Source organism: Rutidosis leptorrhynchoides, chromosome 9 (genome assembly GCF_046630445.1).
Source record: "Rutidosis leptorrhynchoides isolate AG116_Rl617_1_P2 chromosome 9, CSIRO_AGI_Rlap_v1, whole genome shotgun sequence".
NCBI classification, from domain to species: domain Eukaryota; kingdom Viridiplantae; phylum Streptophyta; class Magnoliopsida; order Asterales; family Asteraceae; genus Rutidosis; species Rutidosis leptorrhynchoides.
The window spans coordinates 288,200,872-288,272,960 of NC_092341.1; the positions used below are offsets into that span (position 1 = coordinate 288,200,872).

General features: G+C 35.3%; 1 protein-coding gene across 1 annotated transcript; it reads left to right on the forward strand.

The window, feature by feature from the left end:
• Window positions 1-5,139: 5,139 nt before the first annotated feature.
• On the forward strand, window positions 5,140-29,720 carry LOC139868840 (uncharacterized). The gene is made up of 3 exons (XM_071857182.1): window positions 5,140-5,149; window positions 5,250-5,806; window positions 29,472-29,720. Exons 1-3 carry the CDS (start codon window positions 5,140-5,142, stop codon window positions 29,718-29,720), a joined length of 816 nt encoding a protein of 271 aa, XP_071713283.1.
• The last annotated feature ends 42,369 nt before the right edge of the window (window positions 29,721-72,089 follow it).

Below are 72,089 nucleotides of genomic sequence, written 5' to 3' on the forward strand. Positions count from 1 at the left end.
GGGTAATTTACACCCATTTTACCCAAACTAGGTCAACTAGTACATTCTTGACCCATTTTGACACCTCTTTCAATTCTAACAAGTGTTTAATGCTTACAATACCATTAACACTTTCAAACTCACAATTACAAGACCAAAACCCTAGATTATGGCCATTAGGGTTTCATTACCACAACCTAACCCAAATTCACCCATTTCACTCCCAAATGGGTCATACAAGCTTCTATTAACCAAAACCCTAGCCATAATCAATTAAAACTCGAAATTTAGAGTTAGAACTTACCGAGACTATCACCACGTAGCTAGAGTCACAAGGAACAACTTTAACACTTGCTCCAAAGATCAACCCTCAATCCTTCCTCTCCCAATCTCACTTTGAATCCAAATGGGTGTTAGAGTTTTGGGAGAGAAATTGAAAGAAAATGAAAAAGGAAAATGAAATAAATGAACTAGTGGACCAGATTTAATGCACCAATCTGATCTATACGTCCATTTACTATTTTGCCCCTCAAAATCCTTTAATTTAAATACAATCCGGAACCTGACCTGCAGGTCTGCCGCGGCGCGGCACTACTCGTCGCGGCGCGACGATGCACTAGGAAAATCATCCTGTTTAAGTCGATTTCTGATCTGGAGTTGCTTTGTGGGCCGCGGCGCGGACCCACTTGCCGCGGCGCGACATTGGGCTGCAACAGGCCCCTTCGACTAGTTAACACAATTCCGAGGTTTCCACAACTATACAATACAAACGCTCACTCTAATACACGCCTAAACTCCAACCTTAAGTCTCGCACGACCCTATGCCATCGTGACACGTAAGTAAAAACGGTCACGCATGCATTCAACATTTATAAATATACACATTCACACGTAACTAACATATTAGCTAACTTAGCCACATAACGAGCAAGTTATTGACGTACAATTGATTAGGTGCGTACCTTTAAGCGTGTACGGAAAAGCGGGGTGTTACAGAGCCTTGGGTCGCGGTGCGACACAGAAGGCCGCGGCGCGGCATTACACTAGAATCAGGATCAGAAAGCTTGTAAACAAAGCCACCAGTTCGAGGCAATCGTCGCGGAGCGACGAATACGGCCGCGGCGAGGCAATACGGGCAGACTGGCACCGATTTTGTGTAATTTTAAATGAGGATCAAGGGCATTTTAGTCTTTTCACGTTTGGGCCAGATTGGGGGTTTTAACCTCATCCACTCATTCTTTTTCTTATTTTCTTTTATCTTTTCTTTTCATTTTTCCTCTCAAACTCAAACACCCAATTGGATTCAAAAGGATTTTTGGAAAGGAAGGATCGGGAGTTGATCTTTGGCGTAGTTGACAAGTGTGTTCTCCTCGTTCTTAGCTACACGGTGATACTAGTGGTAAGCTCTAACTCCAAATTTTATTTTCGTGTTCATCATTCAAATTTGGGGCTTTTGATTGTATGATTCATAGGTGAAACCCATTTAGTTGTTAATTGGAGATTAACACCAATATTCGGGTTTATTGTTGTTAAAGGCGGGTTTTGGGTTGGTTAATGATTTAACCATGTTTAAGACTTGTAAATGGTGTACAATCACTAGCATTAGTGATTATTGGTGTTTTGGAGACTTTTAGGGTTTTCGTGGTTGACTAATTTTGACTAGAGTCAAAATTAGGGTTTGTTGAGGATTATGACCCGAATGTCGATTCGATGAGGTTTGTAAACTTAAAATGGATTACGTTGAAGTATAAAACCGAGTTAAACATGTTTTGGTGTCAAAACTTGTAAATGGTGAGATTTTGACCTTATGGGTCAAAATTAGGGTTTATGGGCGATTTTGAGAACAATAAGTGTCTAACACTTGTGTTCGGGTTTAATTGGCATATTAGGACCATTATCACTTGTGTTAGTGATTATTGGGTAGTTTGGGCGCGGTTTGTCCTTGGAAGTGCATTTGGGTCGAAATTGCACTAAGTGTCGAATTGGGTTGGTTTTTAGATCCAATCTAAGTGTGTTGTTGAATTTGTGATAATGGATTAGGTACTTTCCATTGACGAGTTGCGGATTACTTGGAAGCGTTTCTTCAAGGCGACAAGGTGAGTGTTAATATCCTATGTGCATATGTATGTGTAGGATGGGTGCGGGTCGGGTGAAGTGGTTCTCCGTTATAGAGCTCACTTCACATATAGGTGGATTGATGGACTTGTGTATAGATCCAATTGGCACGGTTGTGCGTTTTGGTTGACCACCTTTGGCGAGGTACACGCTTGTGTGTACGTTATCACACGTGGTTGTGATTTGGATGTTATAACCCCAATGGCGAAGGGTTGATATTGTTGTGAAGTGGATGACCCCGATGTGGTGGATTTTATAATCCCGTGACCGTGGGTTTTGATGTTGAGAAGTGAATCGCGTGTAGTTCGGATTCACGATGACGCGTGTAGTTCGGTCATCTTATTGGAAGTGAGTCTCGTGTAGTTCGGATTCATGATGACGCGTGTAGTTCGGTCATCTTATTGAGGTAGTGATCTCGTGTGTTTTCGGATTCACTAAGGCTCGTGTAGTTCGACCAACCTCGATGTTGTGAAGATAGTAATCTCGTGTGGTTTCGGATTACTAAGGCTCGTGTAGTTCGGCCAATCTTCATTGTGGCGTTTGGTATTCGATAATGGGTTAAGGGGTTAACCTTATTTCGTTTTATATTGTTATATATTAATGTAATGTTGTGTTGTAGCTAACCCTGCGGGTGTAGCTTAATGGCGTTGTTCACATCGTCGTTGGTGAACTTATACTTTGTTGATATCTTTAGCTTGATGCTTAGAGATCGTACGGTATGCTTAGTGTAGTTGCCTTATTCATGGATGTTTCGGTATGCGGTATTTGATATTTGTGTGGCGTGTCCATCTTATACATATATATGTATGTAGTATATTATCATTCACTAAGCGTTAGCTTACCCTCTCGTTGTTGATATTTTTATAGGTTCGCATGCTTGGCGGCTCGGGTAAGCTTGGGGATTAGAGATCTTGGCTAGGTTGCTAAGAAGATCTTGCTTTTGTATTCGATTAGGATTTGGGTAGCGTAGTCCCAAATCACCATGCTCGGTTTTGGTTGGAAACTAAACTAGTCGGGTCGTGTATGTCCGTTTGGACAATTAATCAATGTATTAAAGATGTTTATGGAAACACAATTGGGACCTAAAGTGTTATTTAAAGCGTATTAAAAGGAAATTTTTTTTATGGGCCGGTTTTTAATACGGGTTGGGTTGTTTCAATAACAGAACAGTCATGGTGTACCTCGATTTCGACAGGTTCCCGTAAAGACCTCATGTTTCTTAACAAATTAAAAAATTTAAAAGTTGAGCTAAAGGAATGGAGTATCCGGAAGTTTGGAAAAATTGATGAGGATATAAATAAGGCTAAAGAACTGCCATGATTCTAGAGTTAAAAGCTGAAGAAGGGACTTTATCCGAGGCTGAGTTAGAGTTATGGAAAGAAAACAGGAAGAAATGGTTTGAAAAGGAAAATACTAAAAAAAGTATGTTAAAGTAAAAAGCTCGAATACGTTGGGCCATTGACGGGGATGAAAACTCAAAGTTTTTTCACGGGTTTATACGCAACAAGTACAACAAAAATAACATCCGGGGTCTTAATATTAATGGGGTATGGAACGAGAATCCGGTTGAAATTAAAGATGAAGCGTTAAACCATTTTTGATCAATTTTTGAAGAAACTGATACCCTACGGCCTTCACTTGATGGCCTTAATTACCCCACGATCAGTAATACAGACACAACCGATCTTGAATGCCCATTCTCAGAAACCGAAATACGTGATGCTATTAATGATTGTGGCAATTCTAAAGCCCCCGGGCCGGATGGGTACAATTTACGTTTCTATAAAAAAATTTGGGATATTATAAAACGTGATCTTATTGATGCTATTAATTGGTTTTGGGAGAAGGGCGAGATCTCTAGAGGATGCAATGCTTCGTTTATTACCCTTGTCCCTAAAAAGGATAATCCGGAAGGACATGGTGAGTTCCGACCAATTAGCCTAATCGGTAGCTACTACAAAATCGTGTCTAAATTACTTGCAAATCGTCTTAAAAAGGTCATCCCGGCACTCGTTGGACCCGAACAAAGTGCATTCCTAAAGAGTCGCTATATTCTTGACGAAGTGCTAATCGCCAATGAAACGATAGATTACTTGAAGGTAAATCGAAAAAAGGGCGTTATTTTTAAAGTGGACTTTGAAAAGGCGCTTGATAGTATCAATTGGTGCTTCCTACTTGAGGTAATGAAATGTATGGGATTCGGTGAGAAATGGAGAAAGTGGATCTTATGTTGTTTGTCCTCGGCCTCAATTTCCGTGCTTATTAACGGCTCTCCTTCTCGTGAATTCTCATTCGAAAGGGGAGTTCGTCAAGGAGACTCATTATCTCCATTCTTATTCATCTTGGCGGCTGAAGGCATGAACATCCTTACGAAAGTTGCATTAGAAAAAGGCATGTTTAAAGGTATCGAAGTCGGGAAAGATAGAATTATCGTTTCGCACCTACAATATGCGGATGACACCATTTTCTTCGGAGAATGGAGTACGCTGAATATCAATAGTCTTGGTAATTTGTTGAAATGTTTCGAACTTGCTTCGGGTCTCAAGGTGAATTTTCATAAAAGTAAAGTTTTTGGTATTGGAGTTGAATCTCATGAAGTGAATGTGGTTGCGAATTTTCTTGGTTGCCAAGTGGGTTCTTTCCCATGTACTTACCTTGGACTACCGATTGGGTCAAAAATGAACAAAGCTAGTCATTGGAAAGTGGTGATTGATAAGTTTCATAGTCGACTCTCCGGTTGGAAAATGTGATCGTTGTCTTTTGGTGGAAGGGTAGTTCTTATCAAATCCGTTCTAAATAGTCTCCCGTTGTACTACTTTTCGCTCTTTCGCGCTCCGCTATGTGTGATAAATACTCTTGAGAGGGTGAGGAAATCTTTTTTTTTTTGGGCGGGACGGGGAACACTAAAAAAATTTCATGGGTTAAATGGGAAAATGTGATTAATTCTTATGGGAACGGGGGGTTAAATATTGGCTCGTTACGTGCGAAAAACCTTGCCCTATTAGGGAAATGGTGGTGGAGGTTTAAAACCGAAACCAACTCCCTATGGGTCAAGGTAATTCGAAGTTTGTATGGCAATTGTGGTGGCTTAATGTTGGGTGATGAGTTTACCCATCAATCAACATTAGGTATTTGGAAGAATATTGTTATGACAGGTACAACTCTAGAAGATTTTCAAGTTCCATTTAAAAGCTCTTTCGTAAAGACTATTGGCAATGGCGATTCAACATCATTTTGGAATGAACAATGGTGCAATAGAGGCAAGTTATGTGATGTCTTCCCGAGGCTGTGCAGATTGGACAGAAACAAGGAAGCATCTTTTTGTGATCGTGTGGCAAAGGAGAATGGTGAACTGATCCTGAAGTGGGACTGGGTTCGAGATATTTCGGGGCGGGTTTTGGGCAATCTGGATCAGATTGCTACGCTGGTTTCTGCTGTAAATTTCGATGTATCAAAAACAGATTCGTGGAGCTGGTCGTTCAGCAATAAAGGTTTTGAAGTCAAGCTACTCACTGCCATCATCGAGGAGAAAATACTTGGTAATACTACTAACATCATTCCCACTATCCGTAATAATCTTATTCCGAAAAAGATTGAAATATTTATGTGGAGGGCTCTTAAAAAGCGTTTACCTGTTCGTGTTGAGCTAGACAAAAGGGGCATTGACCTCAATAGCACTAGATGTCCCCTTTGCGACGGAGATCTCGAAACGGTAGACCATACCCTCATATTTTGTAATCATGCTCTTGACGTATGGATGAGAATATTGATGGTTAAAGCTAAGGGGTATAAAATACTATTAAATTTTACAAGGAAATACTATTAAATACGATACAATTTTACACAAGATATTTATTTATTTATAGAATGGATATACTTAAACCTTGCTACAACACTTATAGGCAGTGTACCTAATCGTACAGTAGTGTAGTTTTTAGTAAGTCTGGTTCGTTCCACAGGGGGAAAAATCTTTAAACAAAGCTTAACGCTATATTAGTTTTATTTTATAAAAATACAAATATATATATAAGTAATATTATTATTATAAAGGGGGGTTTTTACCGTTTAATGACCGGTTTGTCAATTTTAAAAACTTTAGTCGCAGTTAAAACCTAATGTAAAATATTAAATAAATAAAAGACTTAATTTAAAGCGTAAAATAAATAACGATAATGAAATTACAATAAATAAAAGTGCGATAAAATAAAATTGCGATAATTAAAAAGTACGATAATTAAAAGTGCAATTAAATACAATAATAATAAATAAAAGTACGATAATTAGAAGTGCAATTAAATATAAAATAAAGAAAATTAAATATGAAATAAAAGAATTATGCTTATTTAAACTTCCGTAATCATGATGTTTGACGTGTTGATTTTAGTTTTATGCCCATGGGTTAATTATCCTTTGTCCTGGATTATTTAATATGTCCGTCTGGTTTTTGTCCATAACAGTACATCAGTCATAAATATAAAGTGCGAGTATCCTCGTCAAATTATCCTTATACCCTAAGTCAAATATTTCAACTAATTGGGGATTCGAATTGTAACAAGGTTTTAATACTTTGTTTAATAATTACACCAGGCTATCGACTGCGTGTAATCCAAGGTTTTAATACTTTGTTAACAATTACGCCAAGTGTCCTTGTACATAATTTTACCCCTGTTTTAATAATTCCATAGACTATTAATCCATTCCCGTGTCCGGTTAAATGAACGATTATTCGTACATATAAATACCCCGCCCATCGTGTCCGATCGAGTGTATATGGTTATTTATAGGGACGTCCAATTGTAAATCTTTATATTAAAATTAACAAACTATCATTTAGTTAAACAAATATAAATCCCATTAATAGCCCATAGTTTAATTTCCACAAGTGTCGTTCTTTTGTCCAAACTCCAATTATGGTACAAAGCCCAATTATCTAATTTTAATATTTTTAGCCCAACATCATGATTACTTCGGATTAAATAAGCATAATAATAACTTAGCTACGAGACATTAAATTAAAAAGGTTGAACATAACTTACAATGATTAAAAATAGCGTAGCGTTACACGGACATAATTTCGACTTACACCCTTACAACATTTGCTAACATACCCTTATTATTAGAATTAAAATTAAAATTAAAATTAAAATTATAATATATATATATATATATATATATATATATATATATATATATATATATATATATATATATATATATATGTGTGTATATATATGTTTACGAGATAGAGAGAAAGATATATTGATATATGGTACACCAGAGCTCGTGTTTTATAGGCCTTGTGAACTGAAAAAGTTGGCCATGCGATGGCATGGCTTTTGTGCCTCCAGGCCATGCGATCGCATGGTGGTAGGTGACAGCTCAAAATTCTTGTTTTCTTGTTTGTCGACGTTTTAATTAAATAAATATAATATATAAATAATTATAAGAATTATTTAAATATTATATTATATTTATATGCATAGTTGACTTGTAATTTTTAGTCCGTTGTGTCGAGCGTTGAGAGTTGACTCTGGTCCCGGTTCCGGATTTTTGAACGTCCTTGCGTACAATTTAATATCTTGTACTTTGCGTTTTGAATCTTGTACTCTTGTAATTTCGAGACGTTTCTTATCAATAATTGGAACCTCTTTGATTGTATTTTGTACTTTTGAGCTTTTTGGTCGTTTACGTCTTCAATTTGTCGAATCTGTCTTTTGTCTTCACCTTTTATTATTTAAACGAATATCACTTGTAAATAGGACAATTCCAACTAAAAGCTTGTCTTTCTTGAGGAATAATGCTATGAAATATATGTTCGTTTTTAGCATTATCAAATATTCCCACACTTGAGCGTTGCTTGTCCTCAAGCAATATAGTCTTGAAATACTAGAATCACTTTTTTATTCTTCACACTTTGTACATCAGTGATTTCTTTACGGCGGTATAAACAATGGTAGTAACGATGTGATTTACAGTCCCACATGACTATAAAATTTAGATCCATTAAGGAAATTGGATCTTTATGAAAACATTTGATCTTTTTGAAAATTAAATCTAGCTTTTACCCTAGATAAGTTTTCCGGAATAACCCTTCACCGGTGTTTGCAAAATATTTTTGTGGGTTTGGTGGGTTTCAGATTTGAAAATTTTAGCTCAAAACTTGCGGTTTTGTGTCACCCACTTGCTAACCTTGTATTGGGAAAGCAACACGTCCAGTTTACTTGTTCCGAATATTACCTTTCGGTAAACTACCGTCCGGTTGTAAAGGAAAGCGTTGAACAAGCAACTGTTAAGGCAATGTCCCCTGACATGCTTTTAATTATGGTCTATAACGTGTCGGACGCAATTACTATCCTTTGTAGGAGCAATAGTAAAGCTTACCCTTATAATTTTTCGGTCTGGCACAAAGTCCTGTCTTTGACCATGCTATGCAACCACCGTTCTTACGGTTGACACCCGATTTGGTTCAGATGACCTAATAAATTCCAGGTGAATTCCTAGGATTTTACGTTCAATGGTAATGAATGCATTGAAAATGGGTTTTCAGAAAACAAATCGGTTTATAATTTGATCAAAATATTTTCTCGTTCAAGCTCGAGTTTAGATATCATTGAATTCCATGAGTTTGTAATTCTCAATCTTTAAGGTCAATCTCTAGGATTGAGTAATATCAGTCGTAAAAGCTGATTTTTGATCTTTAAAGGAGATTATCCTTTTTGGGGATCTGATTTATTAGTCTTATCAAGCTAACTTGCACGGTGCCCCCCATTGTACGAGATAAATCCTTCTCATGGTTAGGATAAATCTGACCACTTGGCGACCCTGTTTTATGCTGAGGTCCGTGGATTTCCTGCTGATTTTAGAGATGACTTTTCTAGATTTTTAATCAACCTACAGCTGGTCTGGACGACAACTTCATGACCTAAATCAAGAAGCGCGTTTCTTTTTCGGAAGACTTTACTTCCTTTTAATGATGGAATTGATTCATCGTGTAGATCCATCTTTCTTACAGTAAATCGGGTAAAACTGTTTAGTTTAGTCCAAAGCAAAAGTATCTTTAATTATTTGTTACAGAAATATGTGACATATGTGTAAAATAACTTGGTAAATTTTCCCACACTTGGCTTTTATTTTCCTTTTTATTGTCCTCTATTCCATTTTAAATGAATTTTAACATTTTGATTTGTTTCTCAATTTATGTCCTTTCCAAGGTAACAATAATTTCGGTGTTAACACCTAGTTTTATCGTTCATAAATATGTATAAACATGATTTTGAATTCATTTAGTTGAAAATTTTGAAAAATTTTACTAGAATTAGGTAGTCAGTATATAAGACTAGGGCTGTTCTTTATTATCAGAGAGCACTAGATTCTAATACAACTACTGCGTTACTAGTATTTTTTTAATGGTAACCAAGTGTTTAAATCAAAAAAAATTTTAAAATCCGAAAGAATTTAACCCCTTCCCACACTTAAGATGTTGCAATGCCCTCATTTGCAAGAAATCAGTAACAATTTAAATTATTGAGGGTGATTAGCGTAGAAAAATGATTAAATTTTACCAAAGTTTCCAAACATATTGTTCTTTGTTTGCTGAATGATAAATGGTGCATATCATTTGTTCATTTCGTCTTGTTGTTTCATCACATTTGTTTTTCGTTTTGTCGTCAAAAGTACTAGCTTTTGCTGAACTTAATGCCAGTCTTTGAAAATGCGCTGTTTTACCCTGTTTTGTACAATCGACAATATACATACAATACAAATATAACATGCATGGCAATTTGAAATGGGACTTAATATCCCACTTTCAAATCCTAAATGTGAAATATTAGTACACAATAATAATAGAAATGATAAAAATTACACAAATATATCCAATAACATAAGTTTAAACATGAAAAAGTAAAAAGATAAAAATATAAAAATCATAAAAATAACCAAATGGAACTAAATCAGTCTGGATATGGGTTCCAGTTCATCTCATCAGGTGGGTTCCATTGTTGTTTATAGGTGTTCTGATAGGCTTGGTTATAGTCATACCGGTTAAAGGGTGGTCGGATATCGGGGCTGTGTGGCGGAAAATAAGCAGGTCGAGTAGGTACATAGTTATTTGGTACCTGATATGATAGCTGGCTCATGATTTGGTGCTGATGAAATAACCAACTATCATGTTGGCGTCACCTATAATCGTCGTATACTCGCTCGGAGTTCCACTGCTCGTACATACTATGTCTGGCCGCGTTCGTCATTGATTCCTCCTCTATACGAATGTGGACGTCAAGAATAGCATCTCGAAAGACATCCCTAATGTCTTCCGCTTTCTCCATTTCCTCGTCTGAGCCCCTTTCTACCTGTGGATGAGGTCCCTCATAGGGTACTACCTGGTTACGTCTACTTTTCAATACCTTTGCACCCACATAAACTTTCAATCCTAAGGGCTCAACCTGTTCTCTACAAAGCTGTAATGGACCCCCTTGGTTCCTATCAACACCTAAATACTCTCCAATGAGAGTAACAAAAATGCCTCCTCCTATTATACTCCCGTCCTGCATTCCCTCTACCATTTTAGATAAATAAAAAGCAACACAGTAAGGGATATTGACAAAGCTTCTAGGATCCCGAATACACTTTAGGTAGAATAAATCATGTAAGGTAATTTTTTCTTTATTGTGACCTCTCTGTGTAATCGAGTTAGCCAAAAATCTATGAATAATACGAAGATCGGCTCTGTCAATATGTGGATAGGAGTGTCCTCCTGCTCGTGTAAAAACATCAAAATGTGACATACGCCTCCAAATGGCGTCAGCGTCAAAGTTTCTATCTACCCTTTCACCATAATGAATCAAATTTGTACAATCGGGTAGTAGCAACTCACCAGGAGTATATATCTGTAAAGCCCTGGCTATGTCCAGCATGGACATTCTGTACATCCTACCGCCAAGGATAAACCTAAGAAATCTTCTATCATCTATTCTAACTATATTTGTATCAAGTGATACAGTACTCATCAACTCAACACACCATTCCTTATATACAGGTCTACGAATGGTGAAAAGATGTTCCCAATCTGTAAAAGAAGAACTGCCATACCTTTGAACTAAAAGCTGTCTAACACGGTCAGCTAGATGGACCGTTTCCAAAGGAACCCAATCGATTACCCTTGGCACCTCTACATTTTTTGTTACCAATTTGAATTTGTTCCTTTGATATGTCTCGTAATCTCTCCATCTCCTATCAAATCTCAGATTAGGATGCAGAGTGTGCTCAGGAATCGTTGGGAATTCTACTGGCGGCCTCATTGGGAATATATGAATTCATCAACAAACTGTACCGGATCATAATAAGGTATGTGCTGATCAGGCTGTTGTTGTGGTTCTTGTTGTGGTTCTTGTTCGTGTTGCATTTCTGGTTCTGGTTCTGGTGCTGGTGCTGGTCATCTAGATGATGATGCTCCTGAACCTCCCGTATCATCTTTCTGCAAAACACATTAAACACAAAATTTGTGCATCCAAATAAGCATTAGTGTTAGCAAAATAACAACTTAAAACAATCACTGTAACATGTTAAATCAAAATTAAACTTATACACATTTTCACAATTTTTCACAATTCTACACTTTTTCAAATGAGCACATATGAAAATGTATACAAAGTTCATAAGCATTTAACTCAAATAACATGTCAAAATAGTCATTACTAATAATTAAACAAGTCTCAAATGGCAATTACATCAAATTAATCAAGTTCATGAATTTTGGATTTAAAAAGTCCACTTTAATCTCTAAAAATCATGTTTAGGATCAATGTTTGGATCATTTAACTACCTAAACATGTTACACTACTCAATTTAGCAATAATTCATGACAAAAATTGGCCATAACCTATTTATATCAAAAAGTCCCAAATTGCTCAAGAATACAAACCCTAGATTTCTAAAATTTTTGAAGTTTTTGGCTTCAAATCATGTTAAATAGCATCAATCTAGGTTATACATGCATAAAATACTAACAATTTAACACTAATTACACTAGAAATTAACAAAATTGCATTAGGTAAAAAATTGGTAATTATCACAAAAACTAGGAATTTATAGGGTTTAGGGGTGTAATTTTTACCATTTTACTGAAAAATGAGAATCTAGGCATGATTAGAGCAAGAAAAATGACGAATTACGATGAAAAATGGCGATTTTTAGAGGTGATTTGGGAGTATTTTCGTATGTTTGTGTGTTGTGGTGTGAAGAACTCAGCTCTCTGAGCTATTTGTTTCTGGCCTGCATTTGGTCCCCATGCGATCGCATGGGTTCCAAGTGCAAACCCCATGCGATCGCATGGGGTGCCGGCTACAGTACTTTCAGCTATTTTTTTTTTATGTAAAACCTTATACTTTATAAAACATATAATTAACAAAATTCTAAAAATTTGGTTTTCCTTTAGGAGCGAGGGCGTTTCGGATCGTTGTCCTAGTCTGTCCCTCGACAAAATTTTAAAATTTGTCAAATCAAAGCGCGGTTTTAAAAGTAAAGATTTTTGGATTTTTTTAATGTTTTTGGCATACTTTAGTTCAATAAGATTAAAAATAATGATAATAAAAATTCTCGTCCCTCCCTCGGGTAAAGCAATTTCGGTTCAACGACCTAGTCTTCAACTCACGATGAATTTTAAAAATCATATTTTTAACTTAGCAAAATAAAGTAAATTTTTGTTTTTAAATTCACACCAAACTTAAATTTAAAATGCAAAAAAAATTCACACCAAACTTAAATTATATTTTTGTTTTTATACATACAAACTTATATTAAAAATATTAATTTTTCAAATATTTACAATTTTAAATAAGTTTACAATATTAAATTAATAATTATATATTAATTGTAAAAACATGGTAAAAATAAAATTAAAAATCTTTTTGGCTTTTATCCCACTTTAATCAATCAAATATTATCAAAAATATACTCCCCTCTTTTCGGTAAAGTAATTTCGGCTCCATGACCTAATTTAACTCATGACGAATATTTGAAATATTTTGGGTTGATTGATTAAAGATATTTATACCTTAAGAATAAACGTTAAATTTCGCAGTGATGTAATAAATTTTTGAATGATATCAATAATTTCGGTCGCCAAACCTAATTTCATCGAATACCAATTTAATACTTTATAGCGAACAAATTATCGTTTATTATCAAAAGGTTAAAAATAAAAATAAAAAATAAAAACTGTACAGACTTACCTGTGAGATAGTATTCTTAGTGATACGATCTATCCCACTCATAAGATAGTCGGTTTAATTGGTTTTCCATAGCTACATCGGCGTAACCTCGAGCATTCAGTGTTTTTTCTTCTAAACATATGAACGGTCCGTCTCTGCATAAAGTAACAAATTCGGTGTTTGAATAGGTTTGATTATTTGAACATTTACCTCCATGTGACCATTTTCCGCATTTGTGACATCTTTCTAAGTGTCGTGCTCTTTTTTTCGCTGTGGATTTTGATTTTCCTTTACCAAATTGTAACTTATTATCTTCGCATCTGGATTCTTTTCTTACTCCGTCCAATCTTTTTCTGATTACTGATACTAGTTCACTTGGAAGTGTGTCATTATTACGTTTAGTGATCAAAGCGTGTAGCATTAGACCATGGTTTAGTTCACAGGAAGTCTTCATTTCGTAAAAACCTAAAAAATAAAAATTCAGAATGGGGGGAGAAGACTAGTTCTTTAGGGTCTGCTAGGGAAAGACCATTCGGGTTCCATTTTCGAGAACTACACGAAAACAGAAAATCTAACTCTAACAGAAATACATATTATCCTTTAAAGACTTGATTCTCCCCACACTTAGTTAGCTGTGGTATCGAAATTGTGATTAACTTCGTTGTCGACTTCCATCGGACTATCTATGTAATGTTTAACTCTGTGACCATTAACTTTAAATTCAATTCCATTTGAATTTATTAATTCTATCGTTCCGTATGGAAAAACTCTTTTGACTATGAATGGTCCAGACCATCTTGATTTCAATTTTCCAGGAAATAGCTTGAATCGTGAATTGAAAAGAAGAACTCTGTCTCCTTCTTTAAATTCTTTTGAACTTCTGATTCTTTTATCATGTCATTTCTTTGTTCTTTCCTTATAGATTAACGAATTTTCGTATGCTTCATGTCTTAATTCTTCTAATTCGTTTAGTTGATTTAACCGTAGACGTCCAGCTTCATGTAAATCAAGATAACATGTCTTCAAAGCCCAAAATGCTTTGTGTTCAATTTCTACTGGAAGATGACATGCTTTTCCGTAAACGAATTTAAAAGGTGTGGTTCCAATTGGAGTTTTGTAGGCTGTTCTAAAAGCCCAGAGTGCATCCTCCAATTTAATGGACCATTCCTTCGGATTTGATCCTACGGTTTTTTGTAGAATACATTTTAAAGCTCGGTTGGTATTTTCAACTTGTCCACTTGTTTGTGGATGATATGCGGTGGAGATTTTACGAGTTACTCCATATCTTTTAAGAACTTTCTCAAGTTTATTGTTACAGAAATGAGTTCCCCGATCACTTATTAAAGCTTTCGGTGTTCCAAACCTTGCAAAAAGACGTTTTAAAAAGTTGACTACAACTCGTGCATCGTTAGTTGGGAGAGCTTGTGCTTCCGCCCATTTAGATACATAATCAATGGCTACGAGAATATAGAGATTATTATGAGATTTTGGAAATGGACCCATAAAGTCAATACCCCAAATGTCAAATACTTCACATACTTGAATGACATTTTGTGGTATTTCATCACGTTGACTTATTTTTCTGGCCCTTTGACAAGCATCACAGGATTTGCAAAGAAGGTGTGCGTCTTTGTAAATTGTAGGCTAATAGAATCCAGCATCATAAACTTTTCTTGCTGTTAGTTGAGGCCCATAATGCCCTCCTGTTGGTCCTGTATGACAATGGTTTAAGATTTTACTAGCTTCATCTCCGAATACACATCGGCGTATTATTCCATCGGGACAACTTTTAAATAAATGTGGATCTTCCCAGAAATAGTGTTTTATATCACTGAAGAATTTCTTTCGTTTTTGGTACGATAATCCTTTTTCAAGGAATCCACATACTAAGTAGTTTGCATAGTCTGCAAACCATGGAATTTCATTATAATCTATCTTCAATAGATATTCATCAGGAAAGTTGTCTTGTATGGCCGATTCATTTAGAACTTTTAATTCGGGATTTTCAAGACGAGAAAGATGATCAGCGGCGAGATTTTCTGCTCCTCTTTTATCTCGGATTTCAATATCGAACTCTTGTAAGAGTAAGATCCAACGGATTAATCTTGGTTTGGCATCTTGTTTCGAAAATAGGTATCTAAGAGCAGAATGGTCGGTATAGACCACCGTTTTTGCTAGAACGAGATATGAACGAAATTTGTCAAAAGCAAAGACAATAGCAAGGAGTTCTTTTTCAATAGTTGTGTAATTTGTTTGTGCTCCTTGTAACGTCTTACTAGCATAATATATATGTTGAAATCGTTTTTCAATCCTTTGTCCTAAAACGGCTCCCATTGCAAAATCACTTGCATCGCACATAAGTTCAAACGGTAGATTCCAATTTGGTGTTATCATGATCGGAGCATTAGTGAGTTTCTCTTTAAGAATATTAAAAGATTTGATGCATTCATCTGAAAAGATGAATGGAGCATCCTTTTCTAGGAGTTTATTCATAGGAGTGGAAATTTTAGAAAAATCTTTTATGAAACGTCGGTAAAAACCGGCATGCCCTAGAAAACTCCTAACTCTTCTAACATTGGTGGGATGTGAAAGTTTAGCAATTACATCTACTTTAGCTCTATCCACTTCAATTCCTTCCTTTGAAATTTTATGACTAAGAACGATGCCTTCTTTAACCATGAAATGGCATTTCTCCCAATTAAGTACTAGATTTGATTGTTCGCATCTAATAAGCATTTGTTCCAGATTAACTAGACATGATTCAAAAGTATCACCGAAGACTGAAAAGTCATCCATGAAAACTTCCATGCATTCTTCTATCATGTCGTGAAAAATCGCCATCATGCATCTTTGAAAGGTTGCAGGGGCGTTGCAAAGTCCAAATAGCATGCGTTTGTAAGCAAAAGTACCATAAGGGCACGTGAATGTGGTTTTTTCTTGGTCTTCGGGTGCTATTGGAATTTGAAAATATCCGAAAAATCCATCAAGAAAACAATAGTAACTATTTCCGGCTAATCTTTCCAACATTTGATCAATAAAAGGTAAGGGAAAGTGATCTTTTCTGGTGGCGTCATTTAATTTTCTATAATCAATACATACACGCCATCCTGTTACAGTCCTAGTAGGAATAAGCTCATTTTTCTCATTTGTAATGACAGTCATGCCACCCTTCTTAGGCACGCATTAAACTGGGCTTACCCATGGACTATCAGAAATTGGATAAATTAAACCTGCATCTAGCAGTTTAATTATTTCTTTTTTAACAACATCTTGCATATTAGGATTTAGTCTTCGTTGGCGTTGCACATACATTTTATGACCTTCTTCCATAAGGATTTTATGTGTGCAATACGAAAGACTTACTCCTTTAATATCATGAATCTTCCATGCAATAGCTGGTTTATGAGCTTTCAACACAGAAATGAGTTGTGATTTCTCATTTTCAGTAAGAGAAGACGATATTATTACAGGTAATTCAGATTCACCATGTAAATAAGCGTATTCCAAATGGTTTGGAAGTGGCTTTAACTCTAATGTCGGAGGTTCTTCTATCGATGATTTGTATCGATATCTGTCTTCTTCTTTTAGCATTTGAATTTCTTCTGTTGTTGGTTCATATCCATTAGCTATTAGTGTAGCTAACATTTCAGTTTCATCAATTGGTTCAGTTCCTTCTCCTAAAGAACATTCTCCTGTTCCTTGTAATTCTGGAAATTCTTCTAATAATTATGCATGTGAATCTATAGTTTGAATATAATAGCATGTATCATCTGCAGATTGCGGTTGTTGCATTGCTCTATCAACTGAAAAGGTAACACTCTCGTCCTCTATACTTAGGGTCAATTTCTTACCAAACACGTCTATCATTGCTTTAGCCGTATTTAAGAATGGTCTTCCTAATATGAGAGGAACTTGAGAATCTTCTTCCATGTCCAGAACAACAAAATCTACTGGAAATACTAAAGTACCAAATTTAACTAGCATGTTCTCCATTATCCCTCTAATATTTTATTGATCTATCGACTAGTTGTATACTTATTCTTGTTGGTTTTAATTCTCCAAGTTCTAGTTTAGTGTATAGTGAATACGGCATTAAATTTATACTAGCACCTAAGTCTGCTAATGCTTCTATTGAACTAAGACTACCCAAAAAACATGGAATTGTGAAACTTCCTGGATCAGATAGTTTTTCTGGTATCTTATTCAACAGCACTACTGAACAATTAGCATTCATAGTAACAGCCGAGAGTTCTTCCATTTTCTTTCTATTTGAGATTAGATCTTTCAGAAATTTAGCATATCTAGGCATTCCTGAAATCACATCAATGAAAGGAAGATTTACATTTATCTGTTTAAACATATCCAAGATTTTGGATTGCTCGGCTTCAAGTTTCTCTTTTTTCATTTTACTCTGGTAAGGAAGTGGTGGTTGGTATGGTTTAACATAAGGTTTAGCCTTAACTGTGTTATCTTCATTAACCTTTTCAACTACCGATTCTTTTTCCTTATCTTGATCAGGTTGTAGTTCTTGTGGAGTAGGAATAGTTTCATCAGAAGTTACAGGTATTTCAGGTGGTTTAAGTGTTGTACCACTTCTTGTGATAATGGCTTTAGCTGTTTCATTCCGGGGGTTTGCATTTGTATCACTAGGTAAACTTCCCGGTTTTTTTTCACCTATTAACCTTGCTAGGTTACTTACTTCTTGTTCCAAATTTTGAATAGAAGCTTGTTGATTTCTAAATGCTTGAGCATTTTGTTCATTAGTTTGTTTCTGAGATGTGAAAAACTGCGTTTGAGTTTCAACTAGCTTCGTCATCATATCTTCTAAATTCGGCTTTTTATCATCGGTTTGTGGTGGTTTGTTTTGAAAATTAGGTCTTTGCTGGTTGTAAGTATTATTGGATACTTGTTGATTGCTAGGACCTTGTTGGTTGTTGTATGGAATATTTCGGTTATAATTCTGGTTTTGATTGTAAATCGGTCTTGGCGGTTGATAATTATTCTGATAATTATTTCCAGGCCTTTGGTTTATGTATGAAATATTCTCTCTTTGTTCCATTGTTAATTCAATACTGAGACAATCTTTTGTCAAATGTGGTCCTCCACACTGCTCACAACTAATTCGTATTGAGTGGATATCTTTAGTCATCTTTTCCATTCGTCTCTCGACAGCATCTATCTTTGCAGAAATGGAATCTAAGTCATGGCTAGAATCGGCTCTAGCTGCTTTAGATGATCTAACGATATCTTTTTCTTGTTGCCACTCATGTGAGTGGGAAGCAGTGTTATCAATAATTTTATAAGCATCAGTTTCGGTTTTCTTCATAATAGAACCACCAGCTGCTATATCTATATCTTTTCTTGTAGTGATGTCGCATCCTTGGTAGAATATTTGTACTATTTGACAAGTGTCTAAACCATGTTGCGGACATCCTCTTAATAATTTTCCAAATCTGGTCCACGCCTCATATAGAGTTTCATTCGGTTTCTGTGTGAACGTAACAATTTCTCCTTGAAGTCTTACGGCTTTAGATGCCGGAAAGAATTGTTTAAGAAAATTTTCAACTAAAACGTCCCATGTATCAATCGCCCCTTCAGGTAACGATTCCAACCAATCTTTGGCTTCTCCCTTTAAAGTCCAGGGAAATAACATGAGATATATCTGTTCATCTTCAACTTCTCTTATTTTAAATAGTGTGCAGATCCTATTAAAGGTACGAAGATGTTCGTTTGGATCTTCCTTCGGCGCACCACTAAATTGGCATTGATTAGTCACCATGTGTAGAATTTGTCCTTTGATTTCATAATCTGGCGCATTAATGTTAGGATGAGTAATTGCGTGACCTTGGCCAGTGCGTTTAGCTCTCATTCGGTCTTCCATACTTAAAGGTTCTAGATTTTCCAAGATTGAATTTGTTGAATCTGAATCACTAGAGGATTCTGATTTAATGGTTCGTTCCTCAACAATCTCTGTTTGAATGATTGGTGGTTCCGGAGGAAAAATTAATGGTTCAGGATCTATGAATCGTCCCAGAATATTCTCCGGATTCTCAATTGTGAGGTCGGGTTCAAAAAATGGATTATCGGAAATTTGAATTGGAGTACTTGGTTGACTGGATGACGATTCTAAAGAAAAATCAACGGCGACAATATTTGCTAGATGTCTTGATCTGGTTACAGGTGGTGAACGTACAAAAGGTGATGAACGTCTTGCTCGGTGCATTCACTGAATATCCTATTAGTTTTTAAAAGGAAAGAAAAATTATATAAGTTATCTAATTAATAGACTTTTCTGATTTTGCCCACGTTTCGAATAGCCAAAAGATGCAGCAGAGGGGCAGGATTCGTTTGGTCTCAATATAATTGAGTACTGTTTGGCTCCAATAACCCGGTCCACGTACAAATCCAACTATTACTACGAACCAGAAAATTTTGATGTCTATCAATTTAACCACTTAAAATAAATTTTTCGTAATTTTAAGAAATTTAGATAAGAAGTAGAATAAAATCTATGTCCTAAAACTAGAATAGCGAGAAATAAGAAAGAAAAAGAGCGCGTCAAAAAAGGTCGAAAAAGAAAAGGGAAAAGAGCGACTTATAAAATTTTAAAAACACTCGACTAACCCAACCTTATTACTATCACTAACTTAAAATTAAAATTGCAAATTGAGATTACTAATTGGAGTGATAATTGATACATAGGTAAAAGGCGTCAAAAAATAAAAATAAGAAAGTAGCGCGTTGAAACTTAAAAAGGAACTAAAAACTAAAAACTAAAAGTTGCGTCTAAAAATATTAAAGCTTACAAGTAAAACTATATCCCAAATGGCAATAACTTAAAAAGTAACTAAAACTTAAAAAGGCGTCGCAAAATTCTAAAGCACCTAAATCTTAGTCTAAAGAAAAAGCACTTAAGGGATTTTACGGCAAAGCCTAAAATTCTAGATATAAAAATAACTATGGGAAAAATTATATCTTAAAACTAAATACGAGTGAAAAATACAAAAATTACGTTAAAACAATTAAAAAGATACAAAATATAAAAATATATTAAAAGTTATAAAAAATTACAATTTTTATAAAAATATTATTTTTATATTATTTATTTTATAAAACTATTAATTTTAAAAACTAATTAAACTAATTAAACTAAATAATACAAATTAAATATAAAAACTAAAACTAAATAATAAAAAAATACAACCCTAATTAGGGTTTTAAGTTAAATAATAATAATTATTATCCGTAATAAATGCTGATTTCAGTCAATTCTGGCGTGTCTGCAGAGCTCATGCGATCGCATGAGTTCTAAGTTACCCGGCCATGCGATCGCATGGGCTAGGGTTTCGGGCCAGACACTGGGCTGCTACAGTACTTGGACTCGAGTGTTTTTATTATTATTATTTTTTTCCTGTTTTGCTGTTTTAATAAAAAATTATGTAATATATTTATATAAATTAAATAAAACTTATTTTTTTATAAAATAAAGATAAAGAAAATTTTTATATAACTTACAAACTCTTAAAAATATTTATATTTTTGTTTTTCTTTTTATATTTTTGAATATTTAAAACGTATTTTTACAAAAGCGTATTTTTTTTTATAAAAGTAAACTTAAATAATAGCTTTTTTTTTATATTAGCGTTGCGCTTCCGGCGTTTAAGCAAGAAATTGATCCCCGGCAGCGGCGCCAAAAATACTTGATGGTTAAAGATAAGGGGTATAAAATACTATTAAATTTTACAAGGAAATACTATTAAATACGATACAATTTTACACAAGATATTTATTTATTTATAGAATGGATATACTTAAACTTTGCTACAACACTTATAGGCAGTGTACCTAATCGTACAGTAGTGTAGTTTTTAGTAAGTCCGGTTCGTTCCACAGGGAAAAAAATCTTTAAACAAAGCTTAACGCTATATTAGTTTTATTTTATAAAAATACAAATATATATATATATATAAGTAATATTATTATTATAAAGGGGGGTTTTTACCGTTTAATGACCGGTTTGTCGATTTTAAAAACTTTAGTCGCAGTTAAAACCTAATGTAAAATATTAAATAAATAAAAGACTTAATTTAAAGCGTAAAATAAATAACGATAATGAAATTGCAATAAATAAAAGTGCGATAAAATAAAATTGCGATAATTAAAAAGTACGATAATTAAAAGTGCAATTAAATACAATAACAATAAATAAAAGTACGATAATTAGAAGTGCAATTAAATATAAAATAAAGGAAATTAAATATGAAATAAAAGAATTATGCTTATTTAAACTTCCGTAATCATGATGTTTGACGTGTTGATTTTAGTTTTATGCCCATGGGTTAATTGTCCTTTGTCCTGGATTATTTATTATGTCCGTCTGGTTTTTGTCCATAACAGTCCATCAGTCATAAATATAAAGTGCGAGTATCCTCGTCAAATTATCCTTATACCCGAAGTCAAATATTCCAACTAATTGGGGATTCGAATTGTAACAAGGTTTTAATACTTTGTTTAATAATTACACCAGGATATCGACTGCGTGTAATCCAAGGTTTTAATACTTTGTTAACAATTACGCCAAGTGTCCTTGTACATAATTTTACCCCTGTTTTAATAATTCCATAGACTATTAATCCATTCCCGTGTCCGGTTAAATGAACGATTATTCGTACATATAAATACCCCACCCATCGTGTCCGATCGAGTGTATATGGTTATTTATAGGGACGTCCAATTGTAAATCTTTATATTAAAATTAACAAACTATCATTTAGTTAAACAAATATAAATCCCATTAATAGCCCATAGTTTAATTTCCACAAGTGTCGTTCTTTTGTCCAAACCCCAATTATGGTACAAAGCCCAATTACCCAATTTTAATATTTCTAGCCCAACATCATGATTACTTCGGATTAAATAAGCATAATAATAACTTAGCTACGAGACATTAAATTAAAAAGGTTGAACATAACTTACAATGATTAAAAATAGCGTAGCGTTACACGGACATAATTTCGACTTACACCCTTACAACATTCGCTAACATACCCTTATTATTAGAATTAAAATTAAAATTAAAATTATAATATATATATATATATATATATGTTTACGAGATAGAGAGAAAGATATATTGATATATGGTACACCAGAGCTCGTGTTTTATAGGCCTTGTGAACTGAAAAAGTTAGCCATGCGATCGCATGGCTTTTGTGCCTCCAGGCCATGCGATCGCATGGTGGTAGGTGACAGCTCAAAATTCTTGTTTTCTTGTTTGTCGACATTTTAATTAAATAAATGTTATATTTCAATATGCTTATAACTACCTTTAGTGGCCTGGTTCAATATATTCAAATTGAAAGAACTAATAAAAGAGAGATGTGTTGTAGAAGATATAGAAGAGAAAGAGGTTGAAGATGTGTGATGTATTTAATGTATATGTATGTTTTTGTAACTTACATTATGCACATATATATAGTACAAATTTTACTATCCATATTTGACTAATTACCATCCATATTTAACTACTAAATTTACAACACTCCCCCTTGGATGGTAATTTTTTTAAAGAGCAATTAATACTGCCTCGTTAAAAACCTTGCTAAAGAAAACCCAGTGGGATAAAACTTTAGCTAAGGGAAAAAGAGTGCAGCATAGAGTTGACTCCCCCTCAAGTAGGCAACGCTGAGTCGTCACATATTTTGAACTTGCCTCATGCCAATATTGTGAACGTATGTTTTGAAAACAGCGATTGACAGTGCTTTGGTATAAAGATCAGCAGAGTTGTTCATTGAACGTATCTCATTTTAATCTGGTTGTCTTTTACGAGATCTTGAGTATATGAGAAGAATCTGAGGTTTTCATCTGAAACTGTATCATCTAAATCTTTTATGTACAAGTTTGACCCATGTCATTTGTCTACAGTCTCCTTCATGGTTTGCTTAAACAGTTGTTTCAATTCCTATTCCCTTTCAGTCTTTTTCTGAGCCTTACCAATATACCATTCTTTTCCATCAAACTTATGACCGTTAAGACCGTTTATAGCTTTAGCGCCTCGTCAGCATTTATGTTTTGTTCTGTCATTTTTGATACTCTTCTTTCATTTGTACTATGTAAGCTGTATTATCTTCATAGATAGTTGTTGGGCTTTTATAGCGTTCTAGTCCACAAGAATCAATAATGATTTGTATCATTGATTTTAACTAAAATCATTCCTGAGTAGCTTCATGTAATGCAATCACTTCGGCATGATTTGATGATGTTGCAACAAGTGTTTGCTTTGAGAACGTCATGATATTGCGGTGCCTCCATTTAGGAATACATATTCAGTTTGAGATTTAGCTTTATGTGGATCAGATAAATAATCTGCATCTGTATAACCAAACAAATCTTGTTTCGAGTTGTTAGAATAAAATAATTATAAATCAGTAGTTCCCTGAAGGTATCAAACTATTTGTTTGATCCCATTCCAATGTCTTTTGGTAGGGGCTGAGCTGAACCTTGTCAACAAATTAACTGCAAAAGAAATGTCAGATCTTGTATAATTTGTAAGATACATAAGAGCCCCAATTGCACTAAAATATGAAACTTCTGAACTAAGAAGATCTTCATGATCTTCTAGAGGATGAAATGGATTAGTATCAATATTAAGATCTAACAACCATATGAGTACTTAATGGTTTTTGTCTTGTCCATATTAAAATATTTTAAAATCTTTTCGGTATAAGTTGTTTGATGTATAAGTAAGTTATTAGTTATATGCTCAATATGTAAATCAACGTAATACTTGATTTTTTTTTTATTTTAAAATCTTTCTTTAGAAGTTGAATGGCTTCATAGATTTCTTTATTTAAGATAATTGATATAAACAGCTATGATCACATATCCGAACATTGTTTTTATAAAACACACGTGCAAATAAGTTTATATGTATACCCTTTTCTTATCAAGTAGTAATTTAATCGATTATACCACATATGTCCCGATTGTATAAACCCATTTAGAAATCTTTGTGATTTAATGGAATATATTCCCTTGGGTTTTGCATTAGATGCTTATGATACCTTAACCCTTCAGGTATATTCATATATATATATATATATATATATATATATATATATATATATATATATATATATATATATATATATATATATATATATATATATCACTATTAAGTGATCCATACAGATAAGTAGTAACAACATCCATGAGATGCATTTAAATAACTACCAGGTTGATTAAGTATCTAATAAGTAATTGTATTCATTATAGGAGGATAAGTTTTTCTCCTAATTCATTTCTGGTCTTTGTGGGAAATCTTGAGTTACAAGTCTAGTTTTGCCTTGTAACTTCATTTGCACATTTCTTTTCGGATAAAAATTCATTTGTATCCCATTGTTTCACATCTTTAAAAGTGATAACGATTGATCCAAAAACTTTTCTTTTATTGAGCGATTCTAATTCAGCTCGTATTGCTCCTTTCCGTTGAGTTTAATCACGTCTATTTTGATATTCAATGACAGATTTTGGTTCCAGATCATCATCTTTATTCATGATGTCATTGTAACATTATATGAAAATATCTCATCAAGATTTTTCATTTCATTTTAGTTTCATAATATTGCATAATTTATTGCAATTTATGTATTTACATTTATCAATATCCTCCGCAGAAGGAGTATTGATTTGTGGTTCTTCTTGAACACTTTTTTTTACCTCATTATCAGCTGATTTTCTTTTTCGAGGATTTTTATCTTTGGAACCAATTGGTCTCCCATGTTTCTGCCGTAGCAAAGACTCATGAGTGACATTATTGCCAGCTTTTGTAATTTCAATTCTAGCTGAAGCATTTACTGCTGGTATATATGATTTAGTCACTTATTTTTTGTATCTTTAAATGCATAAAGTAATTAATTTGCAAGTTCTTGCATATGCATTATATTTGAACTTTCTTTTCGCATTCTTTTGTGCGATGATCAATATTCCTTAATTGATGTTCACACCATGAAACATCATTTTATTTATATTTCATTTCTCCCCCTAATATAGGGAACAATGTTTCATTAAAGTGACAATCGAAAAAACTTGCTGTAAAAACATCACCCGTCATGGGTTCAATATATATCTTATGATTGAAGATGTTTCATATCTAACATATATTTCAATCATTTTTTGAGGAACCATTTGTTGTGATTGTTCAATTAAAAATACACTGCACAACCAAATGTTCTAAGATGGAAAATATTCGGTCTCCACCAAAATTAAGTTGGTAATGGAGAATATTTATAACTTGCACTTGATTTAATGCGAATTAATGTCACATCATGTAAATTTACATGTCCCCATATAAATATTGAGAGTTTTGTACTCATTTCTAATTGTCTAGTTATTAGCTGTAAGCGTTTATCTATTGATTCAGCTAAACCAATTTTGTGTATGCACATGAGCAACTGGATGTTCAAAAACAATCCTTGTAGACATATAATAATCATTAAAAGCTTGAGATGTTAACTCACCAGCATTATCAAGTCTCATCCTTTTAATGGTGTAATCAGAATAATGTGTTCTTAATTTAATAATTTGTGCAAGAAACTTTGCAAATGCCATATTACGGCTTGATAACACACAAACATGAGACCATGCGTTAGATGCGTCTATTAGAAAAATGGTCCACATGATTGATGAATTGGTCCATATATATACCCTTGAATTCTTTCAAGAAACATTGGTGATTATTTCTCAATGTGCTTTTTATTAATCGCCATATGTGTTTTTCATTAATCACCATATGTGATTTTCATTAATCACCATATGTGCTTTTCATCATATATCATTTTCACCATATGCGCTTTTAATCATATGTGTTGCGCTTTTTGTCATATGCACTTTTCATTATATGCGCTTTTAATTATATGCGCTGCGCTTTTCATCATATGCGCTTTTTATCATATGCGCTTTTCATCATATGCGCCTTTTATCATATGCGCTTTTAATCCTATGCGCTGCGCTTTTCATCATATGCGCTTTTTATCATATGCGCTTTTTATCATATGCGCTTTTCGGTGCTACATAGATATTTCTCATTTTCGATTATCATTGACTGATAATCATATCCATTATGATATATATCAGAGAAACTTAACAAATTTCTCTTTGATTTGGGAGAAAACAAGACATTGTTTACCAAAAAATTCGTACCATTTGGTAATATGAAATTTTGCCTTTTTTGTTCCTTATATCAAGTTTGCAAGAGCTGATATAGTATTTATAATTCTTTCATTTGATTTAAATCAATGAAATATTTCTTAGATTTGATCATAGTGTGTATGTTACTACTATCTGCAATACATAGGTCTTTACCATTTAATTGATGTTGTATTTCAGCAGGATTCATACTAAAACTTCAAATAAGATAAGCAAATAATGAGTTATATTTCAGCAAGATAATCAAATTATATTACCTGCAAACAAGTTATAATCTGAAGTACATAAAAGATAACACTTAATAAAACATATGCGTTATGGTCTAAAACCATTTATTTATGAGTGATACATAAAAAAAAACTAGGCATCTTAGAAAATTCAAATCATTCAAGTCTCAAGGTAGCTCAGGGTTAATTTAATCAAGATTTTTTAACAGATTCACTCTTGTTTTCTTTTCTTTTTGGGACTTATTTGTAGAGCTAAACAAGATGTTCATGTATTCAAGAAATACTAGACTGCTGATCCACGTTACCAGATCATTAATAAGAATCTCTGGAATTCTTATAAGAGCGTCTACTAATATCTTTAATTGTATTCTTTCATGGATCACTGTTATTATTATTATTTTTTTTTTTTTTTGATAATTAATATCGTATCTATCTTTGAGTATTTTCCATAATACACTTGGATTTTCGATCATATAATATGTAGATTCTAAGGACTCGTCAATATGTTTGCTAAGAAAAATACTTACTATTGCTTTCTCTTGTTCGGAATAATTGTTATTTTCATTCAGGGTTTCTAAAATACCGTTTGATTCGAGATGTTTTTCTACATTCATAACCCATGTTAAGTAGTTGTTCCCACTTGTTCTAAATGAGCAAATTTAAGCCTTTTCAAATTCGACATTTTCTATTATCAAAAAGATGAATAACATAAATCATAATCATAATCAACTTCTATTCATAGACAAATAATAAAATGAAATTAGAATCATTTTAAATTCATAAGTAGCAAATAACAGAATAATGGCATGATTACAAATAATAAAACCACAAGGGCAGGATAGAATATAGGTTCACCCGGTGGTATATTAGCAACAATGATGATAGTTAATATGACCAATACAATAGGAAAAATCATCCTTGTGTGAATCATTTTTACAAAAACTTTTTGAGAGTAGTAATCTGAAAAATGATGATTGATTTGTGAAAATGTGAAAACGGAGATGTTTATTTTATATTTGAAAAATATAGTTGTTGTAACGTCGTCAGTTGACGTTAACAACCGTTATGTATATATGACCGTTGTAACGTCGTTAGTTGACATTAACGAATAAAGTCACTATATCAAAACGCGTATGAGTAATATAAAGGACAAGATTTTTTTTCTTATTTTAACTTTTAAGATTTACTTTTAATAAAAATACAAACTACTTTTTCTTATTTTAACTTTTAAGATTTACTTTTAATAAAAATACAAACTACTTTTCTTATTTTAACTTTTAAGATTTACTTTTAATAAAAATACAAACTACTTTTCTTATTTTAACTTTTAAGATTTACTTTTAATAAAAATACAAACTACTTTTTCTTATTTTAACTTTTAAGATTTACATTTAATAAAAATACAAACTACTTTTTCTTATTTTAACTTTTAAGATTTACTTTTAATAAAAATACAAACTATTTTTTCTTATTTTAACTTTTAAGATTTACTTTTAAGAATAAACATTAGTATGCATGAAATAAATAATGATTAATTGCATAAGTAATCATAAATGTTAGATAACATATAAAGACCCCATCGTATTCGTATTGATCGGAATTAATCTCGACCCATGGTACCGTGTTGTTAAATGACGTGTTGCGTACATAAAGTACCGTGTTGTCAAATGACGTGTTGCGTACAATCATGAGGTCTTATTAACATAAATATAAATGTTAGTGAAGTTAATAAGAGTTAGATTACAGAAAATATAATTCAGGCGGTATAACCGACCATATATAACTTAAATAATATAAATATAAATGTTAGTGAAGTTAATAAAAGTTAGATTACAGAAATATAATTCAGGCGGTATAACCGACCATATATAACTTAAATAACATAAATATAAATGTTAGTGAAGTTAATAAAAGTTAGATTACAGAAATATAATTCAGGCGGTATAACCGACCATATATAACTTAAATAACATAAATATAAATGTTAGTGAAGTTAATAAAAGTTAGATAATTTCTTACCTTGATTAGTGACGTGTGCTTGCTTAGATAAACCTTGATTATACGGAGCACTTCGTGCTGATAACGTGTTATATTTCAGTATGCTTATAACTACCTTTAGTGGCCTGGTTCAATATATTCAAATTGAAAGAACCAATAAAAGAGAGATGTGTTGTAGAAGATATATGAGAGAAAGAGGTTGAAGAGGTGTGATGTATTTAATGTATATGTATGTTTTTGTAACTTACATTATGCACATATATATAGTACAAATTTTACTATCCATATTTGACTAATTACCATCCATATTTAACTACTAAATTTACAACAATAAATATAATATATAAATAATTATAAGAATTATTTAAATATTATATTATATTTATGTGCATAGTTGACTTGTAATTTTTAGTCCGTTGCGTCGAGCGTTGAGAGTTGACTCTGGTCCCGGTTCCGGATTTTCGAACGTCCTTGCGTACAATTTAATATCTTGTACTTTGCGTTTTGAATCTTGTACTCTTGTAATTTCGAGACGTTTCTTATTAATAATTGGAACCTCTTTGATTGTATTTTGTACTTTTGAGCTTTTTGGTCGTTTGCGTCTTCAATTCGTCGAATCTGTCTTTTGTCTTCACCTTTTATTATTTAAACGAATATCACTTGTAAATAGGACAATTGCAACTAAAAGCTTGTCTTTCTTGAGGAATAATGCTATGAAATATATGTTCGTTTTTAGCATTATCAAATATACCGATGGTGGGGTATGGGCAATTTCAATAATTTTTCTATCTCCGAAATTGCAAACGAAGACATCAATGTGGCATCTTCAAGTCGTGGTAGCAAAGTTTCGCAAGCCGTCAAATGGGCTTGTGCATACTATATTTGGAAGAATCGTAATAACAAAATCTTTAAAGGAAAAAATTGGAGCGGTCCGGTTGCTTTAAGCGAGATTCAAATATCTTCTTTCGTGTGGATTTCTAATTGACTCAAGGGGAAAAAGCTTGAGTGGTTAGTATGGCTCTCTAATCCGAATAAGCATCTTAGTATTTTGTAATTGTATATATGTAGTTGTTGCATGCTTTGCAACTAGTTACCTCGTGATGTTGGTTGTATTTTCGTGTGCTCTAGTTCTAGACATAATGTCTTAGAACTCCTCGTGTTTTGGTGGATTAATAATATTTCTTTGCTTGCTTTTCAAAAAAAAAAATTTGTTTTACCGTTACATATACATATTTTTTGAAATAATATAATGAATTAACTATATAATATATTATAATAAAACATATATAATTAACAAAAAAAACATACAATTAAACATTTAGTTAATCATAATATGTGTTTGATAGTATATTCAACAAAGTTTTATTGTATTTTCTACAAAAGTTACACGTGTTTTGGATAGATCACAATTAAGTCATGATATATTTATTTTCGTTATATTATGTTTTTATTTTTATCGCATATTCGAAACTATTATAATATTTTTTGAATATAACGGATATTCGTTAACCTGTTTAAGGGATATGGATGGAAGAAGTGAAATTAAATGGATATGGATGAAAAAAATAAATGAATATGAATGTGGATACGACATCATTCTCTCCATATCCGATCCATTCACATCTTTACTCTTCCTACAATTGGGGAAATTATGAAATTGTGTTGACGTGGACAATGCTATGAAAAATACTCAGTCCGTTACGAAAAAAGTGTCCTCCAACAAAAACTAGTTTTTCTTGTTTTCGATTTAAGATATTTATTTAAAAGGTATATTTTGTCCTTCATTTAATATTCTATCCGAAGTAAATAGTTTCCTTAACAAAGTGAAATAAGAAATTTTGAGTAAATGTTTTTCTGACTTCCGTATACAAAAATGATACTACTAGAATTTCATTGACTTTTTAGTGTTTTTTGAATAAGAGACATTTATTTTATAACAAAAATAAATAATAATGTGCACTCTTTATTGAGACGAAAGTAGTAATACTTTTATTTTTCTTGGAAAAGACAGACCACTAGTATATCACTAGAACCTAAAAAAAAAAAAAAAAAATAGATCAACAACATCATTGAACAAAAACTAAAGAGTATCTAAAAGCATAAAAACTTAATAGTAACGTTCTTTGTATAAATGAATAATACATTTACAAAAGTTGTCTAAACAAATTATTGAGGTTTGCTCACTCATTTTTAAGTATTCATCAAACATATCGGCGGCGGTTCCATACGCCAACTGCCGTAGAGCCGAAGTCATTTTTTACAATATTGTAAAAGTCGGCCTACCGATAGCATCAAACGTTCCCTAAAATAGGTAAAATATTCGGGAATATTATGACTATCGAAATCAGAAAGACCTCGAGATATTCGTAGAAATTACTGAATACGTATACGAAAACGCCTTTTAAATTTATGTTGCAGAAACACGGGCTCCTCACTAAAATAATCCTTCCATAAGTTTTCTGCGGCTTCTCTCGATCTCTAGGAATATAAATTCGGGATCTTGGAACACGCTCGGATGATTCGACTTCTGCATCTTCATCTTCTAATTCTTAAATTAGTGCAACAATACGCTCGTCTTCCGAATCAAATTCCGAATTAAGTAAATACGATGTCATCTAGTTATATAAAAAATTTGAATAAAAGTGTTAAAATTGGAGAAAATAGAGAGTTTGATGTGTTAAAAAAGATGGGTTTGATGGATTTATATTGGAAAAAAGTTTAGTAATTAAAATTAAAAAACCAAATATTTGAAATATACCCGTTAAATAACGGATATATTTTTGGACCAATCAAAAACAGCCACCAACCCCTGACGCTTTTTTTTTCGTTAAAAAACCAATTGACGCCCCTTGGGCGTGACTTCTGACGCTGCGATATGGGCGCCAGAGAGCGTCAGCAGACCTGACGGGATCCCTGTGACGCCACGTTAAAAATGGTCTAAATGCGAGTCTATGTCAAAACAAAATCAAACGAGAATAACCAAATTAATACTACCACGCATCATTCACCATCACACATCCTTTTGGCGTTTACCCCTCAAGAAAGTTCCAGAATAGTAAAACACTTGCAGATAGAAACATACGATTAAACAAGCATTATGTAAAATGTGCCAAAATAACTTGTGACTATATGGACTAATTAATTGACACGTGTAAATAGCCTATACGGTAATTGTTTTATCTGTTGAATTTTATCACTGCAATACCATCGGTGTTGTCGTGTTGACGTTGACCTTCAAGATATGACAGAACGTATGTTAAAAAAATAATAATTGTAACATGTATACTGTAACATGATCGTTGTTATAAGAATCAGATTCGAATTCTAGCTTTTATATAGTTTATTGAGCCGAAAAAAAAAGTAAATTTATAACTATTAGATATCATAAAGGAGCTAGTCTGATTCGTACATAATTTGCAAAAACTCAAAGACAACGTACATATATTTGGACCCACTATATTTAACTACATATCTGAACCTATATTGTGACAAGCTAATCAATCGTTGTAATATTTATTTATTTTTCATTCGTTCCAATCTATTTATGTAGTAAAATACTCGTAATACTTGAACTAAATGAACGTGTCAATCACCATCGATGTTAGTGATTATAACTACTTAACTAATAGAAGAATACGAGAGCTAATTGTTTGTAAGCATCTTGGTCATGTCATGAATATTTTTATGTTTTGATCGACTTTAGAAAGTTATGTTGTTTACATATGTAAGAGCTCGTTTTTGTATGTCTCCGGTCACAATTATGTCAATTACCATCGGTTACATCTTCGTAATATGCCTAAGTTATTGAATTGTCGTTGTCACATCATTATCACCTCAATTAAAAGTTTGAATACTTTTTTTTTCACCACATAATCTCATCTTCAACCACATTTTCTACTACTTTTCCATCAACACAATTTTTTCTTGTAATTAGCTTTCACTACTTTAATCGGCACACGTTATGTCACGAGTGTAAGTGAGAGTTTGTAATAATCTGTCATTTCGACTAAGAAATGAAGTTCAAGTCATTTATAAACTTAAAAGTAATTATCAATTATTGTAAGTAATCGATTCTGAATGAATTGCATTACATCAAATGTGCCAAATATATACAGCTAGGGTTGTGATCTTTTGCTAACAAACTATCCTGTAAACTATAAACTAGACTATCATATCTTTGCTATGTATAACAAGGTTGACTTAAGATAGTTTCTATACATGTGTTAATCTAAATATAGAGAATATATTTAACAATTTGTATATCGGCTAATACAGCCCCTCAGTTTGAGCGGGAGGGCGAGCGGACGTTCAAACTGGTCCTGAATTCTTCAAACAGTACACGAGGTAAACCCTTAGTAAAGACATCAGCACTCTGAAACAGTGTCGGAATATGAAGAACACGAATTTGTCCACGTGCCACTTTTTCACGAAGAAAGTGAATATCCATTTCAATGTGTTTCGTGCGCTGGTGCTGTACGGGATTGCCGGAAAGGAAAATGGCACTGACATTATCACAAAACACAATGGTGGCCTTAGTTATAGGACAACAAAGCTCTAACAGTATATTGCAAAGCCAACAGGATTCAGACACTACATTTGCGACTCCCCGATATTCAGCTTCTGCACTCGAACGGGAAACAGTAGGTTGACGTTTAGCAGACCATGAGACAAGGTTACCACCTAAAAATACACAGTACCTGGACGTGGAGCGTCGTGTATCGGGACAACCACCCCAATCGGCATCAGTATAGGGAACCAAGGATGTGAGCGAGGTCTTTGTCAACTGTAAACCATGAGATATAGTACAACTGATATACCAAATAACCCGACGCAATGCTTGCATATGACACTCTTTCGGATCATGCATGTGTAGAAAAATCTGTTGAACATCATAAGAAATGTCGGTTCGCGTGAAGGTTAAGTATTGAAGCGCGCCTGCTAAGCTTCGAAATTCTGTCGGGTCTGAATAAGAGGGACCGTTCGTAGAACTCATTTTACCATTTGTGTCAACTGGAGTTTTCACTGATCTGCAATTGGACATACCATCCCTACTAATGATATCTTCGACGTATTTCTCCTGACTTAGAAAGAGTCCCTGTGCATTACGTGCGACGGAAATGCCCAAAAAATAACTGAGAGAACCCAAGTCCTTCATGGCAAACTCATAGGCAAATAGAGATAACAAATTGGCACGTAGAGAGCTCAAAGAGGTGACTAATATAATGTCGTCGACGTAAAGTAACAGGTAAGCTGTATCACGTCCATGAGTATAGACAAAAAGAGAATGATCCGATCGACTATGAATGTGATGCCCCGTACAAAACCATCGTGTACGAACTATCAACAACAGGATCATTACAAGGTTAAGTACTATATGCGTTTTCAAAAGAGTTTGCATTCATTAATAAAGTGATGTCTAAACCAACATCGAATGTTTTACAATCCAAAGGCATGCTTCACTAAGTAGAAGCAAATAATAAGTGTACGTGACCACAATGGTAGTTACAAGTCATAGTTCAAAAGTACGAATGTTTGAATGCAAAATAAAGTAGTTCATACGATAGCAACTCTAAGCAGCGGGTGTCTACGACACGACTAGTACACAGCGGAAGCTAACCTCAAGCACCTGAGAAAAACATGCTTTAAAACGTCAACACAAAGGTTGGTGAGCTATATTTTAAGTATAACAGTATGTAAGGTAGGCCACGAGATTTCAGTGCTACAAAGAGCGTTTCAAAACAGTATGATAAAGTATATGTTAACCGTGGGCACTTGGTAACTAACTTAACGTTTATACCCCCTGAAAGTACACTTGGCAAGTGCGTATGTTTACGAAGTATTAAACACTCATTAAATGCTAGCGCTACTAGCCTGAGTGGGGATGTCAAACCCTATGGATCCATATCTAAGATTCGCGTTCACGGTTCAAAAACCAATGACTAAACGTTACCGAGCTAAAGGGAATGTTTCTGCCGTTATATAACCCACACATATATAAGTTTAAGTACTCGTGCCTAGTATGTAAAACATAAAATCCGCATGTATTCTCAGTTCCCAAAATAAGTTAAAGTAAAAAGGGAATGCTATAACTCACAATGATAAAGTAGTCGTAAAGTCGGTTCGGAAAAGGTGTGCAAGTAATCGGTCCGAAGGTCCTCAACCTAAGGCAAATAGTACTAAGTCAGTAAATCGTCTTAATAGGTTTAAAAGTATGTAAATTAGGTCTTAAGGGTCATCATCATCATCAAACAAAAGGCGTAAAGTAAGTTTCGTTTATGAAAGTAGTTTTAAAACAAAGGCTGATTTCAGTCAGTCACCACGGCCTCTACCCTTACTGAATTAAGGTGAGACCAGTGGTCATGGCTCTGTATATGAGTCCTTTAAGTGTGGTAAAATTTACAGAAGCAAAATCGTCTTCGTTTGACCGTGGCGACGGTCTAAGTGCGAGTAGGTCAGAAATTTCTGCACAACGTTAAAAGGACATAGTGACAATCGGAGGGCCATAAATCCTAAACCGTAACTCGGATGAAGATGAGTCTTAAATGAAAAGTTATCTACTCGAAAGGATCTATTTGAAAATCATAACCACAACAGCCCAGGTCTACTGGTCTGTTACAGAATCACGAAAACAGTAGGTAGAAGACAGTAAACAGAAAATAATGGGTTCCGGTGCTCGATGCTTATCACGGTTCTCATCCTTGATGCATATAGCTTCAAGTGTACAACTCGTTGATGTGTTTGCATCATCTTGGCCAAGATTTGACCATCATAACCCAAGTGCAAGTCTAAGACAAGAAGCACAACTCACTTAAGTGTTGCAAGTGTTTTGATGAACCAAAGTTACATCAAAGTCTTAGATCTAACACATACATGAACTTTAAAGCTAATAACAAGTTACAAACTTGAAAGTAAACTAACTAATCAAGATCTTAAGATGTAGAACATAGTTCTTAGTTAGATTTTGAAGATCCAAGACTCAAAAGTCTAGATCAAGCATAAGTATACAAAGTTATATTTAAAGAAAATTTATTTACATGTTCTTGAACTTTCAAAGTTAACTTTAAGTTCAAGATTAATGAGATCAAAGTTAACTAGTAACATTTGACCAAATACAACCAACAACATGAAATTAAAGTGCAAGTAAATGAAGTAACAAACTATTTTAAACAAGTAATTAGTTCATTGTTGTTCATACTTTAAAGATTCAAACCAAAGTTTGATCTTTAAGAAAGTAAACTTTAAAGTTTACTAACATGACTTACAAGCATGAGTTTATCAACACATGAACATTAATCTTTTTTAAAAAATAACAAATGTAGAACATAACTAGAAAGTATATGTTCTTGTTGTTCTTGTTTTAACAAGATAAAAGAAGAATCAAACTAGAAAGTTTATTCTTGTAACATGTAAGTAAGTAACAATAACTAGTAATTACAAGAAATCAAACATTAAACATGAACAAGTAACAAAAGATGATGATGATTCAAGGTTGCTAGGTTCGGTTTTGTAAAGAAAATAAGAAGAGAAAAGTAGTTCAAGTTGCTTACAAGATTAGAGAGAATATGAGAGAAAGTTTGAGACAAAAGTGAGTGTGTGTGTAAATGAAAGAGTAATATGAATACTAGTGAGTATGTAGTGTAAAAAAAAAAAAAATTCAAAACACCACTAAATGGCCACCAAGGCCGACGGCTTTTGGAGTGGGGGAGGGGGAAAGAGTTTGTTTGTTGGTTACTCGGATGAAAAGTCTTAAAAGTTGGATACTTGGTGTTAGTTCATGGGGATTAGATGATAACTAGATTCTCATGTGACAAAACTAACTAGTTACATTTACAAGTACTACTTACATGACTAAGTGGGCTAGTCAAGTCCATTTAAAAGGTAGGGTGGGCTTGGAAGCCCAATAACATAAGTCCATTTACTTTAAACAAGCCCAAGTTCAATAATTCACAAGTTAAACCAATTAAAGCCCAAGTAACTAACTAGTCACCATAGTTAATTAAAATGATTAATAAAATTAATCATGAATGTAAATAATACTCTAAAAATATTATTCGTGTAAGTCTCGGGTGTCACAAAGACGTTTCGGGCAATTAAAGTCAAGTTCGGGCAATCATGGCAACATGTAAATGTAATGACATACATTCGTTTTATCACACGTATTAATAATAATAATTATTAATAAATAAACGTTGGAAATTCTAGGATCGTTACATTACCCACCTGTTAAAGAAAATTTTGTCCCGAAATTTAAGCTGAGGTAGATGGAGGAGTCGGGAAAAGGTGAGGATACTTTCGCATCATTTGATCCTCTCGCTCCCAAGTAAACTCAGGTCCTCGTTTGGCATTCCATCGTACTCGGACGATCGGAATCTTGTTGCGTTTCAAAGTTTTGATCTCACGATCCATAATTTCAACAGGTTCTTCCACAAAGTAGAGTTTGTCGTCAATTGTAAGTTCTTCCAATGGTATGATAAGTTCGGGTGCAGCAAGACACTTTTTCAGGTTTGACACGTGGAAGGTAGGATGAACTGAGCTCAATTGTGCTGGTAGATCCAAACGGTATGCAACGGGTCCAACACGTTCCAAGATTTCAAAAGGACCAATATATTGTGGGTTTAACTTTCCACGTTTTCCAAAGCGAATCACACCCTTCCAAGGTGCAACCTTCAACATTACACGATCACCAACGTTGAATTCGAAGTCTTTACATTTAAGATCGGCATAACTCTTTTGGCGATCACGGGCAGTCTTAAGCCTAGCTTGAATCTGAGCAATCTTCTCTGTTGTTTCATGGACTACCTCGGGTCCGGTAATTTGCTTTTCGCCTACTTCGGCCCAACAAATAGGAGATCGGCACTTACAGCCATACAATGCTTAAAAAGGTGCAGTATTAATCCTCGAGTGAAGACTGTTGTTGTACGAGAATTCGGCTAGTGGCAAATGCCTTTCCCAGGCCTTTTCGAAGTCAATAACACAAGCACGCAACATGTCCTCCAAGGTCTGAATTGTTCGTTCACTTTGCCCGTCGGTCTGAGGGTGATAAGCAGTACTCATGTCGAGACGGGTTCCCATGGCTTCTTGTAAAGAACGCCAAAATCTAGAAGCAAAACGGGGATCGCGATCGGAGATGATCGATAAAGGTACACCGTGACGAGATACAACCTCCTTGATGTATAATTGAGCAAGTCTTTCCATTGTATCAGTTTCCTTCATCGCTAAGAAATGTGCAGATTTGGTAAGGCGGTCAACAATAACCCAAATGGTATCGCACCCGCCCACTGTCTTTGGCAGCTTGGTGATAAAATCCATTGTGATCCTTTCCCACTTCCATTGTGAGATCTCCGGCTGTTGAAGTAAACCAGAAGGTCTCTGATGCTCGGCTTTAACCTTCGAGCAGGTCAAACACTTTCCAACATAAGTCGCAACGTCCTTCTTGAGATTCGGCCACCAATACTATTCCTTAAGGTCGTGGTACATCTTGCCCGCTCTAGGATGAATCGAATATCTCGATTTGTGGGCTTCATCAAGTATCAGGTTTCGTAGATCTCCATAATAAGGTACCCAAATTCTTCCGGCATAACATCGGAGTCCAGACTCCCTAACCTCGAATCGAGAGACAAGTATGTTCAAATGTTCATGAGTTATGTTCTCCTCCTTGAGAGCCTCATCTTGGGCTACTCCGATCTGGTTGTTGAGGTTCGAATGGATGGTGATGTTCAGAGCCCTAACACGAAGAGGTGCCGTCCTCTCCTTTCGGCTTAAAGCATCAGCTACAACATTGGCCTTGCCAGGATGATAACGAAGTTCACAATCATAGTCGTTTAGCATCTCGATCCATCGACACTGCCTCATATTCAGTTGCTTCTGATCGAATATGTGTTGGAGACTCTTGTGATCGGTGAAGATAGTGCTCTTAGTTCCATACAAATAATGTCTTCACAATTTGAGTGCAAAGACAACGGCTCCAAGTTCAAGATCATGCGTAGTGTAGTTCCGCTCGTGAATCTTCAGTTAACGGGAAACATAGGCAATATCCTTTGATCGTTGCATCAGTACATAACCAAAACCACTCTTCGATGCATCACAATAAACAACGAAATCGTCACTGCCTTCGGGAAGTGATAGGATAGGTGTGGTGGTCAACTTCTTCTTCAAAGTTTGAATGCTGATTCGTGTGCGGGTTCCCAAATGAACTTCTTGCTCTTGTGAGTCAGTGCGGTCAAAGGACGCGCAATCAGAGAAAATCCTTCGATGAATCTTCGGTAGTAACCGGCGAGACCTAGGAATTGGCGAATATGCATCAGAGTAGTGGGGGTCTCCCACTTACTGATTGCTTCAATCTTGGAGGGATCAACTTTGATACCCTGGTCGCTCACAACATGACCCAGAAACTGAACTTCCTTCAACCAAAATTCACACTTGGAGAATTTGGCGTATAGTTGCTCTTGTCTCAAGAGTTCAAGCACTAGTTAGAGGTGTTGCTCATGCTCTTCTTCGCTCTTTGAGTAGATGAGGATATCATCTATGAAGACGATAACAAACTTATCCAAGTACGGCTTGCAGACACGATTCATGAGGTCCATGAACACGGCAGGTGCATTTGTCAAACCGAATGGCATCACGAGAAACTCATAATGACCATAACGGGTCCTAAATGAAGTTTTCATCACGTCACTTTCCTTCACCCTCAACTGGTGATAGTCGGATCGCAAATTGATCTTTGAGTAGACACTCGATCCTTGTAGTTGATCAAAAAGATCGTCAATTCGTGGAAGAGGATACCGATTCTTGATAGTCAATTTGTTGAGCTCACGGTAGTCGATACACATACGGAAGGATCCATCCTTCTTCTTCACAAATAGAACAGGTGCGGCCCAAGGCGAGAAGCTTGGTTGGATAAATCCTCGGTCAAGTAGTTCTTGTAGTTGACTTTGTAATTCTTGCATCTCGGAAGGTGCGAGTCTATAAGGTGCGTGAGCTACAGGTGCTGCTCCTGGCACTAAATCAATCTGAAACTCTACTGCTCTCTGCGGCTGCAATCCAGGCAATTCCTCTGGGAAGACCTCGGAAAATTCGTTCACAATTCGAACGTCGTTCACGCTTTTCACCTCAGTTTCTACCGCTTTCACATGTGCTAGGACAGCAAAACGTCCCTTCTTCATAATCTTTTGTGCTTTCACGCAACTAATGAGGTTCAACTTCGAGGTACATCTCTCTCCATAGATAACCAGTGGTTCACCATCTCCTTGTAGTATACGAAGTGCTTTATCTCCACAGATAATATCGGCCTTTATCTTACTCAACCAATCCATACCAACGATCACGTCAAAACTTCCCAGTTTGATTGGTATCAAATCAATTTCGAAATCTGCTCCAGCTATGTTGATAATAGCTCCACGACTAATATGGTCAACCTTTTCAAGTTTTCCATTGGCGACCTCGACAAGCATACTTTCTTTTAATGGGACTAATGACCAATTAATCTTATCGCAAAAATGTCTACATACATAACTTCTATCTGCACCAGTATCAAACAAGACAGAAGCTAAAAGATTGTTTATTTTGAATATACCTGTCACCAAGTGGGGGTTATCGCGTACATCCCTTGCATTAACATTAAAAGCTCTACCACGGGGTGGCCCGCCATCTTTTCGATTGTTGGGGCATGCATTTCTGAAATGGCCCGTCTGTCCACATTCGTAGCATTTCTTCGGCCCATTAGTGTTTGACTTCCCATTCAAAGTGGTGACCTTGCAGTCTTTCCCGATATGCCCAGCCCGTTGGCAATTCTCGCAGACAACATTGCAATACCCAGTGTGGTGTTTGTAACACCTCTTGCATTGTGGTAAGGTTCCCTTGTAGTTAGGGTTGGAGTTGGTGTTGTTGTTGGGATTAGGGTTTCCACCGTTTTTGTGCCTCTTGGCGGGGGTTTGATCGTAGTTTCTCCCCCTGTTGTTGTTGTTGTTGTTGTTGTTGTTGTTGTAGTTGTTGTGGTTGTTGTCCCATTTCCTCTTTTCGCTACTACCAGCCTCAAACTTAGCCTTCTCCGGCTCATCAATAAGAATCTGATTCATGAGGGTATGTGCCATGCGCATTGCTTCGGGAACATTCGGTGGTTTGGACGATGTGACATTTCCTTTGATGGACTTAGGGAGCCCCCAGAAGTATCTCTCCATACGCTTGAATTTCGGGGTGACCATTGTCGGACACATAAGAGCTAGTTCCAAAAATCTCCTGTTGTAACCATCAAGGTCGTTCCCAACGGCCTTTAACTGCATAAATTCAATTTCCATCTTCTGGATTTCGGTTCTCGGACAATACTCATCAATCATAGCCGCTTTGAATTCCTCCCATGGCGTAGCATACGCCTCATCGATACCTTTCGCTTGAGCTAACGTGTTCCACCACGTTAGTGCGCCGTCAGATAGCGTGCAAGATGCAAACTTGGTTTTGTTGTCCTCCGAACAGTTGCTAACTCGGAATACTGATTCAAGTTTCTCGAACCATCTGGTGAGACCAACCGGTCCCTCGGTTCCACTGAAGTTATGCGGTTTGCAGCTCTGGAATTCCTTGTAAGTACACCCATTTCGAACGGGTGGGATAACTGGTGGTGGTGGCGGTGGAGCTTGGAGATTTCTTTCTGCTAGGGCTGCAGCGACACGTTCTTGGATCATCTCTTCAATTTGAGCAGCAGTAGGTGTGGATCGACCATTAGCCATGATGTTCTAAACAAAAATTTTGACTCAAGTCAAAATCCAGTATGCAAGTAGTAATAATACAGTATATAGTAACCAACATGGAATCAAAACATCACATGTTATTAAATAACGCATCTAGGTACAAATACCACAGAATCATCGTACAGTAATGTAAATAGAACATCGTGCAAGAATTAAATAACACAAAGTTCCATTAATAATAATAAGTTCTATACATCTGAATAAGTCCGTTCAATACATAAATAATACAAGAATCTACAACTAGATTACATCATGAAATCTAATACAAAAGTCCTACGGTGAAGGTGGGTGTAGGATGTCTAAAACCTGAGCCAACTGCTCCTCGAGCTCAGTAACCCGAGCTCGGAGGATTCCCACCTCCCTAGTCAATTCCTCTACAGTGGGAGATGATGGGGCAGGTGGTGCTGGTGGTGCAGGTGGTGCGGGTGGAGCGGATGGTGCTGGTGCTGCCGATGGTGCGAGTGGAGCGGGTGATGCAGACCGCACGAAGCGGGGTGCAGATGTCCCGGCTCCAGAAATAGTCAGCACGTAACGAGGTGCCTTACATATGAGTGGGTTGGCAGGGTACGGCACAAGCCGCTTACGGGCAGTAACCCTCCGACGCCGACCAAAAGTGTCAGTGAAAGCACGACCACCATTCACCCCTGGAATAACGGTACCATCAGGACGGTACCGCTTCTTCGGCGGGGTGGAGGGTGCCTGAATAGGTATATCAGCAGGGTCCTCGTCGTCACTGGATTCATCCGAAGATGTGTCATCTGATGGAGCATCAGTGGAAGACCCGTCGTCTGAATCATGTGGTGGCGACACGGGTGGCTCAACTGGCAGTCCGAAGGCGGCCAACATCTGTCTGTGTCTGCCTGGAGGAATCGGCACTAAACGTCCGTCGGGAGTGCGTTGGCAAGGCGTGCGCATATGGTTACGAAATGGCCCTTCCCCGAACTCCGCGGGAATCTCAATCCCACTGATGCGGGGCTGTGACCCCGAGGGTCCGGGAGCAGACGGAGCTGGAATCTCCGTAGGGCCCACGTATCCATCAGAAGTAGTCACTGGTGCAGGCGGCTGGCTGCTAGTCCCGGAAGATGAAGCGCCGGGGTCACTCGTGCGTGTCGGAATCGGTGGATCGGCAACGGTGGTAGGCGGAGTAGCTGAAGAGTCTAAACTGCCCAAAACGCTAGCAGGTGGTACATCCGACATCTGAACAAGGAAAATAAATTTTCCATGTCAGTAAGTCATAAAGCAAGCAAGTATTAGGCCAACAGTTTAAATCGTGTATAACAATAAGTAGCATGGCAATAACAGCAAATCGTACGAAGGTAGCATGCAATCGAAAGCAAGTAATAGCATGCAATAGTGAAATCATGTAGTAGCATACGGCATATAGCAGTAACAGTAAGCAGCAACATGCAGTAAGTTCAGCGGAAATAAGTAAACTAGCAAGTTGTAGATTAGTCCTATTAGTGAATCCTACTCGGGTCGGTCTTAGACTCACTAATGCAACCTAATTCCCTACAACCAATGCTCTGATACCAAATGTGATGCCCCGTACAAAACCATCGTGTACGAACCATCAACAACAGGATCATTACAAGGTTAAGTACTATATGCGTTTTCAAAAGAGTTTGCATTCATTAATAAAGTGATGTCTAAACCAACATCGAATGTTTTACAATCCAAAGGCATGCTTCCCTAAGTAGAAGCAAATAATAAGTGTACGTGGCCACAATGGTCGTTACAAGTCATAGTTCAAAAGTACGAATGTTTGAATGCAAAATAAAGTAGTTCATGCGATAGCAACTCTAAGCAGCGGGTGTCTACGGCACGACTAGTACACAGCGGAAGCTAACCTCAAGCACCTGAGAAAAACATGCTTTAAAACGTCAACACAAAGGTTGGTGAGCTATAGTTTAAGTATAACAGTATGTAAGGTAGGCCACGAGATTTCAGTGCTACAATGAGCGTTTCAAAACAGTATGATAAAGTATATGTTAACCGTGGGCACTTGGTAACTAACTTAACGTTTATACCTCCTGAAAGTACACTTGGCAAGTGCGTATGTTTACGAAATATTAAACACTCATTAAATGCTAGCGCTACTAGCCCGAGTGGGGATGTCAAACCCTATGGATCCATATCTAAGATTCGCGTTCACGGTTCAAAAACCAATGACTAAACGTTACCGAGCTAAAGGGAATGTTTCTGCCGTTATATAACCCACACATATATAAGTTTAAGTACTCGTACCTAGTATGTAAAACATAAAATCCGCATGTATTCTCAGTTCCCAAAATAAGTTAAAGTAAAAAGGGAATGCTATCACTCACAATGATAAAGTAGTCGTAAAGTCGGTTCGGAAAAGGTGTGCAAGTAATCGGTCCGAAGGTCCTCAACCTAAGGCAAATAGTACTAAGTTAGTAAATCGTCTTAATAGGTTTAAAAGTATGTAAATTAGGTCTTAAGGGTCATCATCATCATCATCAAACAAAAGGCGTAAAGTAAGTTTCGTTTATGAAAGTAGTTTTAAAACAAAGGCTGACTTCAGTCAGTCACCACGGCCTCTACCCTTACTGAATTAAGGTGAGACCAGTGGCCATGGCTCCGTATATGAGTCCTTTAAGTGTGGTAAAATTTACAGAAGCAAACTCATCTTCGCTTGACCGTGGCGACGGTCTAAGTGCGAGTAGGTCAGAAATTTCTGCACAACGTTAAAAGGACATAGTGACAATCGGAGGGCCATAAAATCTAAACCGTAACTCGGATGAAGATGAGTCTTAAATGAAAAGTTATCTACTCGAAAGGTTCTATTTGAAAATCATAACCACAACATTCCAGTTCTATTTGTCTGTTACAGAATCACCAAAACATTAGGTAGAAGACAGTAAACAGAAAATAATGGGTTCCGGTGCTCGATGCTTATCACGGTTCTCATCCTTGATGCATATAGCTTCAAGTGTACAACTCGTTGATGTGTTTGCATCAACTTGGCCAAGATTTGACCATCATAACCCAAGTGCAAGTCTAAGACATGAAGCACAACTCACTTAAGTGTTGCAAGTGTTTTGATGAACCAAAGTTACATCAAAGTCTTAGATCTAACACATACATGAACTTTAAAGCTAATAACAAGTTACAAACTTGAAAGTAAACTAACTAATCAAGATCTTAAGATGTAGAACATAGTTCTTAGTTAGATCTTGAAGATCCAAGACTCAATAGTCTAGATCAAGCATAAGTATACAAAGTTATATTTAAAGAAAATTTATTTACATGTTCTTGAACTTTCAAAGTTAACTTTAAGTTCAAGATTAATGAGATCAAAGTTAACTAGTAACATTTGACCAAATACAACCAACAACATGAAATTAAAGTGCAAGTAAATGAAGTAACAAACTATTTTAAACAAGTAATTAGTTCATTGTTGTTCATACTTTAAAGATTCAAACCAAAGTTTGATCTTTAAGAAAGTAAACTTTAAAGTTTACTAACATGACTTACATGCATGATTTTATCAACACATGAACATTAATCTTTTTTTAAAAATAACAAATGTAGAACATAACTAGAAAGTATATGTTCTTGTTGTTCTTGTTTTAACAAGATAAAAGAATAATCAAACTAGAAAGTTTATTCTTGTAACATGTAAGTAAGTAACAATAACTAGTAATTACAAGAAATCAAACATTAAACATGAACAAGTAACAAAAGATGATGATGATTCAAGGTTGCTAGGTTCGGTTTTGTAAAGAAAAGAAGAAGAGAAAAGTAGTTCAAGTTGCTTACAAGATTAGAGAGAATATGAGAGAAAGTTTGAGAGAAAAGTGAGTGTGTGTGTAAATGAAAGAGTAATATGAATACTAGTGAGTATGTAGTGTAAAAAAAAAATTCAAAACACCACTAAATGGCCACCAAGGCTGACAGCTTTTGGAGTGGGGGAGGGGGAAAGAGTTTGTTTGTTGGTTACTTGGATGAAAAGTCTTAAAAGTTGGATACTTGGTGTTAGTTCATGGGGATTAGATGATAACTAGATTCTCATGTGACAAAACTAACTAGTTACATTTACAAGTACTACTTACATGACTAAGTGGGCTAGTCAAGTCCATTTAAAAGGTAGGGTGGGCTTGGAAGCCCAATAACATAAGTCCATTTACTTTAAACAAGCCCAAGTTCAATAATTCACAAGTCAAACCAATTAAAGCCCAAGTAACTAACTAGTCACCATAGTTAATTAAAATGATTAATAAAATTAATCATGAATGTAAATAATACTCTAAAAATATTATTCGTGTAAGTCTCGGGTGTCACAAAGACGTTTCGGGCAATTAAAGTCAAGTTCGGGCAATCATGGCAACATGTAAATGTAATGACATACATTCGTTTTATCACACGTATTAATAATAATAATTATTAATAAATAAACGTTGGAAATTCTAGGGTCGTTACAATGAAGGAAACCAATAGAAGAAGCAAAGGTGGCAAACCGTTGATACCATGCGCGAGGTGCTTACTTCAACCCGTATAAAGATCGTTTTAACAAACAAACATGATCCGGTTTGGTATTATCTCTAAAACCGTATGGTTGATACATGTAGACAGTTTCCTTAAAAGAACCATGAAGAAACGCATTTTTAACATCGAGTTGATTAATATGCCATGATTTGGACAGTGCAATAGATGAGACGAGTCGTATGGTAGCCGGTTTAACTACCGGACTAAAGGTTTCATTACAATCAATACCTACTGTTTGTGCATGCCCATCACCAGCCAATCCAGCTTTGTACCGTTCTAGTGACCCATCAAATTTCATTTTGTGTCGAAAAATCCACATACTACCAATAACATGCATGTTAGGTGTCCGCGGAACAAGTACCCAAGTATTATTATCCATTAAGGCTTTGTATTCATCGGTCATGGCCATGTTCCAATTAAGATCGGATAAAGCTTCTTACCGGACATGTTACGAGTGGTGATACGTAGGAGGAGATGCGGGTGGAATAGATACAGGAGAAGGTTCCTGAGTGGACTGATATTGATCGAAAGTATTAGTAGGAATAGGAGGCAAATTTTGATCAGAAGCATTAGAAGTATTAGTGGGTGATGGAGTTTGAGAGATATTGGGCTGAGATGAAGGCCCATGAGATTGAGAAGGTGTTTGGTCTAGAGTAGTAGTAGTCTCAGTTGGGCTTCTAGTAGGACTAATAGTGGGAGGTGAGTTCAAGTCAGTATGTATATTTGGTGAAGAAAAATTGGACGTAGTATGAGAGGAATCAGGAGTGGTTTGGCTTTGATCATTTATAGAAGGTGTAGTGGATTGACTTTTTATGTGATAAGGAGTGTAAAAGGAGGGATGGATGGTGTCGGTGAGCAAGTGATAGTTGTTAGAGTTTGAGTGGGATGTAGAAGCAAACAGGAATTGAGTTTCATCGAACATTACATGTCGAGAGATGATGAACTTATTGGTGGATAAATCATAGCATTTGTATCCACAGTGATTTTGAGGATAGCCTAGAAAAACACAAGGAGTGGAGTGGGATTGTAATTTGTTAATGGTGTGTGACGGTAGTAAAGGATAGCATAAATAACCGAATGTACGTAGATGAGAATAAGGTGGGGTGCGTTTGTATAGACATTGAGTTGGAGATAGATAATTGAGTATTTTTGTCGAAAGTATGTTTAAGAGATAGGTAGCCATTTGAAGTGAGTGAGGCCAAAAAGATAGAGGAAGAGAGGCGTGGGAAAGAATGGTCCTCATGATATTATTGATAGCACGTATTTTTCTTTCGGATTTTCCATTTTGAGGTTACTAGTATGGACAAGAGAATCGAAATTGCATACCATTTTTGTCACAAAATTGATGGAAATTTTTATTATTGTACTCAGTTCCATTGTCACATTGAAAAGTCTAAATAGATTTTTCAAATTGGGTTTGAATATAATTGCTAAATTTGAGAAATGTAGAGAAGATGTCAGATTTGTGAAGAAGAGGGTATGTCTATAAGAAATTTGTGTGGTTATCTAAGAAAAGTATATAGTATTGATATCCGGCAGTACTAGGAACCGGAGATGTTCACAAGTCACTATGTATAATATCAAAAGGTGATAAAGTAGTAGATAAAGAAGAAACAAACGGCAATTTTATTTGCTTTCCAAACACACAAGATTGACAAATCGAATTTAAAGATTGTTTATTACAAGAAATAAACTGTTTATTGCTAAGAGAACGTATGATATCATCGCCTGGATGTCCTAGACGGTGATGCCATATGTTGGGAGATAAAGCAGCAAAAGTAGAAGGTGTGGATAGATGTTTCAGCAACGAGTTGTTAATAGGATATAGATCGCCCGTACTGTTACATCTCAGAACCGGAGTGCCCTGTGAAAAATCCTTCACAGTAAAACCAAAGGGATCAAATTCGAGTGAAATGTTATTATCAGTAGATAAACGACGAACAGAAACAAGGTTTTTAATAAGGTTAGGTGAATGTAGAATATTTTGTAAATAAAGAGGACGAGAAAAATTGGATAATGTAGAGTGACCGAACCCGTGAATAGGAATGCCATGGCCATTACCAACAATTATATTTTTACGTTGCCTTAAAGGATAATAAGACTCAAGATTACCTGAATTTGCGGTCATATGAGAAGTCGCTCCAGTATCCATGTACCACGTGTTATCAGGGGGGTTGAGCATCATTGTATGCATAGCACTATCTATGTATGTTGGGCTGTAACCCGAGGAAACTGATCCAGCAGAGAAGTTAGCAAGCGAAGGACTTGGGCCCAAAATGCCTGCGTGTGGACTGTTGCTAGTATTGGGTCGAGCCCAAGCATTGGTGGGATAAGGGCAAGGTGGAGTAGCCCATTGGGAGGCCCAAGGTGGTGAAGCATACATCCAGGGTGGATACCCGTTCCAATTCTGAACCTGAGCATTCTGTGAATACGACCGACCACGACCACGATTGTTTCTGCCCCGATAGGAATTTCCACGTCCACGGCCATTATTGTACCTGAAGGTTTGATTGTTGGTCGAATTAGAAGAATGGTAGCGGTTAGGGTTGCGATTGGATACGCGGTTATATGCGGAGGAAACTTATCAAAAGTGGGTGGTAGCTCAAAGGGTGGTTTAACAGGATCCCCTTTGAGTCCTACGAAGAAACGCTTCATCATATCCTGAACAAAATCAGGTTGCGAAAATAAGTGGACCATGTCAGGAGGTACCGCTTGCATAATTGGCTTGCGAGATTCGCCTGCCCCTGAATATTTTGCCAAGGTTGCCCCGGCGTCTGCGGATATAACCAAGGTTGCTGCGTTGGAAAAGAAGGCAGGCTTGACGGCGCAGAGTATACAGGTGGCTGAAAAGGTGCCGAAACTTGTGGCGCAGATACCTGCGAGACCTGAGGATATGCTGTTATGAGACCAACCGTATGTGCAGTGCTTTGCTGTTCTGCGGTTATCGGCGTCCAATGAGAATTGGCGTCTGGAATGACACCGAATCCCCAACTATTAAGTAATGCCTGCGCATCCGCAGGGGTTATAAACTGTGAAATTGGGCGCGGCGGCTGCCAAGGATGTAGTGGTGTAAATGACGAATTCTGCAGACAACCCTGCGTCTGCAGAGGGATTGAAACCGTGGTGCTGTAAATAGGCACCTGGCCGCAGCATAGTACATGCGGGCCTACAGTTTCACCGCTAGTGCCTGCAAAGATAACTCTTGGATCCACTGCAGAAAAATCTAGCCGCATGGTTGTAACCGGCGAGTTTGCCCTTGGCGGTGTAATTCCATCCGGGAATATCGGCTTATACCTTTGGAAAGGTTCGCGGGACACGGGTGGGGGGTAAGGCGTGTATCCCGCCCCCGTAGTCATAGCTAGCGTCTGCTGATTACCAGACGGCGTGTTTTGGTTGTCCGTTTGAGTACGTTCCGATGATTCCCCGGAAGTCATGATTCTGTTAAAAAAAAAAAACAAGAAATTCGAGAATTTTGTGAGTAATGAGCTTTATAATTCAAAACTTTTAAAGAAAAAACAATTAAACACGTCTTGAATTAGTTCAGCTCTCAATGAAAGCACCACTTGATCGTGCATATATTTTCCAAGAGGTTAATATGCATGTTCAATACGTTTAAAAGAGGTTTAAGGATCTTAGAACTTAGCTCTCCGGTCCGGCTACCGTGAATAACCCTGGTCGACATGATGATGTCGGCAGGGTGGCTAGGTGATTAAGTCCACCTTCGATGACGGCCGTCGATCGAAGGCCCAAATAAGGTTGTAGGAAACCGTCGAGAGTGACTAACCTGTTAACCTTCGATGAATGATGATAATGATTACGTATTGTGAGCCACGTAAATGTGATGTCCCTAGAATGATAATTAGGGTTAGTATATATAGGCAAACCCTAATTCTAGAATCATCCAAGGTCATGATAATTCTTTCCATAACAAACTCCCCGAATCTCGGATAGAATTATGGAAAAGATATTTAGGCTTGATGGCCAAGTAACCGCCATTCCGGGAACAAAGGCATTCATTACACTACCGCATACCGCATATAAAGTACATGCGTACGCAAACTAGTGATTGCCCGCATACGTATAGAATGCGCATGCGGGTTGCGGTATCATTAAAAAGACCTCTCGTAATGGAAATATAAGTCAAAACCGGGAGGAAAACTTGCTATTCTTTCTTGGCATATCTCCCGATTGGCAAGGTTTTGTCCCGGATATAAACGCTATCTCTCTGTTCAAAAGAACGAGCCCTATTCGGGAGAGTTTTGATGGTGAGGCGGGTTCAGATGGTATTATCGACCCAACGTGTGACCGTGTCATCTTCATCTCGGTTAAAAAGGTTGCACTTAAAAGCTTATATTTCAATATGGTTGACTGCTCAAATTTACTACAATTAGATTCTAACAAATCAAACACTGCTATACTTCATCCTACCCTTGTAATAGATGAAATGAAGCACCGATTTATATCACTAAATCCAGATGTAGATATATGACCTCGAAAAATATGGTGAAATCACATATAAATTAAATTCTTAATTGATTGGAGAAAAATTCCATTAACAATTAAACACCCTCTAATTATACGACTGGAACATATTACTTTCGAAAGTTTCACATTGTTAGGAATGAACATTGAAGAAATTAAATTAAAAAGGGAAGAAACTGATTGAGTCTAGCATTTCGGAAGAAAGAGAAAAAAATTACAGATATTGTGTCAAAATAGAAAAGATAATTACTACTGTAAAATTTAGAAGAGGTAGTTTACCAAAGAAAAAGGAGTTAGTTGTTATGTGGATATCCATGTCACTAGCCAAGTCAGCGTGTGAATGAAAATGTGTAAAAAAATTGAGTGAAAGTAGCATTTCTCAAACCGGAGCAACAAACACTCAAAACTAAAACTTTAAACGCAACCAACTAGCCTAAAAAATCTAGTTCCAAACAAATCCAAAAAACATAACTACTAACAAACCAGAAATGCAACATAAAACAAGTCAGTTTTTACTCGTCGAGCCAGATACACCTTCGATCTCATCCATGAACTTACCAAGATGATCCACAGCCGCACTAACAAACTTATTATTTTTTCTTTAAAATATATTTATTTAATTTTCCTTCCACTTTAGCAAAGTGAACTTACTTACCCGATAACCCGACCTTGAAGAAAACGAGTACTCAACATTCTCCTCAAACAAAGCTAGACATTCATCATGATTAGGAACACCACTCGCATTAAATTCATCAACTCCATGCTTAGACGCCGAGTCGTGCAAAGTGAAGACACGACATCAACCGACTAATTAAGAGCCTTTGGCTTAGCAGTAGTACTTGACACAACTTTTGCCTTAGACTTGACATTGATGCCAAACAAAGAACTACTCACATTGTGAAGCCTAATATTATTAAAAAACTTTGCGCAAGAAGATGCGCACTCCTTGCTAACTCAAGGATTGACATCACTAGAACAACCAACAGACCCGACTCAGAAGGTTTGTGTCATCACCAAAAACGTCACAAATTTTGAAAGAAACAACTGAAGCCTTCAACGTCGGAGCACCCTGCAAGCCAACTATATTAAGAGTATTATGGATAGAACTCATTTGATCCACATAAACACTAGGATCTCGAACCGGGAAATCTTTCCTAGCGCCAATCGAGAGAGATCACAAAGATGAACTAAGAACGCTATAAGAAATGTGCGTGAAGATTGTGTTTCTCTTTCTCATAGTATATAAAGTTAATATCGTACATACAATTAAATAAAAAGGAACATAAAGCTCCATAAATGTATAAGTTAACTTCAACAATTTTGCTTGCATCAACCTCCAGAAATCGTTAATTTTAAACTAGTAATATATATTATTTGAAACTTAGAGTGCATTTGATAAAATTGAATGATTAAGTTTTGAATGGTCCTGTTAGTCCCGATTAACAACAGAAAGTATCGTAGATGGAGGGTGAATACAATTTTTTTGCTAATTAAAAATGTTTTAACAATTATGTATAATCAAGCAAATAAATTAAACTAACACGAGTCCAAGTAATTTTTAATTATTCTTTTTATTGATATAATCTCAAAGAATCACGATTATCTTAGAGTGGAATAGATAATCGTTTTATTCAGATTACGCATTGATAGCTCAGACACACCGAAGACATATACAAGATTTTACAGACTCGATAGTTTCAAATCTCACACTACTAAATATTACATTTGTGGACTTATCTATTTATATAAGAGTCTATTAACCATATAAAGGTTCTATTGTCCGCTGGTTCAAAGTGATAGTTCGCTATTTAACAATCATTTTAGTGCTTATTTGTTGAAGATTGTTTAAGATTTAAAGTTATACGGAAGATTTTATGAAGTTTTAGTGAAAGATGAAGTTTGAAGATAAATGCAATAAAACGAGTTTAAACGAAGTAAAAAGGCAGAAACTCAGCAAAGGTCGTAAATTACAGCCATTGAGCCATCCTTATCACTATCATCGCCATCATCCATATATTCACTCCCTTTATCAACGTTATTCATCACCAAACCACAGTTCACTGAGAAAAAATTCAGAAAATGAAATTACCTTGAAAAAGAAGATTCCTGACGTTAGTTACTTTTCAAGCATCACAGCAAAAATCTTGCAAAAGCATACATGCGAAAGATTCGAGAGATGTTATCCTTTATATATATATATATATATATATATATATATATATATATATATATATATATATATATATATATATATATATATATAATGGATACATCCTTCAAAGTTCCGAGGCAAGGAGCAAAACTTATAAAAGAAAAATGAAGACCGTGTGGGGACCATAAAACTCAACTCAGAAAGATGCTTGAGAAATAAAAAAATCCCGAAAGGAAAAAGTTCAAAGAAACTCTAGGTGCTTCACAAAAATAAAAGCACTCCTACTTACCCATTTCGAATCTCAAAAAGTCTTTAAAAAGACTATTTTACCGTTTTCACCCATATACCGAAATAACAACTTCGCCATCCTTTACTACTTCAAAACAGACCCGTTATCCACCTTTTCAGCTTGACAAATGGCCTAGAAGCTATGGTTATCACCATCTTCACATTAGTAACAAGGATTTGAGTCTTGATCAAACCTTTGATATGGGCGAACTCATTTTTTAGATCTATAGGGAATCCCAAACACTCGTGTTATTTAAGTGACCCGTGAGAGAGAGTCAAAGTCATGTAACATCCTCTCATGCTTGCAGAGATAGTTTCAACCCTAACACAAAAAGCGTCGCCTTATTTGAGCTCTTATAATAAAAAATCAAACCACTTAGGCATATAGAAAGGAAACTTCGAAAGATTTGTCGAAGTTAAAAAAATAGAAGTTTGCTTAAGGACAAGAAAAGTCTAAGTGTTGGATACTTGATATTGGCCAAAAAGTCATGTTTTTACCCCCGATATTAAGCCCTAAATCAATAAAGTAATCAACTTTATCAAAGAATTAAGCGTTTATTTGCTTTATTTGGTAGATCAAGTGATTATGAAGATCATGCCAGAAGAATAGAATAAAACGAACTTAAAACAAAGAATCTAGAGCCAAAACGGTGAAAGTTAAGTTACGACCTCGGAAACCAAGCTACGACCTCGAAAACCAAGTTACGACCTAGGAATCAGCATGAACGCTCTGGAAACATTGCCACACGGGCTAAGCATACGAGCCACATGGGCTGCCAACCTAAGCACACGAGCTTCCACGGCCAGGTGCACACGGGTGGAACACCCTGGCTATCATTTCACACGGGCTCAACACACGGGCCGTGTACTCGGTCTGCCCATTCTACACGAAATTAGCACACGATCTTCCAAGATCATATATCTTATAAATAGGGCCCATTTGTCATCCATTTTCCATACACTTTAACACACAACTTACTCTCAATATCACTCCTCCCTCTAGTTTCTCTCTCTAGGTTTATGAAATAATTATCAACTAGCGATAGTTACCTAGTGTAGGCGCTATACGGAGTCTATAAACGATCGAAGGTGCGTTTGAAGTTGTCACTTTGTATTTTGGAACTCGATTAATCTACTGGTACTTCTATCCTTTTTATCTATCTCTTATAATGAATTAAATTATTATTTTCATAGTTGATATTATTGCCATGATTAGCGAGTAGTTATCTTTAAGTGTATGATATGACGTAGTCAATTACGATGCTGAAATCCCGATTGTGTAATGAGATGCTGTTGAAATGCTTTCCAATTATGTTCTAAACTCAATCGCTTTTTCAACTAACAGAATGTGGATATATGCTCTTTTATTGGGAAGTCGTGAACCCCAATTAAGAGTACACTATGGTGTTGTTTGTTTTCTTGTATGCAGACCTTATTATGTCTTATGTCTGCGCGCCAGCAGACGTTTTAACTGCAGATAGTTTGTTTTTCTGAAAACATAAGATAAAATTATGTCTTATTATGTCTGCAGCCTCGCAGACTTAGAAATGTGCTTCTAAGTGCTGCAGACAGAATTAAGTTATATTGCAGACCTAAAAACAAACAGTCTTCATTATTCACCATACAGACCTTCAGACCACATCTTCTTTACAGACATGGTCAACAGATCTTCAGACAAAAACATCTTAAAAAACAAACAACACCTATATGTGTCACTCCTTGTAAGAAAACTCTACCAGATACATAGTGTGATTGATAGAGGCACATCGGTTGTAGTAAGTTAACCTACGCTACAGATTCCGGTAGATGACGCTTTTGTAATGGAAACCCTGGCTAGACAATAGGAATACAAGGTTGGCCTTGAGCTATGTGGTGTAGTCACTAGCATATAAACATAGTAAGCACATGTTGAAGCACAACGTTTGTTGTAAGCTGTAACCCTGCTATGTATCGCCATGGAAACAGTCTCTACGGTAGACTAAGTACACTACATCATAACACGGTCTCGACATTGCAGTAAGCTGAGGGATTGTTAGTTAAATTTAGGAACTGTTTGTTTAAAATTATAAAGGATTAACCATTAGGATAATCTAACGTGTTCAGAGAGATAACGTTGAAACTTGGCCATGGTGTTCTTAAAGGTTGAACTCTTTTAATTAAGGGTCTAACTGATAATTTTTCCAATCATAAAGCATCAAAACATATCACGTCTCTCGGATTAGGGATATCTTATGATCCTTCGTTATGCATAAGAAAATTTAGACCTTGTGGAATATTAATATACCGCCTTTTCTGAGTGCTTCTATTGAAGAGCTATCATACCTTCATGTAGCAATGATTGATGGACATCAACGGTTGAGGACATTGATGTCTATTCAAAATCACCAAACATGGCGTAATTACCTAGTTACATGTTAGTCATTTGACAGGGTCGTTTAGGTACAACATAACGAGTCTAATGTCATCACCTATCCATGATCCGACATTACATACTACCAGCTAAGTAACCGATGAAATCATAACATCTACTTGCTTTAACCTTATCTGAAATACAAATTTTATCTTTATCGCTTTATTTATTTATCTGTTTATCTTAGAAATTAGAAAATCCAAAATCACCCCAAACTACTCCATAGCATAGTTAGTCTACTAAGTGCCTTAATTTGCTATTACGAAGGTTCGATTCTGTTGTTTTATTAAACGATCGACCCTAGGCCATACTTCCTCGAACCAGGTGGTTTTGCTTGGTGGAAAACCTAGTGTTATTGATTGTACATTTTTAGAGGATACCATCTGTGGTGTGAAATTTCAGCCTCGGTGGTGTACTCAAAGCAATTTGATGATATTTAAGAGGCTTTAGATGAGATCGGATTGGTATATCGTGAAGGTAGTGGTAATGTTGTGACAGAGGCAATGTGTTGTGATATAGAAAGTGGCTCGGCCGAAGGTGAATTTCTTACCGGTTCTAAGAATTCTTATCTGGTGTAGGGTATAGGTGTGAGCTCGTCTGCTCGTTTGAAGAAGTGCATACCTCCAGTTTCTATATCCGGTCCTAAAAAGGTTGTAAAGCTTTCGCTTGCATAGGCGAAATTTGTGAATTGTATCATCTTTTGGCATAGGAGAATATACAATGACACTAGGCTACCTTAGAGGCTTCTGCGGGCGATGGAACTAGAAATACAGAAGAGGTGGCGGCCAAGTCAATGAAGAAGAACAAAAAGAAATTATCAGGTGAAGCTGAGTCTTTTTGATCTTGCGTAATTAGGACGACAAATACGATATAGAGAAAGCGGGTCAATTACCTTCTAAGGATAGTTCCACAGTAAATCTAAAACATGCAAGTTCTTTGCTTTTGGTGGGGAAAAGACGGCCTCTTTCGATTCATCAAAAGTCTACTCCTTTTCCTCACGAGTGGGTTATTAAGTTGGTATGTTTCGACTTCTGAGCAACTAGCTGGTAAGCTTCTCAAACCGAGGACAAAAAGGTAGGAAAGTTGCCTTTGTTGCGGATAAGCTCAATATTTTCAGACGGGTCGAATTGAGTATTGTTTAGATCTTTCATTCTTTATTAACGATTTGACACTTATTGTTGATTAGGTGTTTGGTTTTGATTTTAGCTTATGTTGGTTTGGTCAGTTTTTTTGTTAAGTTCATGTTGGCCCATTTTGTATTTTGTCTTGGCTCGCGTCTAGATAGTTAGTTAGGTCTTTTGGCTTAGTTGGTTTGAATGTTTGTTTTGCTCTTTAAGTACGAGGCTTGCCGAGTTGTTATGTACTATGATTTGCTAATTTTTTAAATTTGTTGATGAAAGTTCTCGGTTATTAATAATATATTTTTCGTTTTGTTGCCAATTTTTTTTATATGTACGTGTTATGTAACCAGAAGCGTATATTGTAAGTTTGTAACTTTTGGCATGCATTTTTTTGCACGTTTTCCTTAACCTGCAACGAAGAGCAAGTACTTGAAACTTTTGCTTTTGCTGTACAAAATCTTTCTTAGGCCATATATTATGGTAAATTTAAATGTTGTGGTCTTGTGGATATGTGGAGAACGATTTATGGTGAGTGACGTGACATTATATGAAGTGTTATAAGTGATGTTACATTTTAATTCAATCATATATTATTTGAATATATAAAATTTAATGAGGTACGAAGCTTGATTTGCATAATGTATAAGTGTGAAATGCATGACATTCCCAACAAAAAATACAACGTTAGTTGTATATGCACAACTAATAGTTGCGGCACAACTCTAATTGTGGCCAAGAACAAACCAATTAAAATTAAGACATGTGGCATATTCTTCCGTTGAACTCGCACTGGTTTGCACCCAGAACAACACCACTATGCCATCACAACTGTTCCACAAAGACGGTCGTGGTCGTTGTGGTTCGACAACACGTTGAGGTCGAAGAACTTGTGGTCGTAAAGTTGGAACAATTTCTAGGTGACACTACTATATTCCGGCACATTTAGACGTGTGGAAAAAGCTTTTTAGACGTGTTCCACATCACGTCTGCATGTGAGGGCTTCAATTGAGTCTAGGCATATAGTGCGGTTCAAGGAACCGCTATAAAAACTATCAAGTAGACGTGTTGTCAAATCGTTAGATTAAGCTTTTCCGTTTATGTCTTTTAGACGTGTTCCGTTATGTACAATTAGACGTGTTCCGTTAGTTGCAAATAGACGTGTTCCGTTAGTTGCAATTAGACGTGTTCCGTTAGTTGCAATTAGACGTGTTCCTATATGTTCCATTAGTTGCTATTAGACGTGTTCATCAAGTTGCAATCAGACGTGTTCATGTAGATGCAATTAGACGTGTTCATGTAGTTGCAATTAGACGTGTTCATCTACTTGCAATTAGACGTGTTCCTGGCAATTTTATAAACCCGCCAATATTTAAAAATTAAATATTTCAAATTGCCACCAAATATAACAGACTTTTGCAAGTAGACGTGTTGCTCTATAACAGAAATTTAAAAAGCAATTAGACGTGTTGAATTGGTTGTGCTAGTAGACGTGTTGAATTGCATAGTAATATACATACCGGTAATGATAAATGTAAAATATCAACAACAATAAAACAAAAATTAATTTTATTTATTTAGAAAACCCAAATATACATATAAATTATCTTTATAGTATTTACAAACGAAAAAAGTCATAAATCTAAATCATCTTGTCAAACAAGTAACAATAAACAAATAGATCACCACCCTATACTACACTATACTAAAAAATCCATCTGCTCTAAAGCAAAGCAGCCTGCAGCTTATTTTTCTTTCAAAGCAAAGCAGTCTGCAGCTTATTTTTACATAATTCCTTTCAAAGCAAAGCAGCCTGCAGCTCAAAAAATCCACCTGCTCTTCAAAAAATCCACCTCAAACTCAAAAAGAAGCGTCTTATGCAATACATTAATCCCTTGATTTGGTTTACCTGTTTTGAAAGAAAAGTATTTTGAACATGCAATAATATATGGACTTTAACAAAGGTCACACAAAGGTTACACATACCAGACATCAAAAAGGAGCCCACAAATGCCATTTTTCCATAATATTGTCGAGACCGATTGTAGATAAACAACGTTCATCCCATGAAAGCTGTAAATTTTTAAAATATACATATATACATATACATATAAAATATAAGCGTTTTGAAACATATACCTGAAGATAAAATTCAATAATTCATAACTTAAAATACTTACTTCGTCAATATTAATAACTTCCTTTTTTATACGACTACTTACTATCGAATGCATCCAAGTGAGCACATAATATCCACACTCCCAACTGCCGGGTTGTTGATTGCACTGCATTATAACCACACGTTTATACACATGTATTAGTTTATCATGTAACACGTAACATTAACATGAACATGAAAACATGGATTAACAACATGGAGGACTGTTTGTATACAGTTGGGATGACTAACCTTAACTACATTCCATTGCAAAGGACCCCAAGCCCTATTAAAAATAAGACAAATAAAAGAACAAATGATATTGTCTAATGTGACATAATGTAAATTTAATAAAGATTTAAATAAACTACTATTTTTAATAAAGAAATAAGTCTTACTGTGTTATACAGTATGTGATCAGATAATCATCTTTCATCTTCTTTTGAATCCTATTTACTGAATCAAGTATAATTCCTTTGTACTCTATGTGAGACACAAAAACCAACACCCAATGGCCACTAGCAAATTAAAATACACTAGTTAGATGATAACATTTTTTGTAAACAATACTATATAAGCAATGATTACATACTTCTGATTATATGGTGCGAAGAAATACTATTGAGTAGAGTGGAAGGCGGTCCTCAAGTTAGTATATTACATCATTTTTGTCTGAGTTGATCAATGAGCCTTGTATTAAATAAGGGTTCATTAACCCATTTGGTTCGGTCAATGCTATTTTCATAAAAGTGTATAGACCCCTAATATGCGAACAATAAAAATTAAAAATAACATATCAGCTCATAACCTGAAAACTATAGTCAAACGTGCATATGAAATGATAAATGCACTTACAACATGAAGGAAAAAATGATGCTGCAATCCAGGCAACCCCTTGTCCAAAGTGTGATGATGTCATCAGCATCAATCGTAGTTACGCAGGCATCGGATACACCAAAAACTCCTGGGGTTGCATTAAGAGTGAAGTTAGCGGTAGGATCTTCTCGACTCATCCATCTAGTATACGCAGCTTGTACACATGATCTGTTGGGTAGGAGATGTTCCATTGAAAGCAGCTTACTATACAATTGTTCTTTCTTGTTTTTTGCATTCCCGAATCTCCTTTGTTACGTGGATGCACCTGCAACACCACATCACACCACAACAGTTTATAAACAATAAACTAAAGAAAGAATATTCTAAATTATATACGTATGATGATGTAACGTAAATTTGATGAGCATATATATACCTGCTTACTACCAGTAGCCACACAGCTTTTATCCATTCTATTTTGTAATTCAACACTCTTTGATTTCATTGCACTCTCCTGTTAACAAATTTAATTATTACATAACACAGTAATAGAATATTTGTGTCCAGACATTAAATAGTTTCAATTACAATTAAGTGTTAATGGTTGTGGTTGTTTACCACTTATTATGATTCAGTCATGACTATACTAATATTAACAATGCAAAGTTAAATATAACACTTAAATGCAGTTTACCAATACAAGAAATTATGTAAGCAATTATACATGTACCTTTTTTATATCTGACGGACGAAGTTTCAACAGTGGCCATTGTATCATAGCCCCAATAGCCTCCTTTAGTGTATTATGCTCAAGATTTTTATCTTGTATTGGAAGTTTAGTAGATTTAAATCAAGGTAAAACATAATGTATAGACACCTTCATGTAGCACGGAAGCACACGCTTTCCATGTATCAAGGTAGTCTCATCGGTTGGATGCATATGTCCCCTAGCACACGGTGTAGGTTTTGAAATCGTGGGGTGGAACAAAATGATATATGTCTTCACCTATCAAGTAACAAACATTTAATATAAATATATTTAGCAAAAGGTTGTTTCTTGACCATTTGATCTTGAACCCTTGGTTCATGAATCACTTCTTTTCACATTATGCCTAGTGCTTCCACTTTCTGTTTTTTCGCCACTCTATCTTGTTTCTCCTTTATTTGCTGGATCTCCACTTGTTTCTCCACAACTAGGTGAACTTCCATTCCCCGTTTTCTCTCAACAAACTTGTCATTCAACATCACCTGTTCGTCTACCTGTTCAACTACCCGTGCATCTACCGGTTCGTCTACTTTTTCGTCTACCAGTGCATTTTTTCTGTCGTGTCGTGATGTTCTGTCATGACATTCAGGTGTTGTAGCTGTTTCATATGTTGTTTCATGTGTTCCAGTTTTTTCTTTCCACCACCACCCTGTGCACCTCCTTAACCACAAATTCATGTACCTTTTCCATTGTTACGAATTGGTCTCCCTTTTGTTGCTTACAAATTTGCTATATCCTAGCATGCTACTAACGCCCCTGGTTCTACCGCCGTGTTCTTTCCCGACATTAACTGACAAGGCATCCTCACCTTATTTATCTGCCATAACCTGGAACAATATAAGAAAATTAATCGGATATAAAACAATTCTAGGTTAATAAGGCTATAAATACAAGTTAAAGTAGATTACAATGTTATCTATAAGGGACATATTCGCATCTGGAATTATTGGCCTCTTCGTTTCTTTAGTTCGCTTCAGCCTTCCCAACACATAATTCCTTGCAGCAGAATTGGAGATATCGTGGTATACGTTACGCTTTTCAGGATCATTTTTCTCAATATCTTATTCTTCTTGATGGCCTCGATAACCTGAACGACCTACACGGGCATAATTATCTTTTGGTTGTTTCAAGGCATTTAATCTGCCTTGTTCTCGTAATGCCTTTACAATTTGCATGGGATTAAAAAGCACATTAGTTTCCATCAATTTAACAATGTAATTCCATACATGTTTAAAAGCAAATGAATAACACTAACCCTTTTTGCTTGTGTATCATCAAGTTCACAAAATTGTCTCCATTTTGCTGCAGTTATGAAACTGTAATCTTGCACTTCTTCATAAGGAAGCTTGCCTTGAAGCATATACATTCTTAACTTGGCCCTGAATCTCTTATGAGCCCGGTTGCAATGATGAAGCATTTATTTCTTCGCAAAATCATCTTTGATATAATGATGTTCTTGTAAATGTTTTTACATATATAATTAAACAGTAGTTAAACAAATTCTGAAACAAGAAGTAATATAAGACGTGTTTAAACATGACAGACATAGTATAATTGTTAATTCAACATTGCAGATGTAACATAAGTTATAATTATGATATTCTTTTATCCATAAACAAGAAGTAATATTAGTTGTTCAATAAATTTAACGTGTATGCCAAAATATATAGAAGCAATAATATGAAACAAAATTCTTATAAGTTATGATAACATACCTTTATGTCCAACCATAACGCGTCTTTCTCATCTGGAGATATTACTTTCCAATCATCCTCAATAAAATCAATCCTATGCCTTGTAAGAACACCTATGTTACTGGCAAACATAGCTTGATATTTTCCTATCGCCTGCCCGAATTGGTCAAATTCAACCACAAATGGAATCACTGATTTCTCTTTAAGTTTGTTAACTCATCGCTTAGGCCTATTGTTTTGGCTCTGTATACATGAAAAAAACAATAATAAGAATCTAACAATACTAACAATAATAACAATACTAATACTTTAACAATACTAGTAGTTCTAGGTATAAATACAATAAAAGTGAAATCATACACGTACCATGATTTTTGATGTATCAAGTTCTTGAATTTATCGAATTTAACGAGTTTCTGCAGTTACCAACATATTTCGTGGGATTGTGTATAGAACTAACTAATCGCAACACAACAAAATGATTAACTGACGATTTGTAGTAGTGATTTGAAGGAGTTTGGATCACTGCTAGGGTTTGTGTAAATGAATCCAATAGTAAATGAGACTAGGTTGTTTTGTGTCAATTAGTGGTGTCAATTAGGGTTGGCGGTTAATTTGAAATTTTCGAGACCAAATGGTGGGTGATTTGGCCATTAAGCTGATGTTGAAGAAGTTTATGTATTTTTAATTACCATTAGTAAAATATTTTTAACTTGCCTATTAAAAAATACTCCGTAATAAGCTATTTAGTGACCCGACCCATTTAAAAAAAAAAACTAATTAATGGCAATTTTGATCCGGTATATTAAATATACATTTAGAGACAAAATATCCCTCACCTTCTCAAGTACCAGATACGGAGTATCTCTTCACCTACCACCATCTCTGTACTTGCAATAGTTATCAACTACAACCATCTTCCGCCATGTCGAGCTCAGGTTAATGTGTTTTCTAAAATAAAATTTTGGTTTGTTTACGGTAAGCACCATACTAGAAATTCATAACAGGGTTTTCCGATTTGAAAACCTAAAAAATTTAGAACAAAGTTTATCATCACATTTGTTTATTTTAAATCTTTAAAATCAAAAAAAGGATCTACACTTTATTGTATTTATGCTTTTTATTTTGCACCTAAATCGATTTTATCTCACAGTTATGTGAATAGTTAAAATCAGTGTTTTTCTTTGGACTTACACTGCACTCATGCAAGTGTGAGTCTGTAAATTTAGTGTGTTATACCTTTAAGTTCATACCAAGTGTTCATTTAGGATATTGCATCTGCTAATTATCTGCAGAATCCCAACAGGTTACTTAGGGTTTAATTTATATTACAACAATATGTACTGTGCACTTTAAAGCTACAATACTAACTTAGTTTGCTTAGGATTTACAATGACATCATATATATTGTATCCAACAATTTTAAATCAAACAATTGATCTGTGATGTAAATGAGTATTTTGTTCTTTGTTTTCATATAAATGAATTGAATCACAAATTCAGCTACAAATAATGATGCCTCTACTCGTCAAACACGTGCACTCGCCATTGACCAACTGAATAGAGCTGAAAGGTACAACATATGGAGCACCGTTGATGTCACCTACATCTTCGACATAACAAGGGGAAATTTTTAGGTGAGTTAGTTACATTTTTAGAGAAATAGTTAAACGTATTTGTTTATATAGCATTGACAAATATTTATGAATTCTTTAACAAATAATATGTCAATGTCATTTAGGAACTACCTGAGGACTTTAATCGCATTCGAGAACTCGAGGCTGACTGCACCTATCCATGCCTGGATATGGATGGGAGAGATCATTGGTGGGGATTAAAACAGGCCAAAGATGTAACCAAAAAATAGCTTTTAGTTTCGGAAGGCTGGGTGAACTTTGTGGGTTTGAATGGGTACATTGCGGGTGATAGGTGTATGATTGGGTTCTCCCGCAGGTTCAGGAGTTTTTTCATGTCATGGATGGAAGCCACCCACTTTAACAATCTCATTCGGGTCAATAGTCTTTTGATAGTGCAGGTTTAACTTTATTTTGTTCAGAAGTTATAGTGTATGTACGAATTGCACATGTACATCTTTTGTTAACTTGTAAGTTCCTCATAGGAGAACAAGTTAGATTGTAAACTTACTGATGTCTGTAAGAATTTTATATTTTGATATGTAAATTATGTTCGTATTTAATAGTCGACGTTGATGTTTGGTAAATAACTACCGTAATCGCATACAATTGTCGTTCGATGTGTAGGTTCTTTAGTCTTGTTTAGTAATGGAACATTGTTGTTTACAATAAACTAATTTGTCCAATTCAAGTTTTTTTTGTATTTGAAGTTGCGCATCATAAGTAACAACCTTAAAAGATGGTTCACTTATCATGGTAAATTGTATGTATGTGGCTTTTTTCACTGTATTATATGTACAAGATTTTCTAATGAAAATTCTGGTTTAAATGAGTATATTGTTCCATCAGTGGTAAATTATTTAAATTGAATTGAATTGCAATATAGTAATCAAAATAAATGCAAGAAAAGGTAAATACTACTAAATTTCAGTATTCATTAACAAACATTAGCATATCCAAATGTATAATATCCATTTAGCTATTATAGATATAGGGATAATTGCTGAATAATAGAGTAATACATTACAAAATATACATGGTATAAGTGATACTCAAAAGATGGAAGCTGAGCAACAACATCCTAATTACATCTCAGCTATGTCAAAATATTATTCTGCTATATGATTGAAATTTGTAGAATAATACAGCACTTATACACCATAATTAATTAACTAAATTGTTTTAATCAACATATGATAAAAGCTTCGTTCAACCAGATTGTAAGTGAGTTCATAAAATTGACCAGGAATCAGACCATTGAGTGTACGGTACTCTGGAAAACCGTATGTAACTGCCAGATTTGGTTTTTTCTTCCCTTTCTCCTGTTTCAACTGCCACTTGAATTCATATAACACCCCATCAAAATCCGTTAACGGACTGTTAACTTTGGTCCTAATGCTTGGCTTAACTTCTACGTAACAGCAATGTTCTACAACGGAAGCAACTAATACCTGAGATAAAATGTGCAAAACGGGTCACCATAAAGTTGAGTGAATCTACAGGTTTAAGTAATAGTTCATCGTATATTTCATAAAACAGTTTCCATAAATCATTTGTCGAAAATCAGTTCTCAAAATCGTTTATCAGTAATCTGTATCCGAAAATCAGTATTCAGAAATCAGTAAACATTTATCGATATAAACCATCAAGGTTTAATGTCAAAAGTTTGCATACAACAAATGTCAGGTGTTAAACTGTTTGAAAACAGCTACGTCAAGTTTCAACTGTGTGTGACATCAAAAAGCTCTTTTTGTTTCGTTTGCTTGTAGACATTACCATGTCTAGTTTCAAGTTTGTAAATACCAAGTTTAAATAGCATTCATCGTAAGTTAGGCCACGAGATTTTTGAAAAGCTTCATAAAAGTATACATTTATCATGAGCACTTGATTATAAGACTTTAACCCGCAGATAGCTAAAGCGCTACACGTCTTCCTTTTACCCTTTCTAAGCATACACTGATCAGATGTACAAGTTACAACAGAATAAGCACCCCGTATGTTGAGGCGAGGTTTGTCAAACCTAACGGTACTGTCCCTATAAGTCAAGCTTACTTAAAGTAATTAATATAATCAAGCTAAGAGATATTTAATCTGAACTCATATGTATATTCGTTTAGTTACTCGTGCCTAATATGTAAAACATTTGTAAAAACAGTTTAAGAAATAGTTTCAAAAGCAGCATGTATCTCATCCCAAAACTGTTAAAGAAATTGGGACTGTAGACTCACCTTTGCAAAAGCACGGTAAATCTCTTAGTAAAGTCGTACGGTAGTCGGACAATCACGACCGATACACGTAACCTAAGCAAACAAGTTACTTTAAGTAAATACATAAGTCACACTATGTCAACCCATAGTGTACGCATAGTCCTAGTGCTCAGACTGACTCAACATACAAGAAAAAGTCAACTAGTCCAAGCAAGTCAACAAAAGTCAACCAAAGTCAAACCAAAAGTCAACTCGGTCAAAGTGGTCAACTAAAGTCAAAAATCTCAGTAGATCATGCAAACTTGGTCAACAGGTCAATCCTAAGTCAAGTAGCATGTCATAGCTTATAGTTTGTCAAGTACACGTACGCAATTTATCGCATGGCATCGAAAATACGCACATCTTAGAAGCAACGAGCACAATTCATAGCACATAAATCATGACAACATGGCAAACTCCAGATCATAAGTAGACCCAAAAATGATTCCAAAAAGCTTGGTCAGGGCCTCATACGATGTCTACAAGTCGGGTTTCAGAAAGGGTCTATGAAACAACCCGACTTTTTCCGTTAATTTATTTTAACGCTCGTCTTTTTTTTTAGATAATATATTTCATTATCTAAATTCGTATCTTCCGTTAATTAGCGTTTCAATATTTCCCGCTATCTAATTTTAACATCTCTCGTTTACTCTAGAGTATTCAAAATAATTCGTTCGGTTAATTCACGCACCCGCTTTTAAACTTGAGGGACTAATCATGTCAAGTGGACAAAGTGGTGACTAGGTCAACTAGTCAATCACCTTACCTCCTCCATTCATTTCATCATCCACCTCCCACCTCTCTTTTCTCTCTAATTCAAGAACTTCACTTTTACCCAAATCAAACAATCATTATCTAAATTCGATCTAGCAAGCTTCCAATAAAACAAATTGTACTTTTAGAATCCTCTCTTCATCCTCTACGTTTTGATACTAACTTCATCACTTTTGGGTAACTTTTCTAAAACTCTAGATTTCTCTAAATTCGATTTATAAACTTGAAATGGTGTTAGTTAGTGTCTATGGCTCATTAGGTTGATGTATATGTAATTTGTATGTTCGATCTTGTTATTTGGTGTAACTAGCATGAACACTTCAAAATGGGTTAGTTTAATCCTTGATTTAGGTTAATGAAATGTTGTTAGATGTTAAAGTTCATGTGTTAATTGTGTTACTAGCTTCATATGCTCCGATTTGGTATGTTGGATGACATGAAAACCTTACATTAACATGATTATTAATTTTGTGATTCTTGGTTAGAGTTTGATAGAGTTTAAGATGAAACTTTTATGCATTGAATTCCATGAAATGTTGTTGGTAAGTATTTAGTTGCAATGTATGTTTAATTACCTTCGAAACGGCATATCGTATGTGTAAATTGGATGCCCGAATCATCTTATGTGTTTATGAACTTTGAACATTTGATAATGATCATTCGACGAGGATTTTGTTGTTGCAAATGATGAACTTTATTGATGATATGTGTTTAGTTGTATTCCTTGTCAAAATACCTTTCCAACGATGTATGGTGTGCATTTTTTAGTGTTTGCGGTTCATAATTTGTGTTTGAATGAGTTTTGGTTCGAGACTTGTGAAATTTCAGCATTAAGCAACCCAGGTGTTTTTTGGATGCCATCCCACCATTTGGACGCCATCCTGTCCTTCATTGTTGAACGCCGTCCAGCCATTTTGGACACCGTCCAGATGGCCTTTTAGGGGATGTCCAAATTTGCGTTTTCACGTTTAATTCTAACTATGCTACGCACCTCCGATTAACATGAAACTTGGCCAACATGTTTATATATGATTACTAATTGAAGAAAAATTGTCGGATACCCGACCCGACCCCGTTGACTTTGACTTTGACCAAATTTGACTTTTAGTCAAACTTGACCAAACACTTATACAATTGTTTTAACGTGCTTTTACACTTATATCTTGCATGAAACTTGACAACTTGATTCACATGCTATATTAATCGAGTGATAAAGAGCCATAGGACTAATTGAACACATTTCGCCCGACCTTGTGTCGTAACCCGTAATTGATACAACTTATTTGTTTAGGTCAAGGCTAAGCAACTTTCATTGCACAACGTTTAATTATAAGTACTTTGGCATGCAACTACGGTGAGATCATAGTCCCACCTTTTTCAACAACTTTTACTCTTTAAATTATAGGATGAGAAACATATACGTATCATACTTTTATGCTTTGAACACAAGTACGAAAACAAACATTCCACAACGAGTTAGAACAAAAAGCCTAAATTCAATTATCATTAGTTACACTTGTAGGGTGTAAACGTGAACTTATGTTGTGTGAATCCATGCGGGCTTGACGCGCCCTCATTCGAACGGTTCGCTACCATTAGCGGATGAAATATATTTTCGGGTATAGTGTATGTTCTAACACTACGTAACAGGGTACAAAACAGTTAAGTCTTGATAATTGGGTGCTCGCGAACGTACAAAAACTTTGGAATGCAAACGATTTGGATAATCACTCATACTAAATCTTGTGGTTTAAAAACAACATTTACAAATACACCTATGATTTCACCAACGTTTTTCGTTGACAGTTTTCTATATGTTTCTCAGGTTCATACTTGGCTACTTGATACACGCTTCCGCACACTTTGATTACTTGCTTGGGGTCAAGCATACATGCATACGCTAGTGATAGCACCTTTGGATTCAAACTTAATGTTTACATGCATACGCTATTGATTGCATTCATGATTTTCAACTTATATTATTGTCGCAAGTTATTTCATTTATACTTATTAACTTTTGTAAACTTATACTTGTTATCGAACCGTTTGGTTTACTTAAAACTTTGCAAGTCATACACGTTTCAAATGAATGCGAAATAATTTTGGTTAAACGAGTCTCATTTAGGGACTATGACCACGTAATGGGACCTAAGTTGACGGTGCCGTCAATGGCGATTTTGTCGGATCGTCACAGTCTAGTTACGGTTTATTAAATCAGTTTCTGCACGCGCATCAGTTTTAGAAAAATTCTCATTTAATATTGAAAATAGCTTTTAACGAACGTCCAATTGGAGATTACTCCAGACACTTCAAAGTTTTAGTAGTAAAATAACCAAAGACTTTCATGTAGCCAATTTGTACATTTAATTCAATGAAGTCAGACCTTCAGTTTTTGAACAACAATCAGACATGTCATTTGGCGTAACGTAAAACACATAGCAATTCACATTTTCAGAAGCTAGCATACCAATGTAACATGCTTAGGAACATATAAATAATCATATTCCAGAAGGTCAAAGTCTCAATCCACTTATAATTCATGTGAGGTCATTTCCCGTGACTACGAAAACATTTTCAGCTTATTATGAAACGTCAATTTTTATTTTATCAAACCGAGAGCAATACAAAACCTTTTGACACGATTCTTGAGTCCAACTTGAGTAATTTTTAACAAGGAATTCAATGGTTATCTTTTTAATGACCAATTCATAAAGTATATAATCCAGAAAATTTGTATAGCATGCAAAACCCTAACGAAAATTTTGATTGATCATAACTTAAGCATACGATAACGAAATCATGCAAAATCAAAGTCTAAATTTATTAATTTTTCGAGATCTATTCATATAGATACAATAAAAGATCAGTACATAAACTTATATATTCATATTCATAACAATCAAATTCGTGATTCATGCAAACGACGACAATCGAGCAAATTAACGACGAACAACGACTCTAACCACAATCAATTGAGCACTAGACATTGATACACTATGTAATTGAGATAAAAATTGATCTAGAAAAGTTAGGGTTATCAATTATACCTTAAAAACACAAACTGTAAGTATGTACGCGTAGAGAACGATGAGAGGATCACTAATTCGTAAACGATTTAGCAATCAAGCAAGAAATTGATGTGATCTTGATCCTAGAAAGATTTTGACTATTATGGAGGCTTTTGGGGGCTGTATTAGTCGTGGCGTTTGGGAGGAGGAAGAAGCCTTGCTTTATTTTTTGTTAAATGAGGGTTTAAGTTGGGTTTAGGGCTTGAAGGGTGGTAGTTTGGGCCAATTAAGCAAACCGGGCCATAATTAAAAATGAGGGATGGAATAATGGCATAGTGTTGGCCGAATGGGGCTTAAAATAGGTGCCATTGGGTTCAAAAAATTTGTTAGTTAAATATCTAGGCTCGTTCCTATAATTCGTTAACCGAAAACGCGAACCGAATCACTAAACGTTAAATCCTTCGGATTCTTGAATTAAATTAAATTCTATTAATTATAAAAGATTTATAATTTTATAAAATACATGGAATAATTATTTCTCTTAATAATTATTTAATTCGTTGCTAAGTGTCGTTAACCGAAACCGAAAGCTGGAACGTTAACCGAGCGTTTTAGCGAATTTTAAATCTATAAAACTTCTAATAAATTAAAAGTAACTTTAAAGCATAATAATTATATAAAATAATTATTAAAAGTGAATTATCAATCGTTTCGTTGTCTTAAAGACGTTTTTCCGGTTTTCACCAATCGTACGTTTTTCTTGCGTTTTCTAAGTTTCTCGCATACTTCTAAACCAAAGTATGGAATCATTTAATATGTAGCACATATTAAAAATAGTATTTTCTAAGAAAAAGTTCTGGCATATAAATTCGTAGAATTTAACTAACGGTCGTTAAGTATTTAACGGAAAAGTTAACGAAAAAAGTCGGGTTGTTACAATTTATCACCTTGATGATTGAAGCATTTCACATAACACCCACTCCTCAGTCCTGGAAGTCCAATAAACTCCTTTGGAAGATGCTAAAGCAAAAAAAAAAAGTACATATTTAGCCAAAGGATTAACCAGATTGTTATTCCAAATGAATAAGCATAAAAAGGTGATATGTAAAAAGATAAGACAAGTATTGTACCACCATTTATCAGTTGGTGACTGTTAAACTTTATAAAGATAAGATAAGTAGTATACCAACAATTTACCAGACGATATTTGGATAATAATAACACGGTCAGGATTTAGATGATGTTGAGGCATTGGTTCATCTTCTGAGGTATCAGTGTCGGTATCACTATATGAACTGTCATCAATATAAATGATTTCAGGATCTGATTGGGAAGTTGATCCTGTTTCCTAGTTAGTTGAAACATCAACGTCCATCAGCTTAAAAGTTAATGGACAACCCTTTTCAATACCACTGTGTTCATAAATCACCAGCTCAAGATTTTCCAAATCAGTTGCATAAAAGATCATACAATCACAAGGCGCCAATTTAAGTTCTCTAAGAAACTCAGGCCATCCTTCTCACATGACTAACTCGTCTTCGAGTGTGATTATGCGTACCCTTTTCTTATACCATCTATGAAAGTTAATGAACATTTCTTGTTTGGGTCTAGAGTTTCCATAAGTTGTTGTTAACCATTCCTTTGGTAGTATCTACATCCAATCAAAAATAATGCTATTTTTGTTATAGAAATATATGTAACATCCCGCCTTTTTCCATTTACTTTTCCGTTATACTATTTTAAACTCCGTTATATGTTTATAACATCTCCCGTTAATACGCGTTTTAAATTATCTCGTTTAGGTAATTCACGCACCCGAACGAAAGTTGAGGGACTAAACTTGACAAGGGATCAAACCCTTGACTAGGTCAAAGGGTCAAACCCCTTTCATCCATTCATTTTCATCCTCATCTTTTACTACTTCCAAATCCTCTCAACATTCAATCCTTAATTCATCATCTAAATCCGATTTTGGAGGCTAACATCAAAATAAATTACATATTTGGAATCCTCTCTTCATTCTCTACGTTTTGATACTAATTTCATCTCGATTGAGTAACTTTCTAAAAACTCTAAATTTCATAATTTTAGTGTTCTTGACTTAAAGGTGTGTTAATTAGTGTCTATGGCTCATTGTGATGTCGTATATGTGATTTGTATGCTCGATCTTGTGAATTGACATAACTAGCATGAACTTGAAAAAGAGCTTGCTAAATCTTTGATTTTGGATGATGAAATGTGTTTAGATGTTAATGGTTGTATGTTCAAAGTGTTAGTTGCTTCATTAGCTTCGTTTTGGTGTGTTGATTGACATGAAAACCTTACATTAACATGATTATTGGTTTTGAGATTTTGGTTAGGGTTTGATAAGCTTTATATGAACTTTTGATGTATCAAATGCTATGAAATATTGTTGATAAGTGTTTTGTTGCAATGTGTGTTTGATTACCTTCGAAACGGCATATCATACATGTAAATTGGTTGCCCGAATCATGAAATGCGTTTTTAGAACTTGAACCTTTGATTATGAATGTTTAATGCGGTTTTGGGTTGTTGTAAGTG

What these genes read in the sequence shown, in the direction of transcription:
- LOC139868840 (XM_071857182.1), top strand. An exon ending in GCGACGGAGATCTCGAAACG is followed by an intron (nt 5,807 to 29,471) that starts GTAGACCATACC and finishes GTTCGTTTTTAG; the next exon opens with CATTATCAAATATACCGATG.